Source organism: Acomys russatus, chromosome 4 (genome assembly GCF_903995435.1).
Source record: "Acomys russatus chromosome 4, mAcoRus1.1, whole genome shotgun sequence".
Classification (NCBI taxonomy): Eukaryota; Metazoa; Chordata; class Mammalia; order Rodentia; family Muridae; genus Acomys; species Acomys russatus.
Window position 1 is genome coordinate 7,694,029 of NC_067140.1, and position 70,403 is coordinate 7,764,431.

Genomic DNA, 70,403 nt, shown 5'->3' on the forward strand with positions numbered 1-70,403 from the left:
CAACTCTAATAAAATACAAGATCTTGATGATTTTACAATGTATATGCACACCAAGTTAGATATTAAAATATCCAGTTTCATAAAATTACTTATAACAAAATATATCACCTATTCACAACCAACTAATGCTGAGCAGAAACTTTATTATTCCAACTGAAAAATTAGCCCACTAATTAGCCCATTTGATATTGACAAAAAAATATGCCTGCTCGGCACCATGGTGCATGACTATAATCCCAGCACTTGGAGAGGCAGAGGCAGGCAGACCTCTGTGAGTTCGAGGCCAGCCTGGTCTACAAAGTGAGTCCAGGACAGCCAAATCTACACAGAGAAACCTTTTCTTGAAAAACCAAAAATAATATATATATATATACATATTTATATATACATATATGCATATGCCCTTCCATATGGAACAAAATCCAGAAACCTTGTAAAAATATCTCTAAATATATGCCCATATAAAAGTTCATCTTTTGAATTTACATTTTTTTGTTTTGTTTTGCTTTTTGTTTTTTAAATTTATTTATTTTATTCATTGCATATGAGTGCTTTAATCTGCAGCAGAGGGCATCAGATCGCATTATAGATGGCTGTGAGCCACCATGTGGTTGCTGGGAATTGAACTCAGGACCTCTGGAAGAGCAGGCAGTGCTCTTAACCACTGAGCCATCTCTCCAGCCCTGAATTTACATTGTTAACTTTGCCTGGTGAAACCAGCTTGGGAAACTTCTGAGCACTTAACAAAAGCATGCTTTAACATTCTAAACACCCTTCAATGCGAGAGGTTAGCTCTCCCTTTTTGATAGGCCTTGTTACTTCAGGGTAAGCTTGCCGAGTCTCGAAAGCTACTATTTGTAGGGACTAAATTCTCCTGGAAATTCAATTATGAGAAGGGCATTTAACATAAAGATATACATCTACATTTCCATATACATAATAGCCTTAATAAAAACTTAAACTGGACCTCTAGAGAACTTACATTCATCAATTGCATATTAGGAACATCTGGCCAGCAAGATGGCTCCGTTGGTGAAAGCACTTGCTCTCAAAAACCTGACAACCTGAGTCCAGTCCCAGGAACCCTCAGTGGAAGAGACAACCAACTTCCAAACACTGTCCTCTGACCTCCATCTGGTCGCATATGCACCCTGCAACACACCTCAAACACACACATATACAATAATAATAATAATTAATTCTACAAAAAGAATATTCCTGGAAACTCATACAATAATCTAAGAAAATGAGGGGCCTTTTCCAGCTTCAAATTAATACCTTTGGGCGGTGGTTCTCAACTTTCCTAGTGCTGTGGTCCTTTAATACAGTTCCTCATGTTGTAGTGACCTTCCCTGCCCATAAAATTATTTCATTGCTACTTCATAACTGTAACACTGCTACTGTTATAAATTACAACATAAATATCTGATAGGCAGGATATGTGATATGTGATTCCTGTGAAAGGGTGGCTCAGCTTCCAAGGGGGTCACGACCCACAGGTCTTAACGTATCAGCCACATACTGTTTCCCAAGTAAACTCAACATTAGCCTTCCGGTTAACGAACATTTGGTTAGGTCTGTGATCCAGCCTTTGTATAGCCAGGTTTCCTTCACTCTCCAGCTATCCAGTGAACTGATAAATCCACGCGGGTGTTTCGACTATTTTTGGGCGATGGGAGTTTGGAAGCCTCTCGATTGCTCTTACAGAGAAACTGACTTTGTGTGATTTATGACAAAGCCGCGGGGAAGCTTCTGCTGGGGTTGAGAACACGTTCTGGGCCTGCGACCGGCCGAAGATGAAGAAAAGGCTATGTGCAGAGAGAGCACAAGGCTGGTAACTTCCTGTAGCAGCTGGAGGTCGTGTGTGGGGCGGAGGGATTGTCTTGGTTGGATTAATTGAGGTGGGAGACGCACCCTGACTGTGGAGGGCACAGCTTCCTGGGCCGGCATCCTGGATTGAGGCTGAAATGACCCCAATAGGCTAGAAGTTTCATGGCGGCCTCCCCTGCTGACCCTGCTGCATTAGAAGGTTCTGGAGAATTTGGAAGGAGCTGAGGAGGTAAGCCACTGGGGCTGCATGCTTGGGGGTGTATTCTCCCCAGCCCCTTCCACCCTTGAACTTCTGCTTTTCCTGGCTCCTGGGATGTCAACTGCTTTGCGCCAACGCACCGTCCCACCATAGTGGACTGAATCCTTAGCCAAGAAAACTCCTATGTCTTCCTTGTCATCTGTTCTGCCAGGGGTTTTACACAGCGATGTCTGTGTGGCTAGTGCAGGGCTGGGGACGAGGCTCAGCTGGTAGAGAGTGCATGCCCAACACGCACAGAGCCCTGGATTTGATCCCCAGTACTGCATAAAACTGGGCACGGCAGTGCTTGCCTATAGCCACAGCATTTAGAATGTGGACGCAGTTGGATCAGAAGTAAATTAGAGGCTGGCCTACATGAGACAATGTCTAACAACAAGAACAACAACAAAAAAAATCAAAGTAATTAGTGTATAATACCTCCTGGTATGCACCCGAGCCTCTGGACATGGTGCAATGGCCTGTCCCTGAGGCCAAGAGAAGCAGCCAGAGCCACTTAGCAGCAGCGGAGCTTAAATCCCGCTCCTGGACAGATTGGCGCCATTTAAAAAAAAAAATATATATATATTTTATTAATTTATTCATATTACATCTCAATTGTTATCCCATCCCTTGTTGGCGCCATTTTTAAAAGGCTCTTTTCATGTTGTTCCCAGGCAAGTTTTCCTTTTGTTTTTAAAGTGTGCTTAGAGTTCTGGAGAGAGGTTCAAGGGCATGTTGTTCCTGTCCTTGGTGCCAGGGCAGGCTGTTAGTATGTGGAGAGGGAGGCAGACGGAGAGGGAGGCAGGATGGAGAGAGGAGGCAGGAGCTTTAGATGAAATGACAGTACCCATCCTGCCACCCTGCCATCCCGCCTCCACTCACTCCCTCAGTCCTTCGCCACGAGCCAGTAGTAAGAGCTCTCTTTAGGCCGGGCTTGGTGGCGCACGCCTTTAATCCCAGTACTTGGGAGGCAGAGGCAGGCAGATCACTGTGAGTTCGAGACCAGCCTGATCTACAAAATGAATCCAGGACAGCCAAGGCTACATAGAGAAAACCCTGTCTTGAAAAACAAAAACAAAAAGATCTCTCTAAAAAACTAAAGCCATGGGGTTCTTCCACAAACAACCAGGTCTCTGATGGACTCTGGGTGGTTATTCCTTGACTGAGGTCAGGGTGGCACCACTTCCCTGGGGTTAGAGGTGGATGGCAGAATGGCAGGGGCCCCAGGCTATGGCCAACGGGACTGTTCCCACGTCAGATGGTTATCACAGCCTTGAGCTGTGACCTGTGTGTCCCAATGAACAGCTCTAACTAAGTCAAGGGCCCCATGCCCTTCCTCGAGGCTCCATCTCTTTGCCAAGGTGAAATACTTGCACATTACAGACCCACTACAGTGGTAATGAGCAACAGCCTGATGGGAGCTATGGAAAGAGCAAGGCAAGCGAAGGGACAAAAAGTCTGTGCTCAGACTGGGCTCCCCACCCTCCTGTATTCCCTAGTGTCCAGCCTGTGGCAGCTCCCCTGACCCAGGCCTTGGACTTTTTATAAAGAGCTTATAAGGCAGCCCTCGATGGTGAGTCACAGGCTGTGTGACTTCCAATGGCACTTTCAGCCCCTCAGTCCTCCTTGGTTCCACAGACAAGGTTTTGAAGGTTGGTAATCCTTAGTCCTCAGTCACACGCACCAGGTGTGGAGACCAGCTGGATACTTCTGAGTCTACCACAGCAGCACACCCAACTTCATGGATGGGGACAGTGAGAGCTAAGGAGGTTAAAGTTCACCCTCCAGAGCCATCCACACCCCAGGGGTGCTGCTGTCCTCGCTCAGGGTTCTTCCACAGGGTCCTGCTGGCTCACATGTATTGCACTATTTTTCAGCTGGGTGAGGGTGGGGTTCTGGGCTGGACAGTTTGTCCTGGGCAGGGAGCCAGCTTTACAGCCCCTGGGAACAGCACAGCCCTGGTTCTTGAGAGCAGGCTGTGCCTTGACCCTGGCCAGCTGTCCTGTGTACATCTGGAGTGAGTAGCTAGTGGGCACAGAGTGTGTGTCGCCTACCTCCGAGTGGATGGCATTCTCTGGTAGAGGCTCTGTCCTGTCCCAGATGCAGCACTGACGAGGCAGGTCTGGGTCGGAGCTCCCTCCTCTCCATTCCTTTCCCAGCTCTTCGGACTTGGATGAGTCTCTGTGTTCGGACATCCATCTACTTGTCTGGGAAACGAGTGTGTCTTTGAGGGTGGCGGCGGCACCATCAGGGCTGGGGTGAGCATCAGATGAGGAAACGGCCAGATGGAAAGCACCGTGCGGGGCCTCAGTTTCCCTTCTGGCTCTGCCCCCACCTCTGCCAAGCTCACTCTCAAAGCTTTGTCCCTTCATGACACTGAAGTCTGCAGAAAGTAAAGGCTCAGTGCTGAGCCTGGGGATCCAGATACCGATTTCCAGACCCAGCAGGCTTGTCAACCCTTTTGGTAGATGGGGAAACTGAGGGCAGCCCTCTGCTCAGAGCACCAGGCTAGTAAAGCTGGGGTCAAGGCCAGGACCTTCTGCTTCCCAGGTGGAAAGTGTCCATTCTATAAATGAGGAGGTCTGGGCATCAGAGACAAGGAACCATCTGCGGGTGGAGGGGGAGGTCACCCCAACATTTCAGGCTGTGTTCCCTTCAACTGTCCCCAGCCTCCCATTTCCTCAGGTTGGAAAGGGGTCCTGAGATAGTGGAATAATTGATTACATCACACTGGCCTGCTTAGGGGTCTCTGTGAACTCCACTCCCCCACCCCCACCCCACAGCTGGTTATAAACCTTTGCCTAAAGTCCCATGGAGGGGCCTCACAGGCCCCACCTCTCAGGGCAGCCTCCAGGGGGCCAAGGCTTTGCCATGTGAAGCTATGGTCATGGGGAAACTTGCCACACATGCCAATAAATTAAGTCCCCGTGGCCTTTAAGGGACAACTGGGGATTCAGAAAACACAGGAAGCCATATGATTTGGAGTGAAAGAGTTTGGGAGTCAGTAGGGGACTTTGGTGGGGCTCTGGAGAGATATCTTCCTGGACCTTAGAGCCAACAAAAGCAGATGTTGACGGGTCTGGGACCAAAGTATGAGTGTGGGTACCATTTAGTGAGCAGTTATTTTGCTCCCACAGCCAACAGCTTTCTGAGGCCTTGTGGCTTTTATTCTACAAGTAAGGAAACCAAGAGACAGATGCTTCTTCCTTGGGCGCAGGACACACAGCTTGTGACTGATGCTGCCTGGCAGTCAGCTCCAGGTGCTTTTCATTAACCATTCTCCAGCCCTGTGCATGTTCGACCAGAGGGCCTGGTGTAAGTGCTACCCAGAGAACCATGGCCCCCCCCAGCACAATGGCCAGGGACTGACGGCCAGCAATCAGCTCCATCTTATCTGCGGCGACCAAGGTCTCACGTAGGGTTCACCTCAGTCACGTGCTGTTACCTCGTGCAAGACATCCCCAAGTCTTGACGTCTTCCTCTGGAAAGACAGCTCCATGGGGCTGTCGGGATGCTGCCGGTCGAGTCTTGCCGAGTTTGTAAGGATCTCAGCACAAAGATGGAGCAACAGAAACACCAGCCGATTCCTCGTTTTTGGTTTCTAAAGCCTTGGGTGTATGTCTATGTGCCCTTGGGAGCCATCGCCTCTACACGTGGAAGCCACAGCGGCGTCTATCTCTCCACCTTGCTTCTTGATACAGAGTCTCTCACTGAGCTTGGAGCTCACTGATCCAGCTAGGCTGGCTGAGCAGTGAGCCTTGGGGATCTGCCTGTTCTAACCCCCCCTGCTCCAGGGTCACAGGCACGTAGTGTCACACCACACTCTTTACATGGGTGCTGGGGATCTGGGCTCATGCTTACACAGGAAGCATTTTACAAACACTTCACCCACTGAGCCATCTACCCAGCCCTTCCTGGTGTTTGGAATGTTGCCATTTTACCCATAGTCCTTGTCTGCACGCCTTCTCCCTAGGAGCTTCTGTGAGCAGGTCAATAGTTGAGGTGCAATTCTTTTTGGAACCAGGAGGACGTGCAAGATGTTGGGGTCCCCTCCTACTCAAAGATCCATGGCTCACTCATCCCTTCGTCCCACCACCGCATTCACAATAGCAGTTGTGGGTCTCACTAAAGCCAGCTTCCAGTCTTTTTTTTGGTTTTTCAAGACAGAGTCTCTCTGTGTTAGCCTCGGCTGTCCTGGATTCACTTTGTAGACCAGGCTAGCCTCGAACTCACAGAAATCCGCCTGCCTCTGCCTCCTGAGTGCTGAGATTAAAGGCGTGCGCCACTACGCCCGCCAGCACTAGAGAGGCAGAGGCAGGTGGATCACTGTGAGTTCGAGGCCAGCCTGGTCTACAAAGTTAGTCCAGGACAGCCAAGGCTACACAGAGAAACCATAAAATCTGTCTCGAAACCATAAAACAAAAGCAACAACAACAGCAAAAAACCAACAACACCAGTTTCCAGTCTTACTCTCCAGGTTTCCAGCTCCTCGCCTGTGGTCTCCACTGGCTGGAATGCTGTTGCTATGGTAACAACAGCTTAAGAGCCTTAGCCCCTCCCCTCCCCCTCCACCCCGAGGTGACAAGCTTGGATGGAGATGGCTGATCAAATTCCCTAAGCATCCTCTCTCTTCTGGATTCAAGGCTTGGGAGAAGAATGCAAAGTCTGAGCTGCCTGGGGCCTGGAGCCGTAAGAACCTCCCTAGGGAAACAGCCTAGGTTCCAAGTGCCCCCTGAAATTCATGCTTTGGAAGCTTGAAAGATGGGGGTAGCAAGGTCATAAGGATGTGGGAATGGCCTCATAAGGATGTGCTTGCTCCTGTCTGCCTCCCCCTCCCCCCAAGCCCCCAACCCCCACCCCCGTCTCCGACACAGGCTCCACCTACAGGTGATGCTTTCACAGAAAGTCCTCACCAGAGCCAGCAACTTGCCCTTAGACTCCCCAGACTCTAGAGCTGTGAGTCCAATACACTTGCATTGCTTGTCAGTCACACAGCCTGTGGCAATCTGTGGTGACCGCAGAATGGACTGCAAGGCCCAGAGCTAGCTTTTTTTTTTTTTAGTGTGTGCTGAGGAGGGACTGTTACTCCCGGGGCAGGCTTCCTTACAGTCACCTTCCCTGGTGGCTTTGAAGCAGGAAGCCTCCAGCTGTGCTTAGAGAAATCCTGAATCTCCAGAGAAGATTCTTGAAGCTGTTTGGGGGCTGAGATGTCTCCTGAAGCCCCTTATCCCCTAAAGCCTGATCCAGGCTTCCTCTCTCCTCTGCCTTAGCCTCACTGGTGGGAGGACAGGTATCCTAGCCTCCTCCCAGGGCTTGGAAACCTCTTTGGCTCTGCCAAGAGGCCATCTTGGCGGCGAAGACTGAGAGCCCTATGAATACTTCCAACGCGTCAGTGCTCAAAGATGACACTAGGGGGCGCTATGCTAACGCTGTAAAAAGCTAGGTGCTGTGGCCCTAATAGTCCTCCTCCCATTGCACCTACCCTCACCTGCTTTCAAAGACTGCACCCAAACCCCGCCGCTGTTGCCCCTGATGACACTCAGCACAGTTGACACGTGGGGTGTGGTGATGTGGCGGCACCCCACGGGAACTGGGGATGTGTGTGGAGGGCAAGGACAAGACTCCATGAGGTTCCTTGAGTCTGAGCTGGGGGCCCAATCCCCAGGGAGAATGCTGCATCAGGCAATTTCTTCCTCTGCCATGTTGCTGCCCTTGCCCACCAGAGCCAGCTCCTTGGGAGTAGGAGTGCTGGGCTGTCTCCACCCTCAGATGGGCATCTCAGAGTCCCCCTGCTGTCTCTGTTGTCTCCTGGCCAGACCCCAGGAGGATGGAGCTTGCTTGACAAATGCCCCTTATTCCTTCCTCCTCCTTCCCCTCTTCCCAGTGGCTTCTGGGAAAGTCTCAAGGTCTGTTACTGTGGGGCTTAAGACAAGAGGCCCCTCCCACTACTTTTCTACCCACGTGAACCCCAGCAGCAGTTCAGGCTGCCTAAGGATAAAGATTTTTGCCAAAGGTGGCCCCAGCCAGCCTTGCCATATGAGACTATAGTCTAAGCCCTCAATAAAAATGTCCTTTTATTTAATCTGTATTCTAACTCCCACATGTGCTATTTTGTGTGGGTAACAACCCATCTCTTTGGAGTTTTCTGGAGCCAGAAAGTGGTCCTTCTAAGATCGCTTCATGGCCATGTCTGACAGGGTGGCATGGGCTCTGCAGAGCCCCCGGAGCAAGTGTGACGGCTCAGATCCAGTTAGAGGGACGCAGGAGGGCTTGTGTGGGGTGAGTCCTCCAGGGATGTCTGTGAGCCTGTCCCTTCAGAGGAGAAGCTGCCCCCAGTAGGATGGGAGGTCTTGCTCTGTCTGGGAAGGTGATGCCAGGAGAAGAGGGAGGCGAGGAGGCGCTCCAGGGTGGGCTCCGGGAGCTTGGGGGCACCTCTGCCTTCCTCAGTGTCCACAGACTGTCCTGCTTCCTGGGGCGGCAGGCCTGCCCACATGTTTCTGCTCTGCTCCCCTTGAGGGGTCTGGGGAGGACACTGGGATTTTGACACAGCCAGGAAGTCTTGTAGAGACCTGTCCCATTTGGAGACCGCGTCTCTAGGCAGACCCTTGCCCTTCACCGCTGGCCTGCTTCGATCTGTGTGTGCCGAGTGGGCAGCCGGAACCTCTGGGCATGGGCAGTAGGTTAGAGCCTTCCCCAGCAAGCTCTGGATCTCTTGGTGTCGCTCCTGGACCTCTTCCCACAACTGCTGGCCCAGGCTGGCCTGGCTCAAGGAGGCCACCTGGAGCTTCGTGGCCAGGAGCTTCTCGGTCTGGAACTCAGATGCCAGGCGCTTCAGGTAACAGTGGAGGCGGAGGTGGAGCTGGTCCCCGGGGCTGGCCCTTGCAGCCTTGCCCAGGCTGAGCTGGCTCAGTAGGTCCTGACAGTCCATATGGAAGCGGGACATCTAAGGGCAGGAAGGAAGAAGGAGGTGGGAGCCACGTGAAGACAAGATGAGGCTCTATTGGGGGGGGGGGGGACTTTGAGTCAGCGTGGCTGAGTGAACAAATGGCTGCACAGGCTGCTGACAATAACCTCTGGCCTGCCTCCTGTAGCTCTGTTCCTTGCGCCCAAAGAAAAGCTGGCTCGGGCAGGAATGGGCTGTCAGCCCAGCAGGCTCCCTCCATAGCCCACAGACCAGCTGGGCCTCTGCCCATCACGTGGTTCTCCCTGATACCCCTCCCCTCCCCTGCACCCCTCTTCCCCTTGCCCCCCCTGCCCCCAGCATGCTATGGCAGCTCATGCAAAAGATAATCTCTCTCTCTCCATTAATTTAGGGCCGACTGCAAGCCACCGGCCAGGGGACAGCGGAGCCATTTGCTGCGAGGAGGCGTCTTTCTGTGGATTAAGGGAGCTTGTCTTTAGATAAATGGCTTCATATTCACGGCGGCACTCAGAACTCGCGGCAACATAAATCTCCCTTAGCGGCCAATCAAGTGAGGATCATTTAGGGCACCAGGTACAGCGCTAGAGCCCCCAGCCTGGCAGAGTCCTGTCTGTGGCACCATCCTCCTAGCCAGTGCCTCAGACACTGGAGTCCCCGGCTCCACAGAGGAGCGGTCAGGACAGCTGTGTCCAGCTCTGATCAAAGCCGCCAGAGGCGGACACGGGGAGGGTCAGGCAGGCCTGCCCCCTTCCTACCTGGGAGGAATGCTACCTTCTCACCAAGTGTGCTTTGTAGCTTCAGGGAAGCTCAACCCACAGGGCACATCAGAGACAAGCAGGTGGCAAGTAGCAGGGTCATTTCAGACCCTAGGGAGCACAAGGAAGCTCCAGCATGGGGGATGCTGGGAATCAAACCTGGACCTTCTGGAACATCTGGAAGAGCAGCCAGTGCTCATAACCACTGAGCCATCTCTCCCGCCCCGGTTTGCTATTCCATCCAGCTGGCTGGGAGTACACTCCATGCCGGGGTCTGGGTTTGAATTGCATCCCTGCCATCTACCAGCTGTGTGACTTTAGGTGAGTTGTTCAGCCTCTCTGTTTTCAGTACAGGGTCGGTGCGACAGTGAAATGGTCAGAACAGAGCCTGGCACTAGAGACCCCCACATCAGAACAGGCCAAGCCGGTTTTATTAGCAACAGAAGCTGAGGCTCGGAGCAGTGGGGACAGCTGTGCAGGTCTCACAGCCCTCATGGGCTCTTGTGGCCCATGTCTCTGCCCTCCAGTGCCTTCCATGGTGGGGAAGGGGGAGGGTGCCCCTTCACTGCCACTGCTGACATCTGCCTGCCTCATCCCTGACCAGAGGAAACAGAGAAGCCCTGTCCTCGAGTCCCCAGGCTTGCGTGAGTCGTCTGGGTCCCTCCTAACTGTCCCCTGAAGCATCCTATGTCCCCATCTCTCTAATCATGTTGGAATAGCCAACAACTGGGGGTGGGGTGGGGTCAAGCTCCTCCCATGTTCTGTCCCTCCTGATAAGTTCAAGGGGCAACTGAGGGCACAGGGCAGCCATGTGGCTTCCTGTCCAGCTTGGTCCAGGCTCTCCCAGCCTGCTTTCTTTGTCCATAGGCCTCAGTTTCTCCATCAGAAAAACGGAGGGGGGGGCCCTTTGGTTATGTGGATTTAGGAGGTGAAATACTACCCAGATAGCCTCAGTTTCCTCCCCTGTAAAATGGGAGCAGTGCAAGCAGCTGTGACTCAGGGTCTGCACTCAGGTGGGCTTCTGCCCCGTCTTTACCCTGCTTACTTGGATAAGGAAGCCGGCTGCCATTCACCTCTTGTGCAGAAGAACCCAGGTACATGCCAGGGTCGGCCACACCACAAGGCTCACTCACCTTCCTTCTGAAGCGGTAGAGGTGGCGCAGGGTCTCCAGGTCGGTGCGCTGCCTCTCGGCCGCCATGTAGAAGTGTGTCAGCCTGGCTTGGAAGGCCTGCTGGGTGGAGGCGAAGGCTGCCAGGTCTGGGAGGCCTGTCTCACCTGCCCATTCCTCTGCAGCTCCCAGCTGGGCGGCCTGTTTCGACAATTCCAGACCCTGGCGGTACTGGGCCTGAGAGGGAAAAAAGATGTTTATTCAACTTCCTGAGGGTCTACCCAGCAGTCCTCTGTGGCCTCCTGAGCCTCAGTTTCCCTAGCTACAAAGCTCAGCCCATGGTCAGAGGTAAACATAGGAGTTGTCAAACATCCAACAATCCAGGCCTTTGCTGTGGAAGTTCGGAATCTGCTGGAAGGTTCTCTAGGTCAGAGGCTTTGATCCTCCACAGTCCCCTCTGCTGTGTCCAAGCCACTCCCATCTTCTCCTGCCTGGAGTTCTCTGAGAGCTGTGACAGGCCAAGGTCTCCTGTGTCTATCAGGACTGTCTCTACACTGACCCAACAGTCCTAGGTCTAAGCCCTGGAACCTGCGTTTTTGGAAACCATCAGGGAGTTCTGACTTCTTGGTACTTGATCTTGGAGGACTCCCTGGAGGAGGCAGAACCTAAAGTGAGGCCTCTGTGGTAGTCCAGTCTGTCCCCTCACTGCCCCCGGAAGCTCCCTTGCACTTTCTCACCTCTACAGCAGGGACCTAGAAGACCCCGTTCTAATGTTCTCTTGGCAGCTTGGGTCCTGGAACATACCGCAACCTGCAGGAAGAAATCCTCAAACTCCGCGTGGACTTTCTCTACTGTTTCTGCACATATATCCATGGGGGCAAGTGCCTGCAGACACTGGCTTCCTTCCCGTTCCATCCAGTCATTGACCTGGGCAGAGGACTGTGGTTTAGTTGTGATAGGTCTAGGCCAGCTGCCTACTTCCGCGTGTGTGTCTGTACGTGGGCACGCCCGCACACGTGTGTGTGCATGTTGGCTTTAGGTACTGAAGCCAGGTGAGGAGGTACCAACAGCTCCAGGCTCAGACTCCGGAAGTAAAACCACAGTGGGCAGTATCTGCCTGGCCCCAGTTTCCCCATTTGTGGTTGGGAATCCCTAAAGCTCCCTTGTCACCATTAAGAGACCACACTGGAAGACAAGGATATTCACAAATACTCTTGTCCAGGGCATGGACACAGCCAGCACTCAATAAGTGCAGCCCTTACGATCACATCTTAATCGCTGACTGAATGCATGTTTTCTGCCTTGCCCCAAACACATAGGGCTGCCAGCCTGGTGTTTTAACCTCGGAACAAAGTGACCCCTGTAAAGTGCCATGTCCCTCAGTAGTCTCCCCTTCACCTGGTGGATGGCAGCTTCCAGGTGGCCCAGGCGGACACGGAGCTCCAGCCTTCGGAGGAGGTGATTGGATGCAGTGACCAGGATGTGCAGTTGATCCTCCACAAGGTTGTACAGGGTGGCAGCCTCAGTCAGGTGGCTCCTGGGAGGGGGAAGGAGATGAGGAGATGCCCTTCCCTGTGCTTTCACTAGGCATGAATCTGCCTTTCTAATCTGTGGCCCCAGCTGAGGTGGCAGCCACTGACTTGCTGTGTGCCCTAGAGCAGGTCCCTAGCCCTCTCTGTGCCTCAGACAAGAGGATGCTGGGGGAATTGCAATGACACTCCCCCGCGCCTCCTGCCCCCTTTCCTTGCCACAGTATTAAGCCGGCTGGGTATTTGAGGATGAATCTCAGCCGGACTACATGCTAGTGTGGGTCCTTGTGCGACATCACCACTTTGGGGGCCTCAAACTCCTGTGTAGCCAAGGTACCTTGAACCTGAGCCCCACCTGCCCTACAAGGCATTTTTAAAGTGGCCCGAATCAGAGGACCCAAAGCAAGCTGGCGACGGGACTCCTCTTGTGGCGATGCTCCGTGAAGGGAGAAACCTGCCTCGGGGGAGCCGGTTTTCAGACAAAGATGATGGAGGGGAAGGCTGCCTTTTCAAGGGACCCCATACACAGAGTCCTACATTAGAAGAAAGCCCAAAAGACCCAAAGGAGAGGAGAGCCAAGAGGGCTGCAGGGACTCGTATAGACCAGGGAGCGGTGAGCGTGGGCCGACAGCGCCCCCTGGTGGATCTCCAGGTCAAAGGTCTGGAGGAATCTCAGGAAGACAAGAGGCGAAGCTGGTGAGGCATGGAGGGCATTGTGAGGGGCCAGAGGTGGCTCACATTCCTCACCAGGGCCCAGTTGTTCTGGCTTCTCCTGCATGAACCTGCCCCTGGAGTCTAGGGGTTCAGTTCAAGGCGATGTGCGTGTTCTACCAGCTCCCACCCACTTCCCTCTTGGCCCCACCACATTCCAGATGTGTGACCCTAGAATACTTTGAGTCTCAGGTTTCTCTGCTATTACAAGAGAGACCCACCTCAAAGTTATTTAAACGAGTTAATAATTATAACTTTTAGAACAATGCACACACATCAAATGTTGGTTCAATGCACAAGTTGTTCTTATTTTTTTTTAATTTATTTTTATTTTTTTGGTTTTTTCGAGAAAGGGTCTCTCTGTGCAGCCCTGGCTGTCCTGGACTTGCTTTGTAGACCAGGCTGGCCTCGAACTCACATCAATCCACCTGCCTCTGTCTCCCGAGTGCTGGGATTAAAGGCGTGCGCCACCATGCCTGGCTCACACAAGTTGTTTTTAAGTGTGTGCGCAAACTTCACCCTGGACTTTTGAACATGCGTACCCTTGCTTTACCAGAGCAAATATTTCTAATTACTGAGCAATTCAACTATGTGTTCAGAGTCCATTCTGGGATCAGAAGCATATCAGAATTTGTATTTTTTCCCCCTGATTTCAGGGTACTTGGATATATATAAGGAGGCATGCGGGCAACCAAACTTCAGCGTAGACAAGAAGTCTGTTTCCATTTTAAATTCACCTTTGCACACAGCCTGAAAGTAACTCTGCACAATTGTTCCAATTACTTTGTGTTTGAAGCAGTTTCTCTGGGTGTAATTTTCCACTTGTGCCCAGACGGCCTGAGAGTTTTGAAGAGTCAAGACATCTGATATTCAGACTAAGGAGGGTCCACTTCGCAGCAGGCCAGGAAGCTGGTACCTTTGAGCAGGTCTGTCACCCACTCTGTGCCTCTTGAGCATGAGGAAAGCAGGCTTGTAGGGTTAGCTACCCAGCCATCCCAGCCTGGCTTCCTATGGGCCTTACTACTATTTCCCCGTGCTCAGCCTCAGTTTCTATTTGCCAAATAAGAGTGGCTTGGGCAGCACCAGGTTCCTGCCAGGAACAAAGGAGACAGGTCTTGAAGGGCTTGGACCAGAGTCTGGGTTAGAAAAGGGTGTGGTCCATGTGTGGAGAGAAGACACAGGAGAGGAAGTCCTCCAATGCCTGTCCCTGGCTGAATATGGCCGGAGATCAAAGAGGAGCTGTGAGGTTATCCCCAAGGCCCAGAGAGTGGGGAGGTGGCTGCCTTAGACACATCCCAAGCATTCCCTTTGCAAGGCTCCCCCCTCCCCCAGCTCTGATGAGGAATAAAGGAGGGGAGACCGAGTGTCTATACCTGACATCAGGGTTGCCATTTAGCCTGCTGGCCTCCTGCTGCAACTTGGCCAGAGTAGCACCACCTTCCCTCTGGAGAGCCAGCAGGCCTGGGTCCCTCAGCACAGCCTCCATCAGCTCCTTGGACTTGCTCAGGCACTTGGTGGCCTCCTGCCAACAGAGGGGAGTGTCCTGAGGCCCAATCACCACTGCCCCCTGTAATCTTCCAGGGCTCCCCACACAGAGAAAGCCTGACTTTCTCAGCTGGGTCCAAGCATCTCCAGGAAGTCTGTCCTTTCAATCTCCAGCACATCTCCTGATGGCATGCCCCTCTTATCACCATGGTAACGTTACTGGTCCTGGCTCCATCTTCTCTCTGGAACACCCACCTCAGACTCCTGGTTGAGCTCTCTGATGCTCTCTGGTTTCTCTTGTAGCAAAAAAAGGGACACCAAAGGGCTTCATGCCTCAGGATCCCCTGCTTAAAGGTCCTTAGGGCTTCCCCTTTACTCTGCTCCACAGACAGCCAGTTACACTCTGCCTCAGGACCTTTGCACAAGCTCTCCCCCTGCCCAGAGTCCATCTCCCCTCAAAGACATACTCTTTCAGGCCTCAATTAAACACCATCCCTTCAAAAACCACTCACCTTCCTCACTCTTCTCGATTAATCTTTTATGGCATTTGGCACCATTTAAAAAATTTTTTTAACCTTTATTTTATGTGCATTGGTGTTTTGCCTGCAAGTATATCTATGTGAGTGTGTCAGACCTTGGAGTTACAGACAGTTCTGAGCTGCCATGTGGGTGCTGGGATTTGAACTCGGGTCCTCTGGAAGGGCAGTCAGTGGCCTTAACCACTGAGCCGACTCTCCAGCCTCATTTGGCACCATTTTTAATTACCTTCTTTTTTCAGCCTAAGGGCCCTCTAATGCCAGGCAATTGCTCTACCTCTGCTCTACACTCCCCAGGCCCTCGTAACTACCTTCCCAATGGCCGCTCTGCCACTGCACTCTGATCCTCACCAGAACAGAGGCAAGCCAGCTCCTCAGGCTGGGGCCCCAGTGCAGGGCACTTGGTGGATACCCAAGAACTATTAGCTGAGTGACAGAGTGAAAACTAGAGTGGCCACCCTGAGGGGTCCCCTCCCCAGTGCTCTTGTGTGTGCTGGAGGCTTCCCCACCCAGGTTTACCTGCACACCACCAGGGGGGTCACCCTTCTCAAACTCCTGGATGGAAGCCTGCAGCAGGGATGAGGCCTGGCGAAGGTCAGTGAGGAACGGGTCCAGCTTCTGCAAGGACAGGAGCCAGAGCAGGGCTCAACCTGGGTTGACCAAGGGGGAGGCATGCCTTTCCCGAGGTGGGGTGGGGGTGGGGGCTCAGGAAGGGGCCAGGCAGGGCTTCTCGAACTTACACTAACTACATCAGAACCATCAGGAGAACTGGTGAAGATGTAGCTCTGGACCACCTCCATCTCCCTTCCCCCATGCCCCAGTCTCCCTCCCACCTCTATCCCACTCTGCCCCATAGCTGAGCAGTGGGTCTCTAAGCCACAGTGCTGCGGCTGCTGGTCAGCGGGGCCTCTAGTAAGGGGACAAGAGCCAGAGGAGAGAGAAGACAGGCCTGAGATGTTCACAGACCCTGGGGGGTTCTTATATAGGGGGCAGGATGGGAGTGAAAGGGTGGGCTGGAGAAGCACCCTTCACTCAGCTCAGCCATCCGCTAGCTGTGAGGCCACAGGCAAGTTACTTAGCCTCTCTGGGCTTTCCTGCACAGGGAGGTGGAAACCGTAGTATGTTTAACAGCAGGGTAAGGGACGGATAGACTAACATGTACAGGATTTAGAATAGAGCCCCCAGAACATGCCAGAATCATGATCACCATCAGTTTCACACTCTGGAACACCCAGTAAGATTCCACTTAATGGGAAAGCCTGAAAATTGAAGTTCAAAGGTCACTGGGTTAAAGGGTGGCCCCTGGAGAGGGAACCTGAAGCCTGGGAGCACACATGCCACTCAAGTGTGAGTTCACAGTGACTCTTCACATCTCCCGGTGATTCCAGGACCCTCTGGAACACAAAGACCAAGGTGGCCAAGCCCCTTATGCTAAGTGTATTGTAGAACCATAGCTACTTCCTGGGGACTATAAGCTGGCTGAGGGTGACTCAGCTACTTGATGCCAGGTTGATGCTGCCTTGAAAGCTGTGCTGGTTTGTTTCCAGGCTCATGACATGCAGAGTTCTCTAGGTCCCACGGAAAGCAGTGTCCCCCTCCCTCCCGCTCCCCCCTCTATTTTTTGTTGCTGTTGTTCATTTTAACTTTTGCATTGGGAAAGAGGTGTGGACACTATGGTGTGTGTATGTGTGTGTGTGTGTGTGTGTGTGTGTGTGTGTGTGAGAGAGAGAGAGAGAGAGAGAGAGAGAGAGAGAGAGAGAGAGAGAGAGAGAGAGAGAGAGTTAGCCCTTGCAGGGCAGTGGGAAGAGGGAATGAAGCCAGTTTCCTTCCCTGCTCTAAAGGAGGCAACGCACACTAAACCACCACGTGAGGCATGCCTGTGGCTCCACAAAGCAGATGCCCGTCAGTCTGCTTTCAGTTGATAATGGCCAAGGCCTTCTTTACTCACACTAACCCAGTCCTCATGAAAATCCCATAAAGAGGCAATTTCGTTACCTTCCCCATCCCCTGCTTTGTTGACGAAGAACGCAAGACTCAGAGAAGATGGGAAATTCACCCAGAGTCACAGAGCAGAGCTGGACTGGAACCCAGCAAGCTGGCCCCAGAGCCTGAGGCCATATTGAGGCTACCTTGTACCTTCATTGTAAATGTTTGTTGAGTGAAGTCTGTTCTTGAACCCTGTTTTTGACAGGGTTGAGGGACCCATGGGGCAGGGCAGTGAAGGGACGAGGAGAAGTAAGGTTTGGAGACCAAAGGCTATGAGGGTACGCACCTGGAAAAACTGCACCCACTCTCTGTGGCCGTAGGGGAAGGAGCCCTCCAGAGCCTCAGGCAGCTGGCTAGGGTCCACGTGGTTCCTGAGGGCCTTCAGTGAGGTCACTACCTCCACCTGCAGATAAAAAAGCGAGTTAGGAGGACCAGAGGACTCTCCCCAGTGATGATGTAGAAGGGTCCGGTTTTGATTTCTGCCCAGGCACCACGTCTTCCACTGAGAAGGTCCAGAGTGGTGTTTTCTGAGCAGAGTCTTTTCTGGAAGCTTTGACGAATCACTTGAACCAGGCCCTGACTATGGAATGGCACATACAAGTCACACATACCGCTACTCCCAAGTCTGTGTCCAAGCAGACATCATCAATCAACTGCAGCGCTCCTTCTTCCAGAAGTTAGCTCTTTTTCAACACTGCTTTCCCTGAGATGAAATTGTATGTTGGCCCTCACCGCTCTCAAATGACCCACTGTGTCCTCCTAGGGGCTGATGGTTACCAAATCCTAGCAATGTCCCTTGAGACACAGAGAAGGCACTGGGAACGTCTTCCACCAGGCAGTGAGGTTTCAGGTTTGAGCTGTTCCAGGCTTGGGGTGGGGCAGTGCGGGGATGGACTCATCAGCTATCCTGGATGCTCCAGGGGCAGTTCACAGGCAGCATCCTCATCATCCCCTCAGAGCACAGACTGCAAGATCCCAGCCCCCATGGGAACTCCTGAACCAGAGCCTACACATGGATAGGATCCCCGGGAGATGTGTCCACTCAGGTCCTACCAGAGGGCCCATCCACTAGCCCAGGGCAGGCTGGCCCTTGGATTTAAGAGTCCCCTTGATGGGGAGACCTGGTGGCACTCAGAGGAAGGATAGCAGGATACCAAGAAGAGACTTGATACCCTATGAGCATATACAGGGGAAGGAGGTCCCCCTCAGTCACAGTCATAGGGGAGGGGAGTAAGGGGAAAATGGGAGGGAGGGAGGAATGGGAGGATACAAGGGATGGGGAACAATTGAGATGTAATATGAATAAATTAATAAGATATTAAAAAAAATAAAGGAAATAGTGAAATTTCGTTTTGTGAGACAATGAAAAAAAAAGTTATTTTCAGGGCAACCAATCTGGATGCGAGAGGCAAAGGTCAACTCTCTCCATGCCTTCTGTTTTAATCAATTTTGTTTTATTGTGTGTGTGCGCAATTGCCACGGAACACACACGGAGGTCAGAGGGTGACTTCTGGGAGTTGATTCCCTCCTTCCACTGTAAGGCCCAGGAATTGAACTCAGGTGGTCAGTTTTGGCAGCAACTGCCTTTACCCATTAAACTGCCTCACTGTCTCCCTCCCCCACCCATGCGAGGGGGCATCCAGGATCACTTCCTGAAGCAAGCAGAGTTGGTGCCCCTTTGGAGGGTGGTGGCAGAGTGCTTTCTGCCATGTCTGAGAAATGTCGGTGCATAGGGCACGGGGGAGCGGGGGAGCGAGGGAGCAAGGGGAGGGTCCAGCACAGCGGAGACTCCAGTTCTGGGTCTGGCTGTTGGGTGGTCTTCTACCTAGCCTATCTGTAAAGAAGAAAGCCCGCCTAGACAGAGTCTTTCCAGTTGATCTCCACGCGTGCACATCTCAGCCCCGTGGCACTGTCCACCAGGAACTGCTGGGCTTCCAGAAAGAAACAAGCCAAAGCCATGTGACAATGCCTCCTGCGGAGAAGGGACGGCAGCTGGCTATTCTTAAGCTAGGCTAATTCCTCTCAAGGCGTGGCTCACTCCTGCAGCTCTTCATCCCTTTGTCCAGCTCTGCTCAAGCCCAGTCCTGCCCCTGCCCCTGCCCCTGCCTGGGCCTCTACTCACCTGGACAGATAGTGCAGGTAGCTGAAGGACCGAGACCTTCTGCCCCAGGAGGAGCACTTTACTGATGGAGGCCGGAGCCAGAGCCTGTGAAGAGAGAGCCTCATCAGGACAGCTCTGTTCCCCCTTCCCTTTGTCACCTCCTCCACCCCAAGGGATGTGCAGATGCATGGTGTGGTCCCCGGGTGGGGGCTTTGTGTGGCAGGTTTTGAGTGAACCATTAAGAAAAAGCAAACCCGAGCTGAGCTGCAAGCCCTCCTTGAGGCCTCAGTTTCCCCATCTATAAGACGAGCGGTCAGATGGCCAGGTACATCTTACTTTCACCTGTCCAGGTGCATACATTGACTGGTCAAGACACTTCTCTGTCAGGGTGTGTATGTGGTCTAAGGCTAAACCAATCAGAGCTCAGAATCCCCCAGAACAAGGGGTTTAGTCGATGTGGACTTCTGAGCCAATCAGAAGAAATGATACGCTAAGAAACTCTTGCTGTGATCTCTCTCACTGTGTTCTGCTGGAATCAAGTGCCCGACTGTGTGACTTTCGAGAGAGCTGCTGGGAGCCATACTGCCACCAAGTAGAAGTGGGGCCATAAGAGAACAGCACCCTTCTTAGGAAGACCTGTACAGAAATAGAGTTGGTGGCACCTTCTGAGCTCTTGGATGGGGCCTTAACCAGAGGTAGATTCAACTCCTGGCCATTAAAACGTGTGCCTGCTCCTTTAAGACAGTGGACATTCTTGAAAGGTCAGATCCCACAGGCCAACCAGAAGAGACCAGGCCACACCTTCCTACAGCTTTCTCTGGGGCAGAGAGTAAAGAAGCAGTCTATGACTTGATTTTCCTTTCTGGTGCCTGGCTCTCTGTCCCTGCTCTCTGTCACGTGCAATACATTGAGCAAAATCACATGACATAAAACATCCCACCAGCGCCCCCCCCCCCCCTGCCCCCAAACTTATAAAAGTCTGATGTTCTTCTGTTCCTGGGATTGCTAGAGGGATTTGCTCTGGGGACTTCTCTGAGGAGACACCTCTGTGCGCGCACGCTCTCTCTCTCTCTCATTTTCCTACCCTCTCGCTCTCTTCCTCACTCTTTTATTGTTGTTTTGTTCTTGTTTTTTGAGACAGGGTTTCTCTGTGTAGTCCCATCTGTCCTGGAACTTACTCTGCAGACCAGGCTGGCCTCGAACTCACAGAGATCCGGCTGCCTCTGCCTCCTGTGTGCTGGGACTGAAGGCGTGCACCACCACCATCCAGCTTCTCACCCTCACTCTTCATGAAGCTCCTCTCGGGGTCTTAAGAGAAGCCTCCGCCCCCTTCTCTTTGAGGTCCTTATAGATCGGTCCCTCCCTTCCCGCATCATCCCTCTCACCTCAAGGCCCCATCACACCCTGAGCCCCTTCAGTCTACTACAAAGATTTTCTGAAGAGAGTCCCTCGTCAGCTTTCTTTTTAGGATTCAAGGCTGCCACTTTTTAACTTTTTTATTAATACATCAAAGCAGTCAACGCCCTTTGTCCAGAAGCTTGGCTGCACTTTTTCTTTTTCTTTCTTTCTTTCTTTTTTTTTTTTTAAAGGGAAACCCAACTCATTTTTAAAAAGATTTTATTTATGTATATGAGTGCTCTACACTTGCAGGCCAGAAGAGGGCATTAGAGGGTAGAGATGGTTGTGAGCCACCATGTGATTGCTGGGAATTGAACTCAGGACTTCTGGAAGAGCAGTCAGTGCTCTTAACTACTAAGCCGTCTCTTGAGCCAGGAGGTTTTTTGTTTTGTTTTGTTTGCCACTAAAGGTTGCTGTCTGGGTTTTGTGACACCAACCTTAAGCCCACGAGGCTCTGGGCATGCCACGGTCCCTGTGGACCCCCAAGACCAGCTAAACTAAAGCGCCCTACATGGCACTCACCTGTGCGCTCTGCAGGGCACTGACCAGACCAGGCCTCGGGGGCCCTTTCCTGGCATCAATCACCACCAGCAGCCCCTTGGCTTTAGCTTCCAGCCTGTGGGTAGAAAACAGAAATCAGGGCCTGCGGGGCAGCCTGGGACTCCAGAGGGTCTGGGGGAAAGGTGAGGGTAACAGGTTGGCGGGAGTCTTTGCTCTGCAAGACCAGTGCCGCCTCCAGGAAGCAAGCACCCAGGATTCCTCTTCTTCACCTCACAGATACCAGGTGGTTCATCACCGTACCCACTAGTGTGGCTGCATCCACCACCCTTTTGTAGTCAGGGATGAGGCTGTGTGTAAGCCTCACTGGGTTCCGTTCCCAGAGTTCCAAGCCAAATAAAATAAAATAAAATAAAATGAAACAATTCCGCGCGCGCGCGTGTGTGTGTGTGTGTAGAGGCAGGGTCCTGGTTTGTTCAGAATTTACCAGCTCCTGCACCTGGCTTCTGATCTATAGAAGCCACACAGCGACCCAATTTCCCTGGCTTGATGGGGTCATGTGACCTATCTTTTCCCAATGAGCTGAGACAAGTTAACTGAAAGGTTTCAGGGGGGGAAAAATCTATTTTCTCCTTTAAGGAATTCTTTGAAAGTGGGAGGAAGGTATTGGGGAAGTGAGAGGGAAGAAGAGGGGCAGAGCAGGCAAGAAGAGAGCAAGAGGGGTAACCAACCTAGTGAGACAGAGCCCCTACTTTGTATAATCACTACAACTCCAGGGCTCTCAGACTTTGTGCATCACAGGGGAGAGTGGGCAGGGCCTAGGGGCGTCTGGTGGGCTGTAAATGCCCTCAGAGGGTCTGCTGGTCAAGGAGGTCTGGAAGACACCTCCAGCTGTCTTCAAACCTTACACCACCAGTTCACAGGCACAGCCCACATGTCCCCACATGGGTACCTGGCCACCTGGCCACATTGTTTCTCGTCCCCATCACTGACAAGGCTGCACGAGGATTGAAGGCGCATTAGCTTACCGTACCCAGTGTCTGCCCAGAGCAAGAGGGGCATAAATGCTTACTGTGACCATTCCCAGGCAGGGAATCAGAGACACAGAGCAGCCAAGCAGTAGACTGAAAGAGGAGTTGGCATGGCATGTTCCTTACCCAGGCTTCCTGGTCATTTGGGGATCAGGGTGAGCCACAGAGGAGGAAAGTCAGACCCTCCACCTGCAGAATATCTGGTATCCGGTGGCCTGCAGGGGGGCAGGTGGCTCGGGGGTGTGTGTGGCAAAGAGGGTTCCAAGGCTCCCTAACCTCCCCCAAGATGCTGAGCCTCCAGTAGGCTGGGGTTCTACAGCTACGTGGTAGGGAGACAAACGCCACCTCTGCATGTCCTGGTGGGAGCTTGTGTCTCGGAGTGAGACAGGATTCTCCCCAGCCATGAAGTGTGAGAGAGACGGGTGCTGGAAACCAGCCTGGGCCATTCATCACTCTTGCTTATCCTTGGTGTGTGTGTGTGTGTGTGTGTGTGTGTGTGTGTGTGTGTGTGTGTGTGTGTGTGTTTGCGCGGGTCCATGCTTGTAGGAGTGCCGAGGCCGGACAACAACCTCGGGTCTCATCCTCAGGGGCACGGTCTCTCACCGGCCTGGAACGTGCCTGTTAGGCTATCCTGGCTGGCCTGTCTCTGCATCCCTAGAGCAGGGACTACAAACATGCACTACCATGCATGGCCTTTTGTACGTGGGTTCTGGCCTTAGAGCTCAGGTACTCCTGCTTGCAAGGCAAGCACTTTACTGACTGCGCTATGGGCCCCAAACCCTAGTTCTTTGAGTCTCTCTTTCACCCACTCACTCATTCAATTGCTCTTCCTTTTATTTAGTCAACAACGTTTGTACTCCCCGAAGAAGCCTTCCCTAGCTTCCCAGCTAAAATCAACCCTCTCAGTCTCTCTGCTCTACAACAGTGCTTCTCAAAGACACGCCCAGCCACATCCCTGTTGCCAGGGACCACACTAGAAATGCAGATTCTCAGGCCTGCTGACCGTGAAGCTCTGGCTGGGCAGGGGCTGCGTGCTCGGCTTCAACAGCTCACCTGGTTCTTCTATGATTCTAGTGCATGATCAGGCCAGAGCTGTGGGTGCCTGTGGAATGTTACACACACACCTTCCCTGTCTCACACCAGCCATGGGAAGGCCCTGTGTAGGGACAGGGCCCATCTGTTGCCACCTCCACCCCTTCACCCTGCACCTAGCCTGTGGCTGGCTCTCTGCACATATGGTGGGTGAAAGGACCCAGGGCCTTTCCGTTACATACCTGGCTGAGGGGTGAGGGTGGAGAGGGTCAAGGTATGATAATGTCCCCTTACCTAGGAACACTGAATAAGTAGGACAGCAACTCTGTGACCTCCAAGGCAGTACACCACGGTGCCTCCCAGGCCTCCTCCTTCGTTGATACCAGAAGCAGAGGCCGCCCGACCCGGTCCCTACCACCTGGAAGAGAGGACAACATGAGCAATGACAATTGTCGGGAAGCCTCCATGGGAGCTTCCTCTGTGACTCCGCAGGCCTTTGCCTGCACTGTTCTTTCTGCCTGGAATGTCCTTTCTTCTCTTCTTTCTGTGACCTACGAACTCCTATTCATCCTACAAAGGCCCAGCTTCAAAGCCCCTTCCTGAGGAAAGTCTCTCCGAATTCTTCTTTAGCATAGAGAGGGCAGCTCACTCACTATCCTTGGGGCTGTCTTTGTATAGTACATGCACCCCTGGAAGCAAAGCTGGAGCAGTGAGCTCTGGGTCACACAGACTAGTTCACATCCTAATGTGCTGTGTGTCCCTGGGCAAGTCTGTGCAACTCAGAGCTTTAGTTTCATCTATCTGATGGGACAAATTCAGTTCAGGGCAGATGAGGTTTCTTTGGGGATTAAGTGAACCAGTTCCTGAGGGTGTTTGGTGCTCAGCCGGGACTAGTGGATGCAGCTGTGGTGACCGGGTACCATCTCTGTCCCCATCCCACACAGCCCACAGCTGTGTATTTCTTCTCCAGCTGTGTATTCTTGATAGGCCATTTCCTGTTCTGAAAATGGAGGCTTATGTGTCTCACTGTCCCCCCAGGACTCAGCGTTGCTGGCAGGACCTACCCTCACCCAGTTCTGCTCGTTTAGTGTGCCCCGCCCTCCTGTCTCCAGCTAGTGAAATCCTCCCAGTCCTATGGTCCAGCCAAAATGCCACACCCTTATCCCCCTCCTTCTGGAACTCTGGCTCCAGCCCAGGATCCTGCAGTAAGTTGCCCCGACAACCCAGAGCTCAGGACAGCATCAGGGCACAGATGCCTGAGGAATTGGCCAGCACATGGAGGTTAAAACAACACAGCTCTAACCCTGTATGTCTGGGAGCTTGCCGAGTGCAGATGGGTCCAGCAGCTCTGTGTGCACCCTCTCCCTACCCTCCACGTGGTACAGATGGAGTCAGTCCCTACCCAAGTTTGAGTAACAAAAGTTCAGATGCTGGATGCCTTGGGACAGGGCATCAGGTGGCCAGTGCCTGGCTCTGCCTGCTTACCAAATGCTGCCTGGATAGGAGCTGGGCAACAGGCAGCACCCCACAGGGGAGGCATCACTGTCCACCTGATTTGCTTTTTCACTGGACCAAGGAGATCTCTGTGCCCCAAATACTGCCTTTGCCTGGTGAGTGGTACCAGAAATACCATGTCTAGCCCTAGACAACCTTTCTGCTATGGCCATGTTGGGTGATCAATGTCACACAGAAACAGGAAAGGCGGGTGGGAGTGCAGGCGGCTCCTATAGCCACTGAGAAATTCAAAAAAGATTCAATAAATGAGTGGGACACCAGTAGGTGACCCCCCCAGGATCTGTGGGAAGATGGCGCCCAGGAGACATGGAAGTCCAGGAGTAGCAAGGTGGCAGGACAGTTAGTCCCCAAAGTCCTGGTAGTCCTTCCTGCTCCTGACTTCTACGTGTACTGGGCCCTGTTTCAGAAGCACTGTTCCCAATATTTATACAGATAACACCTATTACTTACTAATAAATGGCTGTACTTTTCTTTACTTCTTCCAGAAGCTTCCTGGTTTCTCCCACCGGAAGCCTGGAGCCAGGAGCACTATCTGTGCTCTCCTTTGTGTTGGATTACAGTGACCTGCTGAATTTTCTCTCACACTAGAGTAAAGGTTTTGTGGGTGCAGGGATCACATCAGACTGTTTCCTAACAGGGCTGAGTCTAGGGTTCAGAAAACAGTGATCGAAATCACTTAGCCGGGCAGCACAGAAGCTGTCAGTAGCTGGTCCAAAGCCCCTCGATGGGCATGCTCCCCAGGGGCTGGGAGGACTATTAACAGGCTCGTTCATAGATGTCTCCTACCCGGAAGACTTGCCCTTATCTGTACTAGCTAGTTGGCTCAGCCTGCATCCCATTCCAGGAACAGTCTGCACTTAATGACTGACAGACTCAGGAACAGTCTGCGGTTAATGACTGACACAACCAAGATCAGCCTGCGGTTAATGTCTAACAGACCCAGACATTAAATACTGACCCCTGACCCTTAGCCGGCTAGGTGATGTGATCCATACCCGAGGGAGTGGTCACAGCCTAGGTCAAACCTTCTGCTTCCTGCCTTGCTTTGCTTTGGTCCCGGTCCCTTTCTTGTGGGAGCCTTTCCAAAACTTTTTGTGTCAGGCTTGGCTTCTAGAGAGCCTGGCGCACACCTTGGCTGCCTAACCAAAGTCTAGATAGATAGATGGTTGGGTGGATGGACAAATGAAAGGACAGGTGAACGGGTCCCTAGAAACTGTTTTCTTTTAATCCAAGCCTGTCGTTGGAAACTTTGCAGCCTCCTGGGCCTTGCCCCCTCTTTACCCACCAGCCTCTGCGGATACTCTACCCTCCTCCACTCCCCTCTGAACCTTGGCACCTGGCAGGCAGGCTATCCTGGAGTGGAGAAGCGTGACCCCCAGAGTCCCAATCCTGGGCTCGGGCCTGGAACACTCCTCCAAGCTAAGTCCTGGGGGAGCTGCAGAATCTTGCTGGAAGCCAGGCGGCTCCCCAGACAGTGGGCCTGAGCCAGCTGTTCTGGGGAGAATTGTTGCATCTGGGGTAGGGGCAGGGCGGGGAGGAGAGAAAAAGCAGAGGATGTTGTTAGAAGGAGACAGACTTTTCCCAGGGACAGGGTTTTGTTTTCCACCCAAATGACTATCCAGCTCATAACATGATCTGCTCTCTGCCAGGGATGCTAAGTCCCTTCATGTCACCACCATCCAGTACCCGCCCTCTGTCCCAAGTCCCGTCCCATCACCCTATCCCCTGCTTGCACAAAGGGGTGGCCTAAACTCAGAGAGGTTAAGTGTCTGGCTAAGGCCACACAGCATGAGGCAAAGCTGGAATGTGAACCCAGGCAGCCCTAATGAATAGTCCTGCTCAGTTTTACACTAGTGAGGGGCCTTTAGCCCCCTGAGACTGAGGCAGCCTGTGGCCCCTGCCCCTCACAGCCAGAGCCTCCTGCACCAGGAGAAGCCTGACCCTTGCCTTACTGAGTGTATGCTCTTACCTTTCTCCTGGGCCTTGGCTCTGCGAGGCTGCAAGGAGTTAAGGGGGTCCAGGGCCTCCCAAGGCGTGGCATGCTGGAGTAGAGTCTTCTCAGGGGGCTTCTGAGGTGCCCTTTGACCTTTCAAGAAGGAGAACTGGAGCCCAGGAGCTGGGGACCCATGGAAGGAGGTATTCTTACTGAGGCAGGCCTCAGGTTTGGAAGCTCTGCCATGTCTAGGTGTGGTCTCTTCGGTCTTCATCTCAGACGTTGGGGCTACAGGGCTAGCTGAGGACAGGAGGGGAGAGGGTACTTGTCTTGGCCCAGGCCTGAGCTGGACCATGGCTGCTGGTGTTCCCAAAGGCTTTTGTATCTTGGAGGCTGCTGGCTCTTCTTCAGTGTCTTTCGCCAGGCCAGAGGTGCAGTCCAGCGGATTCTCCAGGACACCAAAGTGGGGCTGCTGCACTGTAGTGTGGCCAGAGGCTTTATGCCTGGCCTTTCTCCTTGAGCCCCCACTACAGGGCTTCTCTCCTGAGCCTGCTGGCTTTGCACATATCTGTCTTCCCAAGGGAGGTGCCCCTTTAGTTCTGGATCTTGCCTCCTGTGGGCCTCGAGGATCACAGAGTATCATTGCCTCCCTGTCTGGGGACCCCCTTCTACACTCTTGGGGAAAGCCCAGGAGAGCCACATAGTCCCCTTCCAGGCCCTGGTTGGGTTCTCTGTCCATCCTGAAGGCCACTTCCCCTGCCCTTGCTGGCTCCACCTTGATGAGGCCTGGATACTTGTCCCCCGACTGCCTCCCTTTATCCTTAGCCCAACTCTGGGCCGTAGACCCCCTGCTGCCCGAGGAGCTGGCCTGGCGTGGCTCCTGAGGGCTGCTGAGATGGAGTGCCTCTAGTGGGCAGGAGTCCCCATGTGAGGAAGGGTCGTTCACTATCGGGGCTCTGTCATCTACAAACTCTGGGCTGGTGATCCTGGTCCAAGGCACAGGCATGACGCCATTTTCTGAAGCCACGAGGCAGTTGTGTAAGGGACGTCCCTCAAAGTCACTGTTGATGGCTTCCAGCCATTCTGGAGTGAACATGAGACAGTAGGAGGACTCAGGGATCGGCTGCTTGTCCACCTTGCGGAGGTCTGAGGAGAGACACTTGAGTGTCATGTGGACAGACTGCTCCCCCCAGGACTCCACTTGAAGGTAGAAATCCCCCTGACGCAGCAGAAGCGGGTTGAGCGGTGCCAGGTGGACCACAACCTCATCCCGCAGACACAGCGGCCAACCCTCGTGCAGGAAGATGCAGTGGGTATAGAGGGCCTGCAGAGAGAGAAAGAGAGAGAGAGAGAGAGAGGAGGGCATCAGAGAAACAGACCCCAGGGGACCTTGGTATTGGTCAGATCGTTCCCTCTCCCATATGGGCCCTGGAACAGCCAGGAACTAGGCACAGGCAAGAGAGACACCCAGAACCAGACACCAAAAAGGCCTTTGCTCTCAGAGTGTGTAGAGTCACTTGCTCCTATCTTGGGCACTGGCCTTGAAGATAGCTTGATAGCTCCCTGGCCTGAAAACCAACAAGTGCCTTCCATGGCAACCCTGCTTGGCTCATGACCCTCCCCTTCCCTCCCCTTTTATCCAAAACCTCTCCCAACCCAGCCGGAGCCTTAGCACAGGCACCCACCCCACCCCCCAACTCCTCCCCCGAAAGCCAGGAAGACATGGGTTAGAGGTCTAAATGGGCTGTTTGTACACGTTACTGAGCTGCTCTGACATCTGATTTCTTTCTCTGCAAATTGGAGTTAAATAAAACACACCAGTATTCCTGTGGGGGGTGGGGTGGGCAGGGATGTGTGTGTCAGTCTGGTGGTTTGTGTAATTCAGATGCTGAATTCTGAGCCCCAAGATCTGACTGCAGTCCGGATGAGGGCATTGTCACGTATTCTTGATCAATGTTATGTAAACTTCGCTCCCCAATTATCTCTGATTTGTTAATTAAAAAAATTTTTTTAAAGCTGGACAGCCTATGGCTGGGCAGAAGAGAGTGAGAACTTTGGTTCCCTGTCTCAGAGTCTCAGGTAGGGACCATGGAGGAAGAAAAGGTGGAGAAAGGATGTAGTGATTAAGAACTGACCTGATGGAGGAGAAACAGTTCAGACAGGACCAATAGGGCAAGTAATTTAGGGCACATGGCTGGGAAATAGCAAGACTAGGTTGGAGAAATAGTATAAAATGGGTATCTGCCCAGTTATGGTGCTTAAAGCTTATTGTTCTGGTTTTTCGAGACAGGGTTTCTCTGTGTAGCCCTGGCTGTCCTGGACTCACTTCGTAGACCAGGTTGGCCTCAAACTCACAGAGATCCACCTGCCTCTGCCTCTCCAGTGCTGGGATTACAGGCATGAGCCACCACGCCCAGCCTATTAATAAATCTTATGTCTCTGTCTCATTTACTTGGGAGCTAGAGTGGGTGATTAAAAAGCCCCCCCAAATATAATTTATCGTTATGCTCCTGGGCTGGCATGAGATAGATGGAATACGGGTGCAGAAAAGCTGACGCGATGCTTGGGGAGGTTCAGGGGACGTGAATTCACTTCCGTCTGAAAATACCTGCTTGGGTGGATGTGTGTGCATAGTGTGCATGTGGAGGTCACAGAATAAGTTTGAGGCCTGAGTTCTTTCCTTTCTTTTATATGTGGGTCCCAGGAATCAAATTTGAGTCACCAGGCTTGTGTGGCAAGAGCCTTTGACTACTGAGTCATCTCACCGGCTGAGCAATTAAAATGACACAGAAACAGTATGCAATGAGAAGTCAGGGAACCCTATCACTGCCTTGCCCCACCACCTTGAATAGGCCATTGCCACTCTTCCATAAAGCCACTTTAGTCTTTCTCTGTGTCACCCACAGGAGTTGGGGTGGTGGTGCGGAACCCCCATGGTCTCAGTGATCGAGTCTTAGTTTGAAGTAGAGAACCTGATCTCAAGAAAACCAACTATGAGTCCCTCTGCTCCTTCCCGTCCATGGTGACATGACATGAATTTGCTCATGACAGCCAAATCAAATGTGTCTATAATTAAGAATAAAGTCACAGAAAGGCTGTGAATTTACCACTGAGAAAGAGGGGGTCAGGGCGAGTGTGCTTTCGACTTTTTTTTTTTTTTTTTTCCTTTTAAGGCCAGGGTCTCATGTAGCCCAGGATGGCTTAGCTCTCACACTGTAGCTGAAGATGACCTTGAACTTCTGATCCTCCTGCTCCCTCCTGCGGAGTGCTGGCATCACAGGCAAGCATTGCCATGCCAGTTTGTGTGGATGAATCCAAGTCCAGGGCTTGGAGCCCTCTACTACCCGGGCTCCTGCTCCAGCCCCACACATGTGGTTTGAACAGCCAAGCAGTGACAGTTGTATGGCTTGTCACAGGGAGGAAAAAAGAAGTGGGGAGGAGGTCCTTTATGCAACAAGATCAGGGGCTCATGGAGAGGCCACAGGCAAAGGCTTCTGGGAAACACTACACTTTAGTATTCTCTTTCAGGTGCAGCTGCCATGGGGGTTTCCCCAGCAGGTGCTGTGGGTCCTAAGATTGGCTGTGTGGCTCTTGATTGGTAGTGGCAGTGGGCTCAGGGTGACTAACAGTAACTCAAAGGGCACTGCCGAACTTCTGAGGGAGGAGGGCAGAGGCAATCAGAACTTTAATTCCTTGGTGATCTCCCCACTATTTTCCTAAAACAGTCAAGAGAGAGAGAGGCAGACAGGCAGACACACACACACACACACACAGAGAGAGAGAGAGAGAGAGAGACAGAGAGAGAGACAGAGACAGAGACAGAGAGATAGAGAGAGACAGAGAGAGACAGAGACACAGAGACACAGCCAGAGACAGAGAGAACATGATTCAGGTCTGGTCAATCTTTTTTTTTTTCCAAGACAAGGTTTGTCCTGGAACTCAACCTGTAGACCAGAATGGCCTTGAACTCACAGACATCCACCTGCCTCTGCCTCCCGAGTGCTGGGATTAAAGGTATACACCAACATTGCCCCGACATGGCATGATCTGGTCACTCTTAATACCCAATTCCTCTGGTCAACAGTGATTGGTTCAGCCATGAACACATGACCACAGGCTGGCCAATCATGATCCTTTTCACAGCTGCTGTGGCCATTGGCCAATACAGAGAAGCCGGAGCAGGAAACAGAATGTCTTCAAGTTGGTTGACTAGGGTAAACTCGTAGCCTGAGTGGGGACTAAGTTGTAAACATTTGTTGTCCCACTTTGCCCCAAGAGTCACTTCCTTGAAGTCTCAAGAAGTTTCCAGGGGTAAAAGTGAGCGTGTCTTTGGGAATGCTCTGGAATATTCTGTGTTGCCTCTGTGGAAGTGGCTGCACCAGGGCCAGAGCCAGTGGGTACCACTCATGGTACCAGCACCCAGGCAGGTCCCTCAAGGCCAGGCAAGGTCCTTGGACACCTGGATGTCCCTCCTGTTGATGAAATCTAAATGTCATTGGCCCTTAGGTGTCAGAGGGCCATAAGTTAAATAACTTTCTTTCTCTACTGGCAGATGACTTTCCCTTTGGATAAGCAGTGGTTCTTGAGAACCCTCCCCACAGCCACCCATATTTCTGGCTGGGGAGACACACCTTGCCCATCTCCCTCCCTCCTCGATCCCAGCCCTCTGGCCGTCTAAGGGAGCTATCACAGCCCAGTTCTCCTCTACTTACGCAGGCTGCTTCCCGTACTTGCTCACACAGGCGCTTGGCAGGGATGAGGAAATCCAGGAGGAAGCTCAGCCCATCTCCCCGGAAGTCAGAGTCCAGGAGCCGGAACACCTGACCCAGAACAGTGGGGGCAGTGGCTTCAAAAGGTGGGTAGAGCCCTGCCAGGGCATGCTGGATGGCCATGTCGAGAGCTGAAGGGTCCTGCTGGGGACAGCAGGGAGGAAGAGCAGTTACAGTAGCAGTGAGCACAGGAACAGTGACCTCTCCTGTGATGTCCAGGACCCCTGTGAGTGAGGCCTTGCTGACTCCCATGGACAGGGCTAGTCCCCCACTTCACTCCAGCCAAGCTCAGGAACTTCCCAAGCCTGTAACTCCATGTCTCTGCCCAGTGATGGCCCCACAGCCCAGCCCCCATGGCAGCATGCCCTCTGCAGCTGCCTTCCTGAAACTGTGTCCCCCTCCTCAACAGCCCTAAGCTCTGTCACATTCAATAGCCTCTCCCTCTCTATAACTCCTCCCCAGCCAAGGGCTATCATCAATTTCATGCAACCGCCGTCTCTGCCTCACCAGCCTTTAGTCTTCTGCACTCCAGCCATGTTCACCAGGCATCCAGCCACTTAGGTCTAGCTGCTATGCATGACGCCAGCCTCCCCCATCCCTGCCACCTCTGTCTGTACCTCCACAGTGACAGGAGGAGTCTCTAACTCACCTCAGGCCTCTGCCAGTGCTGTCTCTTCCTCCCAAACACCTGCCTACCTCTTTCTCACCTCCTCATCTGGCAACTCCCTCTTAATTTAACCTCAAGACTCTCAACAGCCCTTTCCTGTTCTGGAAAGTACTCTGGACTTCACATCGGCTTCCACCCAGTTCAATCAGATGTCCTCCTCTTTCGGTATCTTATTAGAAAAGTTTTCACACTGACTTCTGGTCCCCAAAAGGCAAATGGGTCATGTAGGACAGCACCCAAAGGTGCCCACATCGAAATCTCCACAGACTGTGAATACAGGCCAAGAGGGACTGGTAGCAATAAGGCAGGCACTGTAGGCAGGTGAGATTCCAAAGTCAGGGGTGTGAGACAGGGGTTATGGTCCTTGCTATCTGTAGTCCGCCTGGAATAGGCCACCCCACGCCCACATTGTCAGGATAAGTGAACGAGTGAAGAAAAAAATGCCTCTGGCTGCATTCTGAAGGAGAGTAGGTCATGATGCTGAGGTGTGGGGTGGGAATAGGAGGGAAGTTACCCTCCAGAGCTGAGAGAGGGATCCTTGGTGTGGTAGAGCAGGGAGGGGTTTACCAGGCCTCTTGGCCTCACTAGTGACCCCAGCCTCACCCACTAGCCAACCCCTGCTTCCCACTGTCACAACTGGAACAAGAAAGGTCCCATAGGCTTGTATGTTTGAACACTTGGTCACCAGCTGGAGTTGTTTGGGAAGGATTAGAAGGTGTGGACTTGTTGGGGGAAGTGTGTCACTGGGGGTAGGATTTGAGGTTTCAACAGCTCAAGCCATTCCCAGTTAGCACTCTCTGTCTTGTGCTCGTGGATAAGACTGAGCTCTCAGCCACCACTCCGCTGTGCCTGCCAGATGCCTTGCTCCCTGCCATGATGGTCATAGCCACTACTCCTCTGGAACTGCAAGTCCCCAAATAAACTCTTAATCCTACAAATCACCTTCATCATGGTGCCCTTATGGCAATAGAAAGTGACTGAGGAACCCACCAACCTGGGGACAGTGAGAGAAAGAGATCACAAATGCCATCCAAGGGCTCAGGCCCATAGTCACTGGGCCTGCATTCCTTCATGCTGTGTGCCTTGCTCTACCCTGTCTACGAAGGGTCACTGGCACACCTGGATTCTACTCCTTTTGTGGCCTTTATTAGGGACTTGCTCCCTCTAGACCTCATCTCCAGCCAGGATGTCTGCTTCATTTTTGGAAATGTAAGTATTCATGACCTTCAGCGTTTGTACTATTAAAACTGTTGGGGCTTCTTGTTGTTGCTGTTGCTGTTGCTGTTGCTGTTTCACATCTACCCACTTTGCAGAAAGGTAGATAACTGTGTTCCTACCTCAAAAGGAGAGAAAGGGGAAGGAGAGAGAGAGAGAGAGAGAGAGAGAGAGAGAGAGAGAGAGAGAGAGAGAGAGAGGGAGACTATGACTATTAGTCTCCAGGCACCTGCTGCGTACCAGCCCTACAATCACAGTCCCTTCCTTGGTGTCACCCACAGTGATGCCACTGCTAACCTAGGGCACCTCATTTTGCAGCTAAAAGGGCAGAGCCAACCTTGCCCAGGGTCTTAGAAGGAGAAAGACAGTGAGAATGCACCCCAGACCCATGGCAGTGAAGACAGCTGGCTTGCCCTGCCTCTGGCTGCCTGCTCTGTTTGGGATTCACTCCTTTCAGGGTGGTGTGCCCAGGATTCTCATGGCCTAAAGAAACCGCAAGAGGAAAAGCAAGGTTTGCCCACTGCGTCAACCTCGACTTGCACAGGCTGCCTGCACTTGCCACACACTTTAGCCAGCTTTAAACATGGCCGGACGGTGGGAATTTGTGACAAGTGGACAGGCTACACTCAAGGCGACTCACTACCTACCAGAGGCTTGATTCTTGAGTCTCAGAACTGTCCAAGAATTCAGGAAGAGCATGGTGAAGAGGCCCCAGAGGCTGCCGGGATGAATGCTGGCCCTGGCCATCACAAATGAGCTGAGCAGCCCCGCCCTTGGACCACAGGAGTCCAAATGCTGCTGCCAGACTCTGAATGATCGCTGTGAAACTTGAGAGACATGGTTCCATTCCTTCCCAGCGAGGGCAGCCCCAGCCAGCCGGCAGGCAGTCAGTTGCTCCTCACAGGAGCCAAGCATGGATGGATGCTTTAAAAAGGATGGAAGCAAGACCACCGCCCCCTTTGCAACCGGGGCCAGAGAAAGAGCCCAGCACACTAGCCAAGGATAGACATATGAAATGTCCTAGCTTCTTTTTTGATGTGCTGAGCTGGAATGCAGGGTCTGTACATGAGAATGCTCTCCGTCCCCCTCCCCGCTTCTTCACCACCGAGCCATGTCTCCACCTCTTGGTCTTTTGGTATAGGTTCTCACCAGAAGCTAAGGCTAGCCTTGAATTCATTAGGCAGCCCAGGCTGACTTCCAATTCCTACCGCTGTCCCCTGAGTGCTGGGTACCAGCATGCACCATTGCTCTGGTCTGTCCACATCTATTTCAGCAGCTTTGCAGCAAGCCTGATCTACCGTCATCTGAAATGTTAATTTTATCAAGCAAAATCAGCCAAAAGTATGCAGCGGATATGCTTTTACCTATGTACCAACCCTGGCAACCATTACCCAGCTCAATATACTAGAGTTCCGTGACCCCCCACAAAGAGGCTTACTCCTAGTCAACTGTTCCCCTTCCAAATATAAGCTTCTGTTATGTTTTTAGAGAAAATTTTTCCATACAATATGATCCACAGAATGTGAGTAGATCCAGACAAAGCTCAAGTGGGCATTAAGCAAAGTTACCCTGAGGGCAGCGAGGGGCAGGGGCCTCACGAGGCAGCCTTTTAATTTTCTTCTGAGCTTACTATATTTTCCAAACACCCTGGAACCAGTGAGTATAGCTTTTATAACCAGGGGGAAAAACATAAAAAGTGTGATCGTGTGCTTTTAAGGCTGGCTTCTTTTTTAAATGATCTCGCCAGATGTTGTTAGCTGGGGCCTTCTGAGATGTGGGTTGGACTGGCTTAAAGGTCCAATCTTTCCACTTACTCTGCAGAGCCAAAATTCTAGTCTCATTTTGCTGCTTCCTCCTCCTCCTCCTCCTCCTCCTCCTCCTCCTCCTCCTCCTCCTCCTCCTTCTTCTGGTGCAGTTTAAGGCAGAAACTTGCAACTGGCCAAAGTGCCAATGCATCATACCAATGGGACAGACCATCATGGGAGATAAGGCAGAAAGATTTTAAGAGCCAGAGGTCAGAGATGACCAGCTGGCTTTAGAATCACAGCCCAGACAAGTTCCAGAGGAGCGTCCCCAGAACCACTGGGGGAGGACAGTGTCTCCTGGCCATGACAGGAGCTCGGCACTTACAAGTTCACAGAAGCTGTGGTTGCCTACACAAGAGCTGCACAAGATGAAGCCAGTCAGCATTCTAGCAACGGGCTGGGAGAAGCCTACGGCAGTCCTTCCCTCTGCTGAAGAGGAATGATTGGCAGTTGATGGCTTCTTTTGAGAGGTTAGCCCCAAGTACATGGACTGATCTCTAGTGGATAGCCCCACCCCAGTGAGTATATGGGCAACACAAATTGGACTCCAGAGTTTATTTAAAAAAAAAAAAAAAGGCAGGCATGGTGGCGCACGCCTTTAATCCCAGCACCCGGGAGGCAGAGGCAGGTGGATCTCTGTGAGTTCGAGGTCAGCCTGGTCTACAAAGCGAGTCTAGGACAGCCAAGGCTACACAGAGAAACCCTGTCTTGAAAAAATAATAACAAAACCAAAACCAAATTAACAAAACCGAACAGGATAGATTTGGGAGGAAGAGGGAAATGGAGGGTGGGTCTGGGAAGAGTTGGGGGAGAAGTGAAACTGAGTACGATAAAAATTGTATATCTGCATGAACTTCTCAAAGATTAATAAAATTATTATATTTGGGTTTTTTTTTTTTTTTTTTTTTTTTTTTTAAGCACTGGGCATATCTATTCTAAGGCCCTTCTAGAATTCTTCATATAATTTTGTTCTGGAAGGTGTGGGGTAAGGGTGTGGTTTCTAAAGAGACCAATCTTCAGTTGCTGAGGAAGTTTCAAAGGTCCGACCTCGTCCTATGTCCCTCCTCCTGCTGGGGAACAGTCTGATGAGGGCGTTTGCCGGGGATAGGAGAAACGGAAGCAGATGGATGTGAGAAAGCACACCCACAGACCTTCGCTGAGGACCCCCCTACACACACCAGCCACCCTCCCCAAGGGGAGCAATGGGAGTTATGGGCCTGAGCCATGGAGGTCACTGCAGCCCTGCCTTGCCTGCCCTCCTGAGTAGCCACAGTGTTTTCAAAATTGGCCACCGCAAGCACATCTGTGCGCCAGCTGCTGCCCAGCAGGTGTCAGCCTGCGACCTCCAGTTCCTGGGACTCGCCTCCTGAACTTGTCTAGGCTGAGGTTCCAAAGTCAGCTTGCTGAAAGCTCCTGCTCACATCCGACTCAAATTGTTTGCGCTTTTTGCCTGTGTGTGGGTGGATGGAGGTTGGAGTGAGAATCCGGCTCCTTATAAAACCAGCTTTCAAATCACCTCTTTGTAAACAGGCTCTCAAAACCGGAAGGACGGCCCAGATGCACTGAACCGGGACGGGAGTGGGTGTCAAAAGAGTTGTGTTCAAGTCCAGCCCAGTCATGTGGCATCCAGTAAATTATTTCTGCTTGTCTGAGCCCTTCCTCCTCTTATGTTTGCCCTTGTCTCTCTTCTCCTGTGCCTCTGGCCCGGAGCACAACTCACTCAAGCCATAAAATGACAAAGTTGATCCCCAAGGGTTGCCTCCAAGCTGCCATGAGTAAGCCTTCAGGGGGAGGCCATGCTAAGCCCGTACATGGTTTTATGTAATTGTCCTGACAATTCTGTGGGGGTAGGTACCTTATGCCCATTTTACAGCTTAATAAACAGAGGTTCATGGTGTCCTCCCAGTCAGTGGACAGAGACATCGTCTGAGGCTCCCTGTAGACTTTCACACACAGAGTAGCCCCTGTTGCTTCGGCAGTTGTAGGCCTAGTGCTTAGAACTGCCATCCTACCATCCTGCTTCCTGAACAGGCTCTGCTCTGGCCAGGGCTCCTCCTCACCACCTGCCCTGTGTGCAAGGTTTCCTGGCCATGATCACATACCTAGATTTGTTATTTGCTTAGTATTTATTCTCGATTATTCAGTGTTTGACTTTTCTTCCTATTCATTTTCAATGTAAATTTGCTTTATTTATTGTCATGTGTTTGTGCCATTTCAATCATTTCCATAAAAATTTCCTCTAAGTGCCACCTCATTTAGCCTGTGGCATCCCCTCCTGGGCATCTGCCACCTCTGCCCACACAGTACCCCTCCCTGCATAAGCTAAACTCCTAGCCACCCTTCAGAGATCTGCCAGAGTGAGAAATCTCCTCAGGTTTCCATGGCACCTGTGCTTACAGGCAAGGAATACAGACTTCTCCAGGCTGGCCCAGGTGCTTTAGTGAGCTCCTGTCTCAAAATAAAATAAGTAAAAAGAGAGCTGAGGACATGGCTCGGTGCTAGAACAATGCTTAACATGAGCAAAGCCCTCAATTCGATCATTTTTTAAAGCCACAGTACATGCCAGGTGTGGTGGCGCACGCCTTTAATCCCAGCACTCGGGAGGCAGAGGCAGGCAGATTGCTGTGAGTTTGAGGCCAGCCTGGTCTACAAAGCAAGTCCAAGACAGCCAAGGCTACACAGAGAAACCCTGTCTCAAAACAACAACAACAACAACAAAAGCCACAGTACTAAATCTCCTCCAGGGGCAAAATGGCTCAGCAAGTTACAACGCTTGCAACCAAGCCAGACGACCAGCCTGATCCCCCACATAGTAGGAGAGAGCCCACTCCCACAAGTTGTCCTCTGACCTCCACATACACTCCACGTGCCACAAAGGCACGCTAGAGTGGCGTGCTACCATGAGCACGGGCACATCATGAGAGGGTAAACCATGGCGGGTTCGTTTGGGTGGAGATTTACAGGACAAAGAGGATTTTCCCAGCAGAGGCAGCTCAGGTAAAGGTCCTGGGGCAGGAGGGATTGTGAACCCTAAGGGGGTTCTGAGAGCAGGTCAGAGTACTCAGGGCACAGAGTTAAGATCAGAGAAGAGGGTGGATGACGGCATGTACTAGTTAAAGGGAGGAAAGAGTAGTGTAGATAGATCCCCATGCCCACATCACAACCTGGGTGTGGTCTCACACGTGCCTATAACCCCAGCACTGAGCGGGACAGACATGGGAGGATCCCAGGGGCTCTTTCACTTTAACCAATAAAAATGCAAGATCCAGGTTCAGGAAGGGACCCCGGCTCTAAGGAATAGGCGCAAGCGATAAAGGAGCCATCCCCCCACAAGGCCCTCCTCTGATTTCCGTGTGATGCAGGCACCCATGCATATACATACACACCTCACACGTGTACACACACATGCACACACATTCCCTCGCACCACATCACAGATGCGCACACGCGCACACACACACACAGGCATGGAGGAAAACATGCTCATCTTCCCCAGTCAGGGAATACTTTCTCAGCCATTCTGAGGAGCACCCCAGGGTCTGATCCTTAACCTGCAAGTCTGGAGTTCATTGAGGAGGAGGATTATAACTTTAAAAATGAATAACTGGTCCCATCAAAAGCAGACCTTTGACAAATAGATGAGCTGTGGCACCAAGGTGGCTGTGCGAGGTGAGAGACTGCCAGCCACCTCAGCTCCTGGGGGTCAGGTTTCCATGTGTGTGATGAGGAGCCAAAAGTGTACAGTTAGAGTTGGTAGGAGTGGTATGTCCTACGTTTATAGCCTGGCCAGCACAGGGTCTTGCTATAGAGAGAGGCAGACAACCACCACCTTAGGCCATGCCACTTAGGACGTACTTTTAACTGCTTCAAGAGCAAGCAGTGTGGACCATGCTTCTGGTGTCTGGATTTGGAGCCTGGTGTTGTGCTGTCTGTGTGCACAAGTGTCTGTCCATGTGCCAGCATGAACAAGCAGGTCCACGTGACCTGTGTGCTTGCTGTACGCTGTGGGGAAAGGAATTTGTGTGTGTGCATGCGTGGTGTGAATGCACCTCTGTAGAACTCTGGGTGTGGACCTGCACAGGAAGGGGAAGCCCACCCAAGGCAGCATAGCGAACCAGAGTCAAGGGGTGACCGCCCTGGCCTGTCTCCCAGCTCTGTTCAAATCCCCCTGAGATTTGCAAGATTGCTCTCCTCTGACTCCTGCCCAACCCTGACTCTGTCTGGAGCTGAGCTAGGACTCGCTCTACACCAGACTTCATTTGGATTCCTTCTTGCCAGACACTGGCACAAAGACACACACACACACAACTCTCCCTGAGGTCCCCTTCCTTCCCAGGGTGCAGGTCCGGGAAACCGAGGCACAGAGGTACTGCATCCCTTCAGCCTTCTCCCAGCAGCCTCTGCACCTCATGCTCAGGGGAGAACCCCATGGTCCAACATGTGCACCTTTAACTTGCCAAACCCCAGAGTCTAAAGCAGCAAACATACCCAAGATTTGGTGAGCAATTCCCTCTTACCCATTCTGCGGCCCTCAGGGTCCGCTCTTCCCCAGCACTACTGTGCTGTGCTGGGAGGGGTCGTTGATTCCCATCTCAGTCCAAACCCCCTACAGCGCTGTCAGTCAGTATAGAGTTTAAAATGCATGCTAAAAACACCCCAAGTTTTCTGCATGACCCAAGGTCCAGAATTCCAGTTCAGATTTGCATTCTGGTTTGGAGCGAGATGAAAGCTTGCATCTCTACAGAGGCCCAGACAGGGCGCATGGCCCAGGGGTGGATCTGAGCCCCACTTTTGCCCTAATCCTGCTAGGGCTGACCAGCTAAGCACCCGACCCAGACCAGGAACCGAAGGGCGCTGCGTGCGCTCTTGCGCGCACCCTCAACCCCGACCCCAGGGGCCTCTGTCAGGAGAAAACCCAGCGGAGCGAGGTGGTCCAAGCCCAGGAGGGCGTTACCATGGTGATGTTTCTTTGGTCCGGGAGTCGGCAGTCTCTGTCCTGTGCAGCTCTGGCTTTCCTAGCTCTGGAGAGAGTGAGGAGAGCGGGCGGGGGACTCCCAATCTGGCCTCATCCCGAGGGGTAGTCGGCTCGGGACAAGGAAGAGGGAGAGGGGACCCAGACTGAGGAGGCGAAAGGGGGAGTCGGGGGAGAGGCGGGCCACCCGCGGGGGGCGGGGCGGCGGCGGGACAGCGGCCCTTTGTGCGACGCCTCGCCCAGCAGCCCGCCCCGCCGCCGCCGCCGCCACGGGTGATGGGAGCCCGGGCGTCCAGCCCACCCCCTACCCCCTGCCGAGGCCACCGGAGCCCTCGTCTGAGGGCGGGGTTGCTTGTCTCTCCCTGCAGAGTCCTTACCCAGGAGTCAGAGCTGGCTTCTTGTCCCTATCTGCAAGTCACTTTGTTGCCTACGCCTCAGTTTCTTCACCTGTAAAATGGGGAGGTGGTGGAGGCTGTGTTGGTGAGGATAGTAACCCCTCCTGGAATTGGTGAGTAGGAGTCAGCATCCGTCCTCATGGCTCAATCTCAGGCTTGGGATGGTGGCTAACACACAGAGCCTTCAAGAACTTGAAGACTCGTGACAGAGACCTGGGTTGCTGTGAGGCAGAGCACAAGGCGCTCCAGACACCCACCATACCGGGCTCCCCTGCTCTGAGACCAACCATGAAGGGGAGAAAGTGTGTTGTTTGGAAGCCCCCACCCAAGGTGCCCTGAACTAGGTTTCCCAGGGATGTGTTTATTATCAAATACTGTGCTAAGTGCTGAGCCAGAACAGCACAGACACTACTATATCCTGGGGCCGCGTTGAGAAGGAAATGTCATCTATCCGGAACTGGGACAAGAAAGGGAAGAACAGAAAAATAACCGAGTTAACAGCTGAGAAGGCGTGCAGTTAGTTGATTGGTAACTCCAGCAAATGGGCTGGAGAGATTTGGCTTCTCTTCTGGAGGACCCAAGTTAGAGTCCCAGCACCCATATGGCAGCTTACAACCGTCTGTGACTATCAGTCCTAGAGGATCCAGTGCTCTCTTTTGGTCTTAGAGGGCACCAGGAACACACATGATACACAGATACACATGCAAGGAAAACACCCACACATGTTTGGTTGGTTGGTTGGTTGGCTGGTTGGTTTCTTGAGACAGAGTTTCTCCTAGCTATCCTGGAACTCAGTTTGTAGACCAGGCTGGCCTCCAACTCACAAAGATCCTCCTGCCTTTGCCTCCTGAGTGCTGGGATTAAAGGCAAGCACCACCACCGCTCGGCTCCCGCATATGTTTAAAAAAAAAAAAAAAAAAAAAGAGTGGCCAGATCTAAGTGAATGGAGTGGGGGCGGCAGTAAACTGGAGTTCTAGAAACAAGGACAGCATATGTAACACCGCCAAGGTGGTCCTGAGCTAAACACATGGGGATGAGTGAGGAGGGAACGCGAAGGATGGGTGTGGCGATATCGCATCCACAGCTGTGTCCCACCCTACACGGGTTATCTAGTCTCTTCGCAAGAACTGAGTTAGGAGTTAGCTCAGATCCTTTCGTGCCCGTTGGGCCTCTGTTTGTCGCTGTTGGACTAGTAATCGCCCGAGTAGCTTCACTGTCCCCTTGGGGATGCTGCTTCAACACCAGACAACGCTTCCCTAAGAGGCAGGCAGGATGGAGGTGGGGGCTTTTGTTGTTATTTTGTCTTTCATTTGCTTGTTTGTTTTCTCAGACAAGGTCCTGGTCTAGAATTCCATATGCAGCTGAGGGTGACCTTGAACCTCTGATCCTGCTGCCTCCACCTCCCAAGTCCTGGGATCACGGGCATGCACATCCACAATGTGTCTTATGTGGTCCTGGGCTTTAAATATGCCAGGCAAGCACTCTACCAATAGCCCCAGCCTAGGAATGCATTTGTTTAGGAGAAAACGGCCTTTGGTTTACAGTGCAGACAGAATTCAGCTGGAAGGCAATGGTGTTGAGAGTTCCAGACAGCAACGAGACAAGATGAGCGCAGTGATCACAGGACACAAAAAGGATTCTGAATTAGGTAAACGGAGAAAAAAATGAATAAAAAGGCCTCAGGTGCTCTCTCACAGGGTCTGTGGGGGAAAAGCTGGGGCCCACCCTCTGGGAGTCTCACTGTCCCGAGGGACAGGGCCTAGGCTGTCCTGCTCTGGGAGTCTCACTGTCGGTCGGGGATAACCTGGAAGCCCCTGAAAGCCAGTGGAATTACTTCAAGCTGTGAACCGTGAGCACACCAAAATGGAACTTTCTACACATCAGTTGCTGTTACAAGTAAACTTTGGGGGCCCGGCCCAGCCACTGACATCGCTTTACAGATGAAAAGCCTGAGGCAGAGTAAGGCGGGGTAGAAAGCTGCATTCCTGCACTTAACAAGGCCGTCCATTCTAGAAACCACTCTGTTAACTACCTTGGTGTGCTGCCTGAATGAATCCCAGACATTCCTCTTGCCTGGGTCACTGTTCTAAAGCCTTACAAGGACAAGCCAATCAGACCCTGCCTACGTGTACCCAGGAATCCAGTAGGACCGATTACCCATATGAGGAAGAACTGGTTATCCAAGAGGAGATTCGAGTGCATAGGAAGGAGGGGGAGTGGACATGAAGTGGACTGTAAATGGCAGGCGCCGTGCAGGCCACCGCTGGGTCTCTCAGCATCCTTCACATCTATGTCCATGTGTGCTCTTCTAAGAATGTGCTGCACTGATATGGCATAAGAATTTCACAGACATCCAAGAGTGTGTCTGCTCACACGTGCACTTCTATATGTGCACATAAGCAAACACACACACACACACACACACACACACACACACACACACACACACACACCCCTACGTGGTCTGAGCCCATAGAACACTGCTTTCGGAGCCTCAGATTCTTCTTTCGTGTTCAGAATATTACTTCTCGTAGGACTGCCATGGGGCCTCAGCAAGCAGGCAGATATCTAGAGCTCTGTTCAAGTGCCAGGGACATAGAAGAATTCAGTTATGAGACTTGAGCTCCTGGGCTGGACGTGGCCCCTCTGGACTTTCCAGGGGGATTCCCAAGGGTTGGTTAAGTATTCATATCCTTTCCCTTCATCGAGCGAGTAACTGAACCCTGTCCAATTGCTACGCTGCACTTGGAGAACTCAAACCCACCCCCATCCCCACCTCACATCTGTTGGAAGGGAGGATGAGAGATGACATGGGAAGAGTTTCTGCTGGTAATTCCTTGGGAGGTCCTGAGACGATTGCATCACTGCCAGAGCTGGTTTCTTTAGTGGGCAGTGGAGGTTCCAGACGCTCCTAGTGGAGGCCTGTGGGAGTCCCCTGAGATAGCTTATGGGAAGGATGAAAACTAAGCCTGAGCTATTTGTTTGTTTGTTTGTTTGTTTGTTTGTTTTGTTTTGTTTTGTTTTGTTTTGAGACAGGGTCTCTTTGTGTTAGCCTTGGCTGTCCTGGACTCGCTTTGTAGACCAGGCTGGCCTTGAAATCACAGCGATCCGTCTGCCTCTGCCTCCTGAGTACTGGGATTAAAGGCGTCCGCCGCCACCGCCCAGTGACTTTCTTATTCTTATCATGGAGGGCGGAGGCCTTGATGTGGGCCAGACTGAGACTCGGCTGGTGAACACAACATGAAGGAAGGTGAGGTATGGCTTCCAAGATGATATCCTTAGAGGCAACATGGCTCTGTCTTGCTGCTTCTTGTGTGATGCGTCGTGGGGATGCCAACATCGCGTGACCAGGACACTTGAGTATCCCTGTGGACATGCTCAGATGAGGAGGTCTGAGGACTGCTGCTGTTGGTCAACACCCAGGGAGCCATCTTCATATGAGTCCTCATCCTAGGCAAGCCTTTGAGTGGCTACATCCCAGGCTGGCAACCCTGACTGCCACTCCGTGCATGACCCTGGGTCAGGGCCATCCCATGAAGCTGCTTCAGGACACCCAGTCCACAGAGACTCCAGGAAACAAGAAACGTTTACTGTTGACCCACGTTGAGCTGTGAGAGAGCTCGTTAAGTACCAACGGATAAGCAATGGAGATGGGTGGGTTGGGTGGGTAGGAGGAAAATAGATGGAGGGGTGGGGCGGGTGGATGGGTGGACAGACAGGTTGGTGAATGAATGGGTGAGTTGGTTAGTGGATAGACAAGTAGTGAATAAATAGGCAGATAGGTAGGAGGATTAACGATGGATGGATGGATGGATGGATGGAGGGAGGGAGGTAGATATATGGGTGGGTGGCTGAGCATGTGGCTAATAGACAGATTGGTGGATGGATGCACGGATGTGGGTAGGTCGGTGGATAGATGAATAGTGGATGGATAGGGAGATGGGGATGGGTGGGTAAGGGCGCATTAGGTAGTGTTAGTGGTTCCATTGGGAAAGTAGGGGGGTTCCATCCCAACAAGTTTACAATCCTGGACATCTAGAAGAAGATCATCATCCTGGGGTGCCATGGTCACCTCCGAGTTTTAGGCAGGTCAGCCAGGCAGTCAAGCAAGGAAAGACAGAGCTGATGACCTTGGGCCAAGAGGTCCACAAGAAACCCTGTGTCTCTCCAGAAGCCCCCACCTCCTACCTCTCACCACGATCCTGGCTCTGTCATTCCTCAGCCAGGCTGGCCTCTGAACCCTACAGGAAGTCAGGGCTCCGGCGTTTCTCAGAGGCTGCGTCATATTCCTCACTCAGAGCCGTCTTTGTGTGTGTGTTGTGGGGGCAGTGGAGAGCAGTTTGCCTCTCTGTGGGGAGAGAAGCCAGGGTAGGACTGGTAGCATTCAAGAACGAGAAGCTGTGGCCCTGTGGAAAGACTCAGCTGACTCCAGAGACGCGGTGGGCAGTCCCAGCTACCAGTCTCCAAAGGGCTAGGAAGCAAGCCAAGACTCAGGGTGCTGGAGCTACTTGGAACTACCCAGTATGTGCTCTGGGACACAGACACAGAGAGAATGATTAACTGTAAACCCAGGCTGCACCGGCATGCTTTGTTACTCCTTATCCATCATGCTAGCAAAGGCTCCGAACCCGGGCACTGGGCACCATCACGCTGTTGGTGGCTGCGTAGGCCTGTGTGAAAGGCTTGACCTCCAGCTGGGTGCTGTTATATGTTGTAGAGCCGTTAGGAAGTGTGGCGCTTTGAATGAGGATGACCTCCATAGGCTCATATATTTGAATGATTGGTCCCCAGTTGGTGGAACTGTCTGGGAAGGATTAGGAGGCGTGGCCTTGTTGGAGGAGGTGTGCCACTAGGGGGAGTGGGCTTTGAAGTTTCAAAAAGCTCATGCCAGGCCCTGTTCTCTGCCTCCAACTGTTCAATCAGGACGTTAAGTTCTCAGCTACTGCTTGAGAGTGCCATTGCCTGTCTGCCTGTCACCATGATCCATCCCCATCTGAAACTGTAAGAAACCCTACTAAGTAAAAGCTTTCTTTTGTAAGTTGCCTTGGTCATGGTGTCTCTTTACAGCAATAGAACAGTAACTAAGACAGGGGGGTGAGGATCTGGGAGGTCTGAGGTCACAGAAGGCATATTCTGGAAGGGAATCTAACTTCCTCTCTCTCTCCCCCTTCCTTCTTCCCTCTCTCTTTGCCTGCTCCCATGAGATGAACAGCTTGCCTTTACCATGTGATGCCTTCTGCCACCAGGTTTCTCTTCACCATAAGCCCAGAGGCAACCAGGCCAGATGGCCATGGACTGGAATTCTGAAAACAGGAGCCAAATAAACTTCTTTCTGCATTTTATCCTTATCTCTGATTTTGTTACAGTAGTGGAAGTCTGACCAAAGTTTGTGGAATGCCTCACAAAGGGAACAAAAAACGATGTACACATTTACCCCCACAGTGGGCCTTTTTCTTCTAGGCTATATTATAATAATTCTGCAAATAAAACTGTGTCTGACACAGTTTATTCGCTGAGTTTCTAATAGCAACGTGCTGAGAATACTCAAATATCCACTTCTTAGTACTTTTCTAATGGTTGTCACCAAACACACATTAAGATACCACCTATGGGAGGAAGGCCTTATTTTGACTCATGACTTCACAGGCCCTGGCTCATCATGGAGGGCAGCCTGGTGGCTAACGGCAGGAGTGTGAAGCTGGTGCTTCTTACCTGGTGCCAAGCAGAGACTCTGCTCTCTTTCTCCTTTTTGCTCTTATTATCCACCCAGGCCCTCAGCCCATAGGCCAGGTGAACCCATATGCAGGGAAGGTCTTTCCCCTCCTCAGCTAATTCTCCCCCAAATCCCCTCAAGTGGAGGTAGGGGGTCGGGTATGGTGTTGGAAACACCCAGATACCCAAGGACTCTTCTCTGTAGCATTTGAAAGCTGGACAGTTGCTGTTCATGCTGTGGCTTTCGGGATGGGAATAGATGTGGCGGCGGGCACATGCTGGGGCCTCAGCCTCCTCCCACACTAAGGGCTCAGCTCCAGGTGGATGGCCAACCTGAGGAGGGCCATGGCTTTGGTTCTCATTGTTTTCCTTCCCTTCATCTTCATCCCAGGCAGGAAGGGCATTCACCCTCTTTCCAGTCTGTGTCTCCTCCGTTGGATCCCCACTGCCATGGTCCTCCAGAGCCCTGGGTTTTGCTTCAACCCATGGGGCCTGATAAAGCGACATCTCAGGATTGCAGTTTAGGAAGGGACCTTAGAAACCACCTGCTGCTCACTCAGGAACTGCTGCAGGGTGCCCTGCACGTATGTGCCGTCCACCAACAGAACTAGACCTCAAGGCCTAGGACTGGAAACCACAGAGGCTGCTTTGTTTTTGGAGACAGGGACTCAGCGTGTGCTCTGGGCCCCAGACTCACTGTACAGTTCAGGCTGGTCTCTTTGTGACCCTCCTGCCTTAACTCCTTTAGTGCTGGGGCTTAGATGCACACAGACAACCTCAGCGGGGCACTATATTTCTAATAGACACAGATAGTCAGCCAGACCGCTGGTTACACAATCTGAGAAACACTGGGATCCACAGAGGGATGGAGACCTGCTCAAGGTTTTTGACAAAGAGCCATGGCTGGGCTCAGGCTAATTTACTCATTGATTGGCAGATTCGTTCATTCACTGACAGATTCAATTCAACTCAATTCAATCTATTCATTCATTGATAAAACCTTTCCTCAGTGTTGACTCCACAAGGCACTTCACTAAGGCTGTCCCTGAGAGGGGCTGGGTAGGTGCAAAGGTCCTGAGGCAAGAGTAAAATGAGACCGAGGGGGCCCTGCAGGAGCAGGTGGCAGAGTCCCTTAGGTGTCATGCTAAGAATGTCATCTTTTGTGCTTTTTGTAAAGTGTAAGAAGTCACCAAAAGTCTGAGCTTGGAAGGAACACAATCTCAAGTTCAGAACCCAAAATTCTCTGACTATGTACAGTGTGGAAAATGGAGCAGGCAGAAGCCGGAAGACCAAGAAAAGGCCTGTAGAGGGGTATGAGATATAGCTAACTACCAGGGGCCGTAACCCCAAGGTGAGGTTGCCTGCTCTTGCTGAGCAGAAGGCAGAGCGAGAAGGATACTGCTGGTAGAGGCATGTCCACTGAGACAGAGGAGCAGGCTGAAAGGAGGGAAGTGATAGGGCTTTTGTGGGATGTCTCTGTCATGGGGGTGATGATTCAGAGCACTAGAAAGATCTGAGTTACAACAGAGAGGTGTCACCATGCTGGGCCTGGGGAGAGGACCAGGGCCCCTGTCTAGTCTCAAGGGTTCTGACTGTTGAGAGGAAAGAGAGGGAGCCCCAGGCTGCAGGAAGCCACGGGGCCTAAACAGTGGAGCAAAAGCCTATGGGAAAAGCTGAATGGTTAGTATCCTAAGCAGAGTGTCAAGAGCACTGTGGGTGAGGTCAAAGGGTGCTTTGACAGGAAAGAGTTAGGCCCCTAATGAACCAGAGGCTGGCATATGTCCGAAGTACCGTGTTGGCAGTGGGCGGACTTGGGTGGGGCCAATCTCCAGGTGATATTAGGATGCTGGATGTCTAGTGCCTCTCCAGCTCAGCAGCTTCCCACAGCAGAGAACTCAACTTCCCACGGTTTCTAAGGATGGGCGCATTGGAAACAGCTTGGCTGGGTGCTTCTGGCCGCAAGCCTCTCTCATGAGGTTGCAGTTAAGATGTTGGCGGGCTGCACCGCCTGCAGGGTTGACAGCTGACAGATCCACTGCCAGCATGGCTCCCCTCCACGGCTGAGGAGTGGCTGCTAGCTGGGCAGGAGGCCTGAGTTTCTCCACGTAGACCTGGGACTACTGGACTGGTTTACAATACGACCCTGACCTCCTACCCCCAAGAGAAAGTGGCTGCAAGCTACAAGGGTGAGAAACTCAACCTCTGAAGTCACAGAATGTCTGTAACATTCTAACTGGCTGGCTCTTCTTTGTATCTTCAACGTCCCCCGCTCCCCTACACACACACACACACACACACACACACACACACGAAATCAATTTGGAAATGTGTCCTCAAGAAGGGACATCCAAGTCCTTTTCCTTGACCAAGCATACCAACACTTCTTTGTAGCTTAAGCCTTGTCACAGCCCCCAGATTGTCACCCTATGAGGCCATGGAAGACAGGAGGCCATGTAGCACACTGGCTTCCACAAAGAAAATACAAATTATGCCAGGCACAGAACAGTCCCTGGCAGAGTGACAAGGCCACCCAGCTCCCTTGCATCTGACGGCTACAGATAGATGCTTTCCTGAAGGAGATCTGGGAGGTCTGGCTGCTGCAGTTTTCTTCTCTGTATCTTCAGCACCCACCCCCTCTACCCCTCTACACACACACACACACACACACACACACACACACACACACACACACTTTTAAAAAATATCAAATGACCCAAAGCAGTAGCCACTGAGTTTGAAAAAATGTTCTCCTGTGTACTTAAACTACCACTGTTTACTGAATTCCGTCTGTGGGGCAGGCAGCCTTTCTGGCACAGGAAATGGAGAGATGAAGAGAGCAGCACATGGCCACCCCTGCATGCTGGGTCAGTTTGTCACGGCTGCCAAACAAAACATCATGGGCAGACATTTCTTCCAGTAGGTCAACGCTCTGTGGAATTAAGGGTTAACTTAAGTCTTCAGGGTATGAGTTTTGAGAGAGCAGCACAGTTCCACCCCTAGGACTGGCCTTCCGGAAGCTGGGGCTGAGCAAAGCAGGCCTTCAAGGTGAGGAGGTTGTTCAGGAGGTACTCAACAGTGCTGGGCCACTGAGCAACCCTGTGGGCTGGAAGTGGCCTCTGCAGAGTGGACACAAGTGAGACTTGGAGGAGGTTTGGTTGAAGGATGAACATCAGCTGGAGAGAGATGTGGGACCCAGGGGAGGTCTTCCTGGCTGTAAGCTGAGAAGACTCAGATGCCAAGCAGGAAATGTCAAGCAGGAACAGAGAGCCCCTAGGCCTCCTGGCAACGAGGGACAGGATGGGCTGAGGAGAGTCAGGTGTGTCCTCCTGGTGGGACAAGGAACTGGCTGACAGCTGGGGGTGAAGGGAACTTGAAGATGGAGGTCACCACCCACTCTCAGCTCTTGGGTCTCCCTCCTTGCAGCTTCAGACTTTCCTTGCTTTTCATCCCTCCCCTCATCTCCAGAGCCCCTCCCAGATGGAGTCTGCAGGACTCACCCCACGCCAGCTGCCCAGCTCCTCAATGGATGCTGTGTTCTCCCCAGCTCCCCCTCCATGTCCTGCCTCACATCAGGGCCAAGGCTTATTCCATCGAGCCTCAGGAAAGTTCTGCCTGCCACCTCCGCCCTATCAGGGACAATATTTAAGATTCTTGAGATAGCACGTTGCACTTTATCACATCCTTGGTCCCTGCCCCACCCTGCCCTTAGAAAACTGTTCATGGTTGCCCAAGGCTCAGAGAACAGGATTCAGAAAGCCCGGATTGGCCTCTGGGACCCTGTGAATCCAGCTCCCTGAAAACTTGCTGCTAATTAACATTCATTAGCCGCACCAACCACTGGATTTCACCGCCAACCACTGGATTTCACCGTACTGTTTGTGAAAGGTGCATCACGCACTCTCCCCATACTCTGTCTGGTGACACAGGCCTGTGGTGTCATCCACTCAGAGGGAGAAGAAGGTCAAGGCTAGCCTTGGGCAACCTGTGAGACACTGTCCCAAAATAAAAAAGTAGAAACAAGACTGGGGATGCATTTTATTGGCACAGCTTGCCTATTATGCCCGAGGCCCTGAGTTCCACATGAGGCACCAAGTGATGTATATTTTTACAGTACATACAAATAATTTTGGGTACTGAGGTATAGCTCAGCTGGTAGAGTACTTGCTTAGCATGCACAAAGCCCTGGGTTCCATCCACAGCGCTATATGAACCACACCAGTAATCCCAGCACTCGGTGAAGACAGGAGGAACAGGAAGTTCAAGGTCATTCCAGGCTACACAGCAAATTTGAGGTCAACTTGGGCCAGAACCTACTTACTTTTCCCCCCTTTCTGTGGAACATGCCACGGACACAACGACATATGGGTTCCCCCAGGGCATGGATTCAATAGGACATTATGTCAAGCAAACTTTGCAGTATTTCCTTCCCCTGCCTGCTCAATGGCTGTCCACAGGAAGCTCACTTGTTGAGATGGCAGGATGACATCTTGGAGATACTAAGGCCACCAAAGAAAGAATCTGTTGCCCACAGGGGATGGGGAATGCCATGCCACTCATGACCACCTGAGGGAGGCATGAGGTTGCTGAGGGCCAGAGCTGTCATTAGCTTCCCACAGGGCAGGTTAGGTGGGACATGGGGCAGAGCAAGCCCCTGCGAGCGGCTAGAAGAAAGAACCTGCAGGCTCTGGGCTCCAGGCCGGTCTCTAGTTGTCTGCCTCGAGGCATGGTGTGGTGTCAGACAGGGAGATACCACCATGTGGTGTATGAGTGGAGTGAGAGCAGGGGACACAGGGATGGGTGGGGCCGCGTCTCTTCTCTTGTAAGACTTGCTGACAGCAACCAGACTTCTTGTTATTCCAGCTCAGGAGCAGAGACCTCTTCCCAGCCAGCAAACAAAAAAAGAAAACAAACAAATAAGAACCACACAGCTCTGCCCTTCAGTCCCCTGTGCCCAACTGTCAAATCCTCTTTTTTTTTTTTTTTTTTTTTTCTTCTTCTCTATAGTAAAACTACATATGGATGTAAACACCCAAGCGGAACAAATATCTTATTGCTTTGTCTGTCCCTAGGCTGTCTCGTAAGGGAATCTGCTGAGAACATCCCTGTGCGATTTGCATTCTGTTCATCACTCTGCTACTGATATTCACCCACGTGGACGCAGGTGTCAGGACCCATTTGTGTTCACTGTCTGCTCGTGACAGTGTTTCTACTTGCTGCTGTCAATAACTTCTTGGGTCCTGTCAGGTGAGCAAGTGTTCATGAATGTTTCTGCCTGGGTTGCTAACACTCAGCTTCGAGAGCTTCCTTTGGAAAGTGGCGGTGCCTACGTGAAGGTGGTCAAATGCCAGCCCAAAACGTACAGCTCTACTGACGGGTTAGAAGCTGTTTCCGGCATCTTGCAGACCCTTGTCATGCTATGCTGTCATCTGACTTGACTTCCAGCATGTTCAAAGGTGGTGGGTCTGTGACGGTTTCTCCCTGGTCTCCACCCCCGCTCCCTCATAGACAGTGAAGGCGCCATCTTTCCTAACCTCACGGATCCTCTCTGCTCTCAGTGTAGGTTAGCTCATGGCCTTCTAACATCATCGCATCGTCTCATGATCCTCACGGAGGCTTTTGATGTTTCACTATGTGAGTCTGTCCTGGGGATCGAACTCAGGTTGTCAGATTTGGCAGCAAGTGCCTTTGCCTGCCGAGCCCTCTAGCCAGCCCCCGTCATTCTTATAAGGGTGTTCTCCACCACTTCATCAAAAGGCTGTCAAGTTTTACCACTTACATTAAAACCCAAAATGGAGTGGGCTTTGATGGGCAGTGTGATGTGTGTGTCGTGTTCACATGAAGAGCTAATTATTCTGGCATCGTTGGCTGAAAAGACCATCTTTCCTTCCAGGACACAGGACGGGCATTGTGTGGAAGCCGTCCATGAATGCACAGAGAGAGAAGCATGAAGGGAAGATGACAGAGTGTGCGCCAGAAAACTGTCTGAGCAATTTGTCTCAGAACTTATCCTCAGGACACAACTGGAAATGCAAAACAGACCTGATACAGGAATGCTGCTTTAGGAAGCCAGAAGAGAACCCAAGAGTGTGTCTAGTGAGACGGACCATTTAATGAAGTTTTGTGTCTTTGTACAGCTGAACACAGTACATTAATCTAAGAAGAGGTGGAGGCTTCACTGTAGTGATGTGGGGAAAGCATTGGGGGCGGGGGGATGCAGATGGAGAAGCCACACAGGGCAGCCCTCTGTCCTCAACCCGGAGACACAGTCATACAGTGACAGTGGAAGTTGATTGTACCCCATCCAGATTGTTCAAATTTTTATGGTATGGGGTCACCATAGAGAAAACATAATTTATGTTAAAAAAAAAAATGATTCAGGGGCTGCTGGGGTGGGGGTGGGTGACCTAGTGGATAGCGTGCTCGCCTGCACAAGTTTGAGTACTTTAGATGAACTCTCCAGAACCCAGTACAAGCTGGGCATGGTGGCACATGCTTACAAATCCCAGCACTGGGAAAGCAAAGACAGGTGGATCTCTGGGACTCACCAGTTGGTTGCCAGCCTTGTGGAATCAGAAAGCTTGATGCCAATGAGAGTCCTGCCTAAAAAAAAAAAAAAAAGGTGGATGGTATCTGAGGAAGATACACACACACACACACACACACACACACACACACACACACACACACACACACACACGAGTACATGCCAGATATGGTGGTAACTGTCTATAACCCCAGCACTCAGGACAGTAAGGCAGGAAGAGTGTGAGTTTGAGGTTACACAGGGAGATCATGTCTCTTGTTTTTGTTTTTCGAGACAGGTTTTCTATGTTATCTTGGCTGTCCTAGATTGGCTTTGTAGACCAGGCTGGCCTTGAACTCACAGTGATCCGCCTGCCTCTGCCTCCCGAGTGCTGGGAGTAAAGGCGTGCGCCACCACTGCCTGGCGAGACCATGTCTCAACAACAATGAAACAAACAAAAACAAAAAATATGATGTTGCGCATGCTAAGGGTAAGGCTGTAGGGCCCAATAACACCATCCCTACGCGGTTTCTCTAATAAAATATGCACGTTCACCTGGAGGCCAGTATGCGGCTGTTGGTGCAGCCTGTGTGATGCATGCGTAAACGCTGATGCGTCTACACCACAGACCTTATTCAGCAATGAAAATCAGCGCTCCTGGGAGACAGGACCCCCGAGGATAAGTGCCAGTGTGCGATATTAAGTGGTGGGAGCCAGACCCAAAGGGGCACAGGCTTCGTGCCCCACTTACATGATGCTCTGAAAAGTACAGATTTGTAGGAAAACAAAACACGGACAGGGGCTGGGGTGGAGGAAGCGGTGAGCTCTAAAGTGGCACAAGGGGACGGGTGTGTTTAGGGTGAAGGTCCTACTCTGCGTCTGACTGCAGATTTGGCAAAACCCACGGATACAGAATACAGGGTGCTGTGGGCAATGCCCCTGTAAGTTAAACTAAGCCAATGGCATGTAGCTGAGACTGAAGAAGCAGGACAGCGTGCCTTTACAGAGTCTAAGCTGGGGGGGGGGGCAGGGCCGCCAGCTCAAGGTCAGCTGGGACAACTTTGTGAGATGAGATTATGTCTCAAAATTATATATGTGGAGGGAGGGGGTACACATGTAGCTCAATGGAGCAACGTATGACTCGAACGTGCAAAGTCCTGCATTCAGTCCCCAGAATGAAAAAAAAAAAAAAAAAACCAGAATACTTGGAAGGTGAAGAAAAATGTGCCATATTAGAGCACTTCTTGTTTTGGTTTGGTTTGGTTTTTGGTTTTTCGAGACTGGGTTTCTCTGTGAGGCCCTAACTGTCCTGGAACTCACTTTGTGGACCAGGCTGGCCTCGAACTCACAGCAATCTGCCTGCCTCTGCCTCCTGAGTGCTGGGATTAAAGGCGTGCGCCACCACCGCCTGGCTTTAAGGATACTTGTGAGCATGGAGTAGTTTCAAAGTACCATCAAGGACTATCTATGACACAATCATGGGACAGGCAGGCATATGTTGAACACATAGGCACGCACACAGAGGTGCACCTGGAAAAAAAAAGCCTGCAGGACATGTACCGAGAAGGTGCCCAGCAGTCTGGGTGGACTGACAGAGGCCACTGGTCTCTGTTTCCTTTGCTCTCTGTGTTTCTGTGTTTTCTCATAATGGCCACACTTGACCCTGGCTTTCAGGCCCCGCTGGAGTCCGGGACTGACTCATGGAGGATGGAGGAGGCTGATGCTCGACAGCTGGAAAAACAGAAGATGCACATGAACTCCGGGTCCCACCCTGTCAATATTTAGTCTCCTTCCTGGGCAGATAAAACCAAAGACTGAAAGCCTGGGCATGCATCCAGGCTCAGTAGGCCCCTCAGATGTTCCCAGGCAGCTGGGCTCTCTGAACCCACAGTTCCTGGTCGGTGGCTCATTCTTGGGAATGAGCAGTAGATCGAGAGTGCATTGTCTGGTGTGCATCACACCAACTTCCCAGGAGTCAGCTTAGCTGTGAGGCTCTGGGTCTTGTCTCCATCTATAACATTGAGACAGGCGTTGTGTCTTTGGGATGTCTCGTGCATAGTTTGCACGTATGAACATGTGCAAGGCCCTTAGAACTGTACCAGGCCTCATGTGCATGCCCATCAATGATTCCAAGTTACCATCCATCATTCAAAATGTCAGGAACGTGAAGCAGCTAGTCATAGCCACGGTCAAGAACAGAGAGAGAAGGAGGGAGCGGGCACGCTAGTATTCAGCTCACCTTCTCCTTTTGTAAGCAGTTAAGGAGCCACACCCAGGGAGTGGCGCCGCTCACTCTTAGGCTGGGTCTTCCCACATCAATTGATGTAGTCAAGACACACCCTCCCCAACTACACATGCTCCCCAAGCCAACCTGAGGTAGCAGCCCTTCACTGAGGCTCATTTCCAAGGTAATTCTGCATTGTAACAGGTTGGCGAGTAAAACTCACCATCACAGGCCACCATATCTTCATCTGTGAAGGCAAGCCTCCCTCCCAGTCACCTTTTTGCAAGTTTTCATCTCCTTTTTCTCTCAGGAAGTGTGCTGGTTAGTTTTATGTCTACTTGACACAGGCTAGAGTCGTTTGAGAGATGAGACCCTTAGCTGAGAAAATGCCTCCCAAAGATCGGACTGTAGGCACGACTGTGGGGCACTTTCTTAATTAGTGATTGGTGTGGGAGGGCCCAGTCCATTTTAGGTGGGGCCACCCCCGGGGCTGGTGGTCCTGGGGTCTATAAAAAAGCAGGCTGAGCAAGGCGTGGGGAGCAAGCCAGTAAACAGCACCCCTCCATGGGCTCTGCACCAGTTCCTGCCTCCAGATTCCTGCCCTGTTTGAGTTCCTGTCCTGATTTCTGTTGATGTGGATTGTGAGTCAGGGTATGTAAGCCCAGTTGCTTTTGGTCTGGGTGTTTCATCACAGCAGTAGTAACTATCCAGGACAGGAAGGAAACCTCCACCTTCAGGACAGAAGGCTCCTGGGGAAAGATCCCTAGGACCACTGCTAGTGGTGGTTCTCCTGGAGTGGCTACCTTCATTACTCACACACACACACACACACACACACACACACACACACACACACACACACACACGCACACACACGCTCCTGTGCGCCATGGACTGATGTTCATGGGTATTGTAGTCCCCAGCTGTCGGTGTCAGAAAAAGACTCTACGGACCTGAGCAGAGAGGTCATCAAGACTGCTTCGACTGGGCTCATGGGAAAGGCAGGCCGACCTTCACATTTGCTGAATCGTATGCCACATCATATCTCACAAAAGTGGTCAAAAAAAGTCATAGTAATGGTAAAATTACATCTTATTATTACTGACATTTAAGGGCAAAGACCCTGCCTTTGGGGTTCCAGAGGCCAGATTATAGCACCTGTCCCAAGATGTCCATCAAGGGGCCAAGCAGTGGTAAAGGCAGGAAGAGAATTATAATTGGCACAGCTGTGGCTGAGAACACAGAGGGCCTGGCATCCTCAGTCCTGCCGTAGGGGACAAACCTACCTTTAGTGATGCTAGGTCCCGGCCCTGCCTTCAGGGGCACTGAGTGCACAAGCTGCCTTCAGAGTGCAACAGAAAATAAATAAATAAAACATAAAAAGGAATGACAGAGGCAAAACAAAGCAGACACAGCCAGCCAGCCTCGCTGAAAACGGCCCAGTTGATCACAACTCAGGCTTGCTTCTGCAAACCTCGGTTCCTTCCCACTGTGATGTCGGCTTCTGTATAGATGGCAGCCCCCATCCCAGCATGAGTAGCTGCTCCTACATGAGGGGCCACCTTAGTTCCTGTCATGGGGTAATCACTGCACTTCGACACAGCTATGACCAAAACAGCTGACATAACAAGTGAAGGTGCCTGTCCATTTTGATCTATGGGTTTCAGAGCTCTCTGCCTGTTGCTCTTTCTGCTATGGACTCTTGGCCTGTGTGAGGCAGAGCATCCTGGTGACAGTAGCATATGAAACAGGAGGCTGTGCACTTCGTGGCAGACAGGAAGCAGAGGAAGAAGGCAGGACCAGGGACTAGGTATGACCTCCAGTGTCCCAGTCCCAGCGTCTAGTTCCTCCAGGTGGTCCCAACCCCATCAAGTTTCTAATACCTCCCAAATTTGAGGGGGATCAAGTGTTCAACATAAGTATTTACTAGGGCCCTTCATATTCAAACTGCGGTAGGGGGGTGTTACACGCTATGATCTGCTGCAAGGCCTCACTGTGCTCGGAGACCCCAGGCTCCACTCTGTGTGTCTGTCACCGGACGTTATACGAGCTGGCACTTGGCAATGTGTTGATTATACTATTCCTGGAAATGTCGAGAAAACACCTTTGTTGTTCATTTTGGGCCTTGGCTCTGAAGGCAGACAAGAGCTTTGCGTGGCTCCTTGTGCATGTGTATGAGGCCAAGTGAGCTAGAGTCAGACCAGATTTAAAGTGACAAAAGCGACAGGTGCACTACGGTGGCCAAGACACTGAGCTTTGGCCTGTTGTAGTAACAGGCATTCACAGGCCCTGAATGAAGATTCTGTGCCTTTACCCAACAAGGCTTTAAATCCTGCCCCTCTAAGGCGTGAGGCTATGCTCAGCATCCTTTAAGAGTTCTAGTGGTCCATCATAGCAATCCTGGACTCGGGTGGGGACATATTGGTGGGGACGGATGCTTTGAATTCTTTAACATGTGCACTCATAGCCACAAGCACCTTCCTCCGGCTCATCCCTCCCAGCCTCTGCAGCGGCTCCATTCTCCAGGCTTTCCTCTTCCCTAGAAATTTGGAACTGTGACATGGGTAGTGTTTTTTTTGGGGGGGGGGTTGTTTTGGGGTTTTGTTTTTTGCCTTTTAAACTCCAGGTGGCTAAAAGGCTATGGGCCTAGGGCTCCATTCCCCACTTCTGATTCTCCAAAGTGCATTTCGCTCTCACCCTTCCCACTCTCCCCACACTGGGCAGCTAGTTAGAAATCACAAGGCTTAGCCAGCGTGGTGGTGGCGCACGCCTTTAATCCCAGCACTCGGGAGGCAGAGGCAGGCAAATCTCTGTGAGTTCGAGGCCGGCATGGTTTACAAAGTGAATCCAAGACAGCCAAGGCTACACAGAAAAACCCTGTCTTGAAAAACCAAAAAAGAGAAATCACAAGGCTTCCAGGACATTGGCTGTTTCCACCTTCACAAACAAGCAATAGCTAGTAAAGAATTGAAGACAGGCCAGGCATTGTGGCCCACACCTTTAATCCCAGCACTGGGGCATGGGAGCAGGTGTGGATCGTTGTGAGTTCAAGGCCAGCCTGGTTCTACAAAGTGAGTCTAGGACAGCCAAGGCTAACACAGAGACCCTGTCTCGAAAAACCAAAAGAGGAAAAAAGAATGAAGAATTGAAGACAGAGCTTATCTATTCATTATTGGGGGCAGTGTAGGGGACTTCTGTCTTTATCTCCAAACTGTTTTCTCTCTTGATAATTTTGATCCCACTCCCACCCTAATATCCTGTTACATTGGTGGCTGAACACCATCCAGTGTCCTCAGACATGTCCCTAGGCTCCTTGGTTCAGAGATCTATACTGGGGACCAAAAGAATGCAAATGTGTTAAATTTGTCCCCTCCCCAGAATCAGGGCTTTATAAACTTAACTAGCACCCAGAAGGACCCTCATACTGAACATTTGTGGAGTCATCTACCTTCAAGGACAAGACCAAAACATGCCCCTGTGGCCTCATCCACAATGCCTTCCTCTTGCAATCTCACACTAAGGACCACATCCTTGGTCCTCCCCATCAGGGCTGCCTTCGTACCGCAGATACCAAGTTAGAGCAGCCTTCCTATGGGTCGGATACAAGGGTCCCACCTAGACTACCGCATCTCCATCCTCATGGTTCCGGTCCTTGGTGTCCCCTTCCTCCCCACCCCACCCCCAACGTGTAGCCATCAGGACTGTTCTAGAAAGATATATCTGGTCACATTCTTGTCTCTCTTCTGAGCTTTTCAAGAGTATTTGTCCTATTGTCAGGACACAGATCCTGGTTGTCAGATGGTGCCAGACCTTCTAGGCACAGGTTTCTGAGGATCAGGAGAGTTGAGGCATCAACCTCCTGGGCCCAGGAACCTCACCAAGCCTGCTTCTTTTTTTCTGAAGCAGGAGGGGCTGCTGGCTGAACGGAGAAGGCCTAAGGTTCAGCTTCTTGGCCAGAAGATCCATCTCACTCTTCCCCCGCAGGAGGTCATAGGTCAGCAGTATCTTCAGGAGGACTGTGTACAAAAGAGACAAGAGGCAAACACAGTTCAAGGACAAGGCTAGAGAGTAAGGAGCCCCAAGGGGGAAGGCACAGCGGGGTACACCCACACACTACCACACTCACAAGCATTGAGCATGGGATCAATTCAAGTCTTACAGAACTTTCTGGATTGTTTTTCTCCAAATATTGGACCCATGTTTGATTGAATTTGCAAGCCTGAAATCTAGATTATAAAAGTTCTGGTATTCCTCAGCCTGGTCTACAAAGTGAGTCCAGGACAGCCAAGGATACACAGAGAAACCCTGTCTCGAAAAAACAAACAAACAAACAACACCCCCCCCAAAAAAGTTCTGGTATTCCCTAGAGCTCTTATCATGGCTAGACCTGGAGACCCAGCTGCCATGCCCTATGTACTGCCATCACATTGCGTCCTCAGTGCCTGTGAGGCCAGTGTCACTGTCCCACCTAACAGGTAAGGAGGCCCAGGCTAGATAGTGTCCCACCTAACAAGTAAGGAGGCCCAGGCTAGATGATGAGATAGCCTGTGAGTTGGTGGGCCTGGCCTGCGCCTAGCCAGATGGAGTCAGTGACTGCACTGTGACCCTGGGCTGGTGCCTCAGAGACATTTGGACAAACACAAGTTGTCAAGAAAGCGTGGTCAGGTAGAGGAGGCCTCCTGTAGGGACTGGTCCTGTAGTCGCAGGCATGAAATGTGATCCTGGCTCCCAGGCTTTGCCTCTGTTTCCCCCCTCAGGTCTTTTTTACTCCTTCCCTCTACCTCCCAAGCCAGGTGCTCTGGGAACCTTGAGATTTGTCCTAGGAGGTCCCCCTGAAGTCCAGGTCCCGGTACCAGGAGGGGATGAGGATGAGAGCATATCTACCAGCCAGATCAGCATCAATGTTGAGGTATCACGTGAACCTGGAGTGACAGGATGGCCCAGTGACTCCAGAGTATGTGCCTGGGCTCTGCCCTGCATCCCAGCCCTGAGTGTGACTACAGTAGCTGCTACTCGGTGCTCAGACGCTTCCTGGAGACCTGACCCTACTTTCCTGAGACTACAAACCTATTGAGCTCCACAAGAAGTGCGTGGTGACACCTGTGGGCTGGTACCCCACCTTTCAGCACTCTTTACACCTTATCAACCAACAGCCAACAGCAGCATCCCCAGCAAGGGACAATTTAATGCCACAGACAAATGCCCTGGGAAGGCAGCGTCGCCACCAGGTCCTCTGCGGGAATGTGTGACCTAACTCTAACCCTCAGAAAACTTCAGACCATCCCAAGCTGGCATTCTTCAGATAGTAGCTGGCTTGTTCTTCAGAAATGTCAAAGTCAGGAAACACAAGGAAACACAGAGAAACTGTTTCAGCTCACAGGAGGCTTGAGGGACACAAGTGACGTCCGTGGCAGATCCCGCCTGGATTCTGGGTCCTGGCAGGACCCTATGGATTTTGCACATGGACCTGAATGGGGTCAGTAAACTGGCTGCTGGCTCTGGACTAAGGTTGGCGCTGTGATTATGTGGAGCCGTGCCCTTGTTTCTAGGAAATGCATGCCGCATTTATGCTCAAATAATTTTGAAGAGACACTTAGTATATACATCTCTATACATAGATTTGCATAATGCAAATGTCCTGAAATGTTAATAGCTCAAAATGCCTGCCTGAAATCTTTGTGTGTGGAAGTGTGCATGTGGAGGTCATCAAGTGCCTTCCTCAATCTCCTTCTGCACTTTAAAAATATTTTAAATTGTTTGTATATGAGTGTTTGCATGGGTGTATGTTCATCACATTCTGCTTGGTGCCCATGAAGGCCAGAAAAGGGCGGCAGCTGCCCCGGAACTGTAATTACACAGTCGCAAAGCACCATGTGGATATTAGGAACCGAACCCAAGTCTTCCTCAAGAGCAGTAAGTGATCTTAACTGCTGAGCCATTTTTTGAGACAGGATTTCTCAATGAACCCAGAGGTCACAAATTCAGCTGGATTAACTGGCCAGCTGGCCCCAGGGGTTCTCCTGTCTTCTCTTCCCTGTCACTGGGTTCCTAGGCATGTTTTGCCCTATGTGGCTTTACTCCTCCTCCTCCTCCTCCTCCTCCTCCTCCTCCTCCTCCTCCTCCTCCTCCTCCTCCTCTTCTTCTTCTTCTTCTTCTTCTTCTTCTTCTTCTTCTTCTTCTTCTGTGTTTTTGAGACAGAATTTCACTGTATCATCCTGGAACTCATTCTGTAGACCAGGCTGACCTCAAACTCAAAGAAATCCACCTGTCTCAGTGCTGGGATTAAAGGCTTGGGGTACCACCACCTGGTCTATTTTTTCCTTCTTTTTTCTTTTTTCTATATGGCTTAAAAAAAAACTTTTAATTAGCCAGGTGTGGTGGTGCATCCTTTTAATCCCAGCACTCAGGAGGCAGAGGCAGGAGGCTATGAGTTCGAGGCCAGCTTGGTCTACAAAATGAGTCTAGGACAGCCAAGGCTACACAGAAAAACCCTGTCTCGAAAAACTGAAACAAAACAAAGCAAAGGGGAAAAAAAAGCTGTTTATTGATTCTTTGTGAATTTCAGTTCCACTAATCTCCTTGTTCCCTTGTATCTGCCCTCTGCCCTTGCAACCTCCCTCTCAACCAAACCAAACCAAACAAAACACCCCAAACCAAAACAACACACACAAATAAACAAACAAAACAAAACATTAAAAAAACGTTTGGTTATGGAAGCCGTAGTGTGTCACAGTGTGTCCCACAGTATACCCCTCTGTCCACACATCTTCACTTGCAAATGTTTATTGCAATGAGTCATTGGTCTGTTTTGAGGTCTCTGGTTTCTGTGACTAATATTGGCTTCTCACTGGGACTCCTCCTGGTTATCCTGTTGTTGCCCTGTGTCATGGGGATCCTGCGGCTTTATATCAGCAGGGCCAATGCTTTCATGCTCCCCAAAAATTCACAGATGATGTAGATTTTGGGGTGGGTGAACTCAAAGCCGTGGATTTGAGCCTGGGTGGTAGCTGAGCTGGTCAGCTCATCTTCTCTCCCTTATCTGAACCACCAGGGTGAGCTCTCCAGCATTGCTCAGGCTAGGCCACCCAGTGCCACCATGCCCTTGGGGCTGGGTTACTGGTACCCACACCTTAAGTGCCAGATCCACTGTGCTACCCAGTTAAGGTGTGGAGGGCTCACTCTCCTGAGAGCTGGGACAGCTCTCCCACTCTCACACCCTCTGGGCTGGATCACCTGTGCCTTTGCTATCAGGGCCAGCTCCATTGTGTTGCCCAGGTGAGGTGTAGGGCCTGTTCTCATGCCAGTGAGGGGCAGGAACAGCTCTCCTGCTCTCATGACCTCAGCCAGCTCTCCCAACTACCCAGTTGCTTAGGTACAAGGTGGGGAGGCATCACTCCCCTGCCCATTCCACTTCTTGGCAGACAAGTGGTAGTGCCAGCTCTCCTGCTGGGAATTGGTCTGAGACTCCCTACGGAGACTGTTCACCCGGCCCCCATTTTCACTTGTTTTGAGCAGCGTCTCACTATGTCACCCTGGCTAGTCTGGAACTCTCTATGTAGACCAGGCTGGTCTGGAACTCAACTCACAGAGACCCTCCTGCCTCTCCCTTCTGTGTCAGCTCTCTTTCTCACTCTTACTGGAACTCTTTTCCAGGCTTTAAAGCAGTGATTCTTGACCTATGGGTTGTGACCCCTTTGAAGGTCAAATAACTCTTTCATAGCGGTCGGATATCAGATATCCTGTATATCAGATATTCACATTACAATTCATAACAGTGGAAAAATTATGTTTATGAAGCAACAAAGAAATAATTTTATGGTTGGGGGTCCCCATAACATGAGGAACTGCATTAAAGGGTCACAGTGCTAGGAAGGTTGAGAACCGCTGGGTTAGAGGAAGAACCTTCTTCCCTGTAAGGCTCTATTATGATCAGCTCTTCATATGCTGGGCTGCTTCTGCCTAACTGAATGTTTAATTCTTCCTCCCTCCTCCCGGGATCTCTGTAGGCCTGGGCCTCTCATTGTAGCCTCATTGCAGGGAACCGCGTCAGCTTCCTTTGTGGACTCTGGAAGCTCGCTTTCTTTCTTCCTTCCTTCCTTTTTTTCTTTCTCTCTGTTTTTGTTTTCAAAACAGGATTTCTCTGTGTAGTCTTGCTGTCCTGGACTCACTTTGTAGATCAGGCTGGCCTCGAACTCACAGCGATTCACCTGCCTCTGCCCCATCCCCCACCCACTCCGAGTGCTGGGATTAAAGGCGTGTGCCACCATGCCTGGCCCTTTCTTTCTTTCTTAAACAACTTCCCACTTGTAAATTCAGAGCATTAACAACCAAAAACTATGTAATAAAATGGCTGTCATAATTTTTGTTTTGTTTTGTTTTGTTTTTAAGACAACATTTCATTGTGTGGCTCTGGCTGTCCTGGAACTAGCTTTGTAGATCAGGCTGCGTTGAACTCACAGAGATTTGCCTGCCTCTGCCTCTCAAGTACTGTGATGAAAGGTGTGTGCCACCACCACCAAGCCAAGCCTCTGTTTTGTATTGTAATATACTAGCTCATCTAATCTAACTGTGACCACACAAGGTCGATTCTACTCTTCCAAGGTCGCAGGCATGTAACCAGCACAGGTGGCCATGACAGCTGGTAAAGCTCTGCTGTCAACCCTTCGAGCCCAGTAAACAGACACAGGCCAACAGAGATAGAGACAGGGTCAGAAGGGAGCCAGGCATACCTGGAAGGCTTCACATAGGAGGTGCTGCTGGGCCTTGAAGCATGTGTAGGAGTTCTGCAAAGAAACTCTCTGGGTAAAGGAAAAGGCAAGGCCAAGGTCTTAGTAGTTTGAAAGGACAGGTCACTGGGGTCTTTCTGGGCCATACCAACTTGGAGATGAAACACTGGCTTTTTGTTACTGCCTGCAAATGTCTTTCATGTGACACTGGGAGTCCTGGCATCCCATAGACACTCTTGACTTTCCCAGTGTAACTTTGGATAGTGCAAATATGACAGGCTCTCAAATATTTGGCAACTGACTGCCTTCCACTTTCTTCCTGTGTTCCTTCTGGGCTACCTTGTACCAGTGTAAAGCTCAGAGCTGAGGTCTACAGGAAGGTGACTTCAGAAGAGCCCCTCCACTTCCTCTGCTGAGCACATTTCCCAACAGGCTGTGTGACAGCACCCGTGTCAAGTGTGGGGGCCCTTGAACATTTGGCAACTAACTGCAGGGTAGTCTTCCTCATGTTGTACCTTGGCTTGGTTGAAGCAAGGCCTGCCAGGAGAGCCAGAATTCCAGCATGGGACAGCCGGGCCTTCAGTTTCCAGAGACCAGCAAGTGGGAGACTCACCAGGCAACTTCTCGTGGGAGCTGCTTGGCTTCCTTTTATTCTCATCATTGATGGCTCTTTGGGGGATTGCTTATGCTACTGCCTCAGAATCTACCTCCTTCCCCAGACCTAGGGCTCCAAGACCTGCTCCCCCTCACCTCCTGGAAGGTTGGGGCTAGGTAGGAGAGAGCAGCTGTCCCCGAATATTCATAGGTTACAGTTCCTGCCCTAGATTCCTAATCTGCTTTCCCTCTGAGCACTACGAACTAGATCTACTATGCTGAACCAGTATTGCAATGGCGACGATGATGATGATGGTGGCTGCTGCTGTGGCGATGATGATAATGATGAAGGCCATAATGATGGTGATGATGAGGGAATATTTGTCTGTCCTGGTTAGTTTTCTGTTTGTTTGATCGATTTTTGTTTTTGTCTAAATCAACTGGATACTAGAGTTATCTGAGAAGAGGAACTTCAGATGAGGAAATACCTCCATCAGATTACCTGTTGGCAAGTTTATGCATAATTTTCTTAGTTAGTGATTGCTGTAAGAGAGAGCCCAGCCCACTGGGTGCAGCTCCACCATGGGCTAGTGGTCCTGGGTGGTATAAGAAAACAAGCTGACTGGGCATGATGGCGCACGCCTTTAATCCCAGCACTCAGGAGGCAGAGGCAGGCAGATCACTGTAACAGCTAAGGCTATACAGAGAAACCCTGTCTCAAAAAAAAAGCCCCCCCCAAAAAAAAGAAAAAAAAAAAGAAAGCTGAGAAATCCACTGAGAGCAAGGCAGTAAGTAGCACTCCTCTATGGCATCTGCCTCAGTTCCTGCCTCCAGGTTCCTGCCCTGAGTTCCTGTTCTGATTTTCCTTCATGGAGGACTACAACTCTAAACTGAAATACACCCTTCTCTCCTCAAATTGCTTTTGGCTGTGGTGTTTATCACAGCAATAGAAAGCAAGCTAAGACACTGACCTACCTCTGCCCCTTGGAGGCTGGAGAATCAAGTGACTCAAGGGATCCCCTTAGAATCTAGGAAAAACTCTCTGCATTTTAACTTTTTAAAGATTTATTTGTTATTTATACAGTATTCTGCCCACATGTGCACCTTCCTGCCACAAGAAGGCATTAGATCTCATTACAGATGGTTGTGAGCCACCATGTGGTTGCTGGGACCTTTGGGAGAGCAGACGGTGCTCTTAACCTCTGAGCCATCTCTCCAGCCCCACTCTTTGCATTTTAACAAAGCAAGGGAGCCCCTTTCTAATTACTGCTGGACTAAAAAGTGTCAGATGCCCCTTTGATCTCCACAAGACCCTCTCTGCCTTGTGCCTTCACATCTTCCATGCACACCTTTACCCTAACCCAGAAGCAGGGAATTATCATGACATACACTCGAAGCCAGGCACCCAGAGGAGGGGGTGGGTGGTCCCAGATGAGGATGGGAGTGGCAAAGCCCTGAGAATGGGAACTGAGGCAGGAGAGAGGCCTATAGGGTCTCACTGGTCAGAAGATGGCCTCCTGGGAAAGATGAGGGCTCAGAGCTGATGAGAGGCATGACATCTAAGGATGGAGTGTGGGAACAAAGGTGAAATCTGGGGTTCAGCAAAGTTAAGTCACATGACAAGCAAGCAATAAGTCTGGAACTTGGGACCATGCTGGTCAGGCGCCACAGCCATTATTTTTGTTTGTTTTGTTTTTGTTTTTTGTTTGTTTGTTTTGTTTTTTGAGACAGGGCTTCTCTGTGTAGCCTTGACTGTCCTGGACTTGCTTTGTAGACCAGGCTGGCCTTGAACTCACAGTGATCTGCCTGCTTCTGCTTCCTAAGTGCTGGGCCACTGTGCCTGGCCTCCAAAGCCATTCTTAGCTGCCTCTGCTGGGGCCTGTGGCCAAGGGAGTGGCTGAGCTGAAGGCTCACAGAGGCCACAAGAGCCACAGAGTCCTGTCTGTACTCACTCAGGACAAACTCAGAAGCCAGAGGTCCCACAGCTCTGCAGTAGGGCCCTGGTGAGCTGTCACCGTGAGGGTCAGGGCCTCCCCAGCCAGAGCAGACCAAAGCTGAAATCATGACTATGCTAGAAGCTGTGTGGGCAAATCCACTCAATCCTGACGGCTCACTTTCTGATCAGCGCACATCCAGACAGGCACTGTCTCTCATCCATAGATGAGGAAACACTGGCTTCAGAAAGGGAGGCTGGAGCTTAGCCAGACCTCACCAGGAGCAGATGAGAAGGCAGGGGTCCCAGGTCTACACGGCTCACCCTGAGGTTTACCTTTCAACAGAGTGAGGTCAGACAACAGGACAGTCAGTGCACAGAGCCAGCCTCTGGGCCAGCGCGCTCTGGAAGTCCCCCTCCCCCCCCAATGAAGTCCTACCATGATCACAGGTTCTGCTCGCCACTTAAGCCATGTGGAGCCAGGATAGCAGAAGAGAGTATGGGACAATATGTACATGTTCTGAGCAGAAAAAAAAAAAAACAGTTCAGCCAGGCTAGAGAGGGCTCTTCAGTTAAAAGAATCATACGGAGGACCTGGATTCAGTTCCCAAAACCCACCTCAGGCATCTTACAACTGTCTGTGCTTCCAGCTCAGGGGGATCTGGCCTCCTCTTCTGGCCTCTGAAGTGACTTGCAGTCATGCTCACACAGGGATATGCAATCTTTAAAAAAATAAAAATCTTAGGCCTGGCGTGGTAGCACACGTCTTCAATCCCAGCACTTGGGAGGCAGAGGCAGGTAGATCACTGTGACTTAGGCCAGCCTTGGCTACAAAGTGAATCCAGGACAGAAAAACATCTTAGGAAAAAGATCAGAAACCCATAGGAATAAAATAAATTACACTACGGTATATGATAAGTGTCAATATTTCATAAACCTGGGACATCTGTTCTATGTGTGTTCCTGCGTCATTCTACAGTTTATTTTCTTTTTAAAGATTAGATTATTTTTATTTTACATGCCAGGATGTTTTGCATGAGTGTGTGTCTGAGTGTGAAAGAGTCCATGATTATTTTCTGAAAATGGCATTTTATGACAGGATCCCGGCTGCCTATGAGTGCAGAAGAAAAGTTCTGAGTGAGGTGCAAAGGGCGAAAACCAGGGCAAGTCTTCCTGCAACTCCTCCTGAGAGGCAGGGACCATTACCTGACTTGGTATTGTCACACAGGTGGAGCAGCTAGGCCTCCCCAGCCTTGGCAAAGCTCCCTGAGAAACATCTGGGGGGTCCTGTGTACACAGCCCTGTGTTCCATCCATTGCAGGGAGGGCGACTCCAGTTGGAGCAGATCGCAGGAAGACCCGCTTAGAAACAGAGGATGAGAAAAGAAAAGAAACCTCAAGAAGGCCCCGGGATTCCTTGGACTCCCATAAAATCTGGGTCGGGGTGGGGCGTGGGAAACCTTGAGGGTCCCCTGAAGCCCAACCCCCTCTGGTCGCCTTGGAGACTAGGGCAGCCGCCGGGGTCACGCCCACCTGGCGCCTGCGGCTGCTGCAGCCCCAGGGCCTGGATCTCAGAACTACACTGTCCTGAAGGGCCCCTCCAGCCAGGCGCTCCTGGCTCCCGCTGGTGTCTGAAGGAAGCATCTTGACCCCGCTGTCCCCTCTGAAGGCTCAAGTCTTCAAGCGTCAGAGGGAGGGGTGAAATGTGTGAAAACAGATACCTGGTTAAGAAAACTGTGGGCCTAGGAAACAAAGAATACTGAATGCTGGGCAAGAATGCTCGCTGCTTATTATTCAGGAAAGGGAACTTTACAGGGCTATCCAGTGTGATCCCGTTTCTGATAAGAAAACAAACACGCAGGACCAAGCATGTATGATTGCCAGGAAAAAAAAAAAAAGACAGGAGAAAATTAAATTATGCTTGGTCTTGTTTCTTGGAGAAGAATCCATGTAACTTATTCCTGTGTGTACTTCTGAAGTTCTGGTTAATGCTGCCTCCTGGATTTTCTTTCCCACAAGGCACATTATGCCTGTTTTCCCTGCTTTCAGGCCATTCCGAGCCCGCAGTAAGCTATGGGCAACGGTGATTGTCTCCCCACTCTATAGAAAAGGAATCGGAGGCTCAGAGAAGTCCAGAGAGGCTGAGACCAGCCTTAGAGAGCAGCTGGGATATCAAGGAAGAGACTACAGAATTAGAGCATTAAAAAAACCAAAACAAAACAAAAATCCTCCCAACCGGGCGTGGTGGTGCACGCCTTTAATCCCAGCACTCAGGAGGCAGAGGCAGAGGCACTGTTCGAGGTCAGCCTGGTCTACAAAGGGAGTCCAAGACAGCCAAGGCTACACAGAGAAACCCTGTCACAAAAAAAAAAAAAAAAAAAAAAAAAAAAAATCCCCTCAGGCCTCTGGGGACAGGGTTGAGGGAGTCGGGGGGGCGGGGGAGGGGCAGGGGGGTGGGGGCAGTCGGAAGGTGGAATCCTCCAAAGGTACGGTTTTTTTTTTTTTTAAACCATCTTACTGAGTAAAATACCAAAGGAATAGAAAATAGATACGGTGAATCTCGATTTGGTCACCACTCAGCTTCGAAGAAAGCTTTTTTTTTTTTCTTTTCTTCCCCCCCCCCCCCCAGACACGGTTTCTCTGTGTAACAGCCCTGGCTGTCCTGGAACTGGCTCTGTAGACCAGGCTGGTCTCGAACTCACAGAGATTCCTCTGCCTCTGCCTCCCAAGTGCTGGGGTTAAAGGCTAAAGGCATGCGCCACCACCCACCACCCCTCCCCCTCAAAGAAAGAGGTGGGGAGGAAGGCTCGGGAAAGAGATGGGATGCTTAGGAAGAGGGATCAGCCCAAGAGCCACAGGTTATCAACAGGCTCGCGCGTGCATGCCGGCATGTGCGCAAGCACGTGCACAGCACATGCGCACACGCCCATGTTCGCACAGACCTCTAGGCTCCACTGGGGCAGCCCTGGACTGGTCCCCAACGTTGATGGGGAACCGCAGCTGCCCTCCCCCTCCCGCCCCCACAAGTGCCTTCCTCCTTCCTCTTTGTAATATTGTCCTGCCTTTCCCTAGACGGCTTCTTTATAGGTCTCAGGTTCCCCTCCGAGGCTGTGAGGTTTGGGCTGCCCTGCAGGACATGGCCTGGCGCCCTGACAACGTGCGGAAATGGTCAACCCTGGCGCTGCTGGCCATCATAGGCACAGCCCTGACAGCGGCCACCAACCCTGGCTTTGTGGCCGTGATCTCCCAGAAGGGTCTGGATTTCGGTAATTAAATGCCTTTCTCCCTTCCTCCCTTTTCTTGAGGGACGCTCGGGGTGCACAGCCCTTTAAATCGGGTGCCTGGCTCAGCCAGGATCTCTTTCTCCCTGTTTTACATAGAAAAAAAGTAAGACACAATCTCATAGGGCTGGGAAGTGTCAGAGTTGGGACTGGACCACCGTTCTAGAAGATGGCAGGTGCCCCTGGGCCTTCAGGGTCCTCATGGTCCCCTCTCTCTGCACTGAAGGCTGATGCCTTGCCTTTTTTGCTAGAGGCTGAGCAGGCTGGGAGAGGGGTCCACACTCTGCTGGCAGGCTGAAGGAAAGCTACCCAAGGTAGGTACATGCCCAAGTCCGGGCATGTAACAACTCCGCTCACCTGTTTTCGCTGCCAGGCGCCTCACAGACACTCCGGGTCCCGATTCTTCCTCTGCGGGGACTGGGTGGGACACTGGATGAGCAGGAGAGGTTCTGGGAAGTGCGCACCTACCTTTGAGCTCAGGTCCTTTCCGAGGCCTTCCTCGGGGCTGCTTGGTGCTGCCTCCCGGTGACCAAGAGAGGAACTGCAGAAATCAAAACCCGACCAATGGGAGGCAGGTCCTCAAAACCAGTGTTCGCAGACCCCCGAGCTCTTTTCGATCTCGGAACTCATGTTGCAGCCCAGGCAGGACATTTCTGAATCGCAAGGATGCAGGCAGATTCCCCCATCAGCTTTGAGGAGGATGTGATTGTGTTTAAACCCAAAGCTGAGCGCGTGCGTGAGTGCGTTTGGTGTACATGCCCTCACATGAGTGCTTGTGTGTGACTGACAGCTCTGAGGGGGGCAGAGGCTCAAGCACTCGTGCTGTCACAGCTGCCCCACCTTTTTTTGTTTGTTTGTTTGTTTGATTTTTTTGTTTTTCGAGACAGGGTTTCTCTGTGTAGCCTTGACTGTCCAGGACTCACTTTGTAGACCAGGCTGGCCTCGAACTCACAGCGATCCGCCTGCCTCTGCCTCCTGA

At 51.6% G+C, this 70,403-nt stretch overlaps 2 protein-coding genes across 2 annotated transcripts in view; one reads left to right on the forward strand and one right to left on the reverse strand.

Annotated features, from left to right (window-relative positions):
* Positions 1-8,287: 8,287 nt before the first annotated feature.
* On the reverse strand, positions 8,288-40,047 carry Kiaa1755 (KIAA1755 ortholog). Its single transcript, XM_051143700.1, has 14 exons — positions 40,020-40,047; positions 31,322-31,519; positions 26,646-27,933; positions 26,013-26,189; positions 23,456-23,579; positions 21,123-21,216; positions 19,224-19,307; positions 17,388-17,504; positions 15,635-15,733; positions 14,468-14,616; positions 12,253-12,391; positions 11,659-11,781; positions 10,879-11,091; positions 8,288-9,011 (listed from the first exon to the last, which is right to left on the reverse strand). The coding sequence occupies exons 1-14, from the start codon at positions 40,020-40,022 to the stop codon at positions 8,319-8,321; spliced, it is 3,501 nt and encodes a 1,166-aa protein (XP_050999657.1). The 5' UTR covers positions 40,023-40,047; the 3' UTR covers positions 8,288-8,318.
* A 29,232-nt stretch (positions 40,048-69,279) lies between these two features.
* Bpi (bactericidal permeability increasing protein) overlaps positions 69,280-70,403 on the forward strand; it is a 27,168-nt gene continuing 26,044 nt past the window's right edge. Inside the window, exon 1 of the mRNA XM_051143698.1 lies at positions 69,280-69,409. Within this exon, the coding sequence (XP_050999655.1) occupies positions 69,280-69,409 (130 nt within the window). The remainder of the gene's footprint in view (positions 69,410-70,403) is intronic.

What these genes read in the sequence shown, in the direction of transcription:
- Kiaa1755 (XM_051143700.1), bottom strand. An exon ending in GTGCCCTGCAGAGCGCACAG is followed by an intron (nt 19,308 to 21,122) that starts GTGAGTGCCATG and finishes CTCTCTTCACAG; the next exon opens with GCTCTGGCTCCGGCCTCCAT. An exon ending in TGGAAGCTGCCATCCACCAG is followed by an intron (nt 11,782 to 12,252) that starts GTGAAGGGGAGA and finishes TCCTCTGCCCAG; the next exon opens with GTCAATGACTGGATGGAACG.